The sequence below is a fragment of the Microchirus variegatus genome (assembly GCF_963457635.1).
Source record: "Microchirus variegatus genome assembly, chromosome: 8".
NCBI lineage: Eukaryota > Metazoa > Chordata > Actinopteri > Pleuronectiformes > Soleidae > Microchirus > Microchirus variegatus.
The window spans coordinates 25,544,931-25,617,019 of NC_139809.1; the positions used below are offsets into that span (position 1 = coordinate 25,544,931).

Consider the following 72,089-nt stretch of genomic DNA (forward strand, 5'->3'; position numbering starts at 1 on the left):
GTCTGTCCTTTCCTGAGGCAACTGTGAGTGCTGCCACTGTGAACAAATGTACCATGCCCCTGAGTCCGGCTCATCTCTTACATCCTTTCTCAGTGTATAGTCCAATCCACAGGCTTCATACAACAAATGATAAATGCACCCTTTCGCAGTATTGTTCTGATACAATTACTGTATATGTTTATTCATGTGCTCATAAAGGCCACATCTATTGTCATACTCCGCGCCAGCAGATTGCTGTGAGAGTCAGGGGTGGTAAAATAATGGCTCCCTGCTGGTTTGTGTGAGCCGTTGCGATGACTGGTTGAAAAATATCACCATCATTCAGGCTCTGGCTACAATCATCATCTGTGATGCAGAAAGTGTGCAGAGGCACACACATTCAAACTAAATAAACACTGGGTGCTTGGCTGGATTGACAAAAAGATAAAAAGCAGAAAGTGTCCCACACACCAGTTGTTGCTCCAACCCCCACATAAACTCTTTATTGCCAACTCTGTGACATTTTATCTTCTTCAGACAGAGATGCATTATGTTGTGTTCCTTTCATTTGTAGCTCTGACTTTCAGACCCATATTGATGACCCCCCCAAAAAACAAACAAAAAAGTGCTCCCAAGCAAGACTAAATATGAACAAATAGGTGTCACAGGCACTCAGTTGACATAAAGATATGTCTCAAACTGAGTGTCTTTATCGTAACAAACATAATCAAACCTAGGTCACATTGCATTATATCATTCGACAGCACTGACAAATCATAGAATCTGACCAAAAGTGTGTAAGAATAAGGAATAAATAATGGTGTAAGTGCAGATTGTAGAAAAAATGAAAGACTCCTCTGCTAACCTCTTTTCCCAAGCATGTCAACTATGACCTTCATCTACCAGAAATTATTCTTTTTCATTTGCATTGTATGCTTCTGCCTCCAAATGTGAAATGCGTACTTAAGCTGATTTGTCCTTTCTGGCACAGCAAGATTAACAGATGATTTGACTATTGGCAGCATATTACATTTCTGTGAAAAAACAAAAACATCCTAACTAACTTAGGGCGCTTGTGTCAGCTGACATAGGACCAAAGGAGTACGGAAGTACACCCTGGAGAGGTCACCATTCTCAGTCAACTGAGAGTTTCCAATTTGCCCAATTCCCAAATCTGCATGTTTTTTGCACTGTGGGGGTAAACCAAAGAACCGGGAGAACTGACCTAACCTCCTTTAAAAAAAAAAAAAAAAAATCCTCATGGGATTTACAGATGTGGTAACTGATGTAATTCCGTCCATAAAAACAGCCACTTTCAGCCACCCACGGACTAAAAAACCTTTTAACAACAAAAAGTGTCTTCACTTGTAACACCATTTAATGTGTTCTATGTAGGTATATAATGTGGTCTTACAAACACTGGAAAAACCATAAGACCATAAGATCCGAAGCTCAGTGACTTTCTCTCAACAAATTACATGAGTATGGTAGTGGCACTGCCTCACTATGGAGGTGATATCAGTTCACTCGCTCTAAAAAGAGACACGTTTAGAATCTACAGTCTGGACACGATTGCCCCAAAGGAGCTGAACTTTGATATGAGGCCATTTTTACGTTTGCTTTAGACATGTTTATTCTTGTGCAAAAAAGAACATGGTGGACATGCTTGCCAAATGAAATCAACCTCCGTCCTAAGGCCCCACATCTCCAAATCATCGTTGACAGCCCCTTCCCTTGACCTCATATAATTACTGTACTCTGTTGTTGGGTTTAAGATCACTCACCCTAAATCAGCCCTGAATCAGCTTTTGTGCTCGTGTCCATTGTTCTGTTGTCTGAGCACTGGCAGAGGGCTAGTGCAGAAAAGGGCACGGCTGTCCTGACATTTCCTATAATGGACTTTTTAGTTCAAAGACAGAGAATTAATAAGCAGATCGGTGTGGAAAAGAGCTCTTTGTGTTGGGTGGAAAGTTAAGACCAGCGATAGTTGGGGGCTGGAGTTGACAGACAACAGCGCTGCTCTTTTCACACTCCTTGACATATAATGGGGCCAATTTTTCTCTCTCCATCTCTCCCTTGTGGCCGTGATTTGCTCATTACATTGATGGAGGGGGACCAGGGAAGGGAGAAAGGCAAGGTAAGATGGAAAATGACCACTCAAGAGACAAATAGTCTGAAATTTAAAGCGAAGAGAATCCAATATTCCTCTCATTTCATCTGAGAACTGTACAGATGTAACCCACTTATTAAGGTGTTTAACAGTTTGCAAAGAAATCTTCCCCTCAAGGATGGTGAATGTTTGAAATCTCAAGGAGCTGTTTGCAAGCTACTATCCTTCAGCTGACGAGCCTTCTGTGTAAACAACACCCGGCATTTTGAGAAAAGAGGACTAATACGTGGTTAAACACAAGACAAATCCAGTGAGTGGATGTTTATGTGACTGGAGGTCTCCTGGCGTCAAGAGCACTGCTCCTCAATCAGGGAAATCTACATTTAATTAACACAGAATTAAAGAGAAAGTGGTAATTTTGATTTAAGATGCTGATCTTGATTCACACTCAACTCCAGTGCTCTTGAATCTGGCTCAGGGTTTAATTTAATTTGGTTTCCTGCAAGTGGATCAAAATCCATCTGGATTGTCTGCTAAGACTCATGTCTTACTTTTAAAATGCTAAATTCTACCATACATACTATATGGTCTTGTACGATCCAGCACAACCTTGCAATATTCACACTGCAATCTCTGCGTTAACAAGGCTCTATAAATATAGTCACTGTAGATTAAAAAGCCCTGTGTTTTTAAAGAATGGTTACATGAGGTATTGATAAACTGACCTTGCAGCTCACTCAGCTGTTTCTGGAAGCCGGACAAAACACGATGACATGTGCCGACAGAGGCAGGTGAAGAAAAAATAGGTAGGATGGTGACGTTTATAAACTGAGCGATTTTACATAATGGGACTCAGGGGTTGTTGATCCACTGCTACATCCAACAGTACGTTCAAATGTGTTATCATGTCACTTTGGTGTTTGAAATCTTTTTTCTAGGTTTACGTAAGCGACATAAATGTAACAAATGAGACAACAGTACTCGAGCATCTTCTGTGTCCCCGTGAGGACAGGAATTTGGGGCACGAGAGTGAACTTCAATTTCCTGTCAGAAAATGCTGCCTGATGGTGAGATAAGGTGGCAAACAAGATAAGATATTGATGATCTAACCATGTATTGATTTTATATATATATTTTCCCTTCTGCCTCTGATGGCAACCATGTTATTAAATAACAGTGAATCTCTGGCTTCCAGGCAGGTACACAGGAGCAGCGGAGTGCTCAGCAAGGTAAGTTGATAATGTGTCAATACTTTATACGAGCTGAACTATCTTCTTAAGTTGTTTTCCATATTGTCTCACTCATCACAACAGAAGAGATGAATGGAACCTGTCCAAACCCAAAATAACTCCGTGTCACCTCAGGGAAAGTTATAATGCAAAACTTGGAACAAATTAATGTGGTCCTGATCCAAGTCGGTCCAATAAAATGAATATCTGGATAGCTGGACTTGGGTGATATTGTGGTGTCAGGCTTTTAGCAGTTGATAGTTGTTATGGCGGGTCTTTGTTCTCTGTTAAATCTCCATCAGTCAGGATGAACAGACAAAAAATACTGCCGAGTCATTTGGGGTCACGTGAGGCTAGTGAGACAAACAGCACCCCCCCCTCTATACTGTCACTGTGCCATTATGAGCTGAAGGCAAAGCTGTGGTATCGAGGAAGGAAGAGGCAGTAATTAATCAACTCATTGGAATAATCACATAATTGATTATTAACAAAACTGGAGGTGAAGGTGAGAGGAGAGGGGCGAGATGAGGGAAGCGAGACTTTGCGAGGGAGAGGCGAGGAAGATGAATGAGTGGGGAGGTTTGAGTAGTGAGGTAAGGGGTTTGTTCTGGCAGGTCGCTTTGACGAATAGCTCTGCATTGATGTCTACCTCTAACTCTCTGAGTATTAATCTACCAAATCATGTCTGCAGATGAGGGATGGATGAGCTGGACAGTGGGAAGTGACTCACTGACAATGGGCTGGGTGTGGTTGAAGCAGTTGTCAAACATGCTATGAAAATGCAATTAAAATTTGCATACCGACTGCTCAATAGACTGAATAATACTCAGTGGGAATATGAGCGTGAAAGGTCCTCTCTACCTTGATATACAATCACAAAGATGCCTACATGCTTCATGACATTTAGAATATCACAATTTCTGTCTGTATATTCAAATGTCGACAACGCTGACATTTTTATCCCCTGTGAGGAAGAGATCGCCGCTGCTATGGAACCTCACCGCATTGTCGATTTCTGCGATTGACACTTTTCTTTGAACTGCAATGTCTTCAGCTGTCCCTGAGTTTTTCGTTTTTTTTGGGAGCTTTAGCTCACATACTTCTGCCTGGAAGGCTTGAACTCTTCCTCCCCTTCCTTGTCACAGCTTGCAATCAGCCTTAAGCCCTTTTTGTGTTCTCCACTCTAAGAGCTCAGCCTGTTATCCTATGAAACTTTTACACTAGTTACCTCTTCTCTGCCTTTAAAATCTTTCACCTTTCCCCACATTCTCCCCCTGGTCTGTCTGTCTCTTTGTTTTACACACACACACAGGCCCAAAAGTGAAATGATTATCAGACTTTCTTCAGGATTGACTGCTTTATATGCATTTGGTCTTGATCCTGCACATCACCTACACATGAATGAATTAATGAATAGTTGAATGAATGAATGAATAGTTTTACTTTGGTTACAATATAAAATACTTAAATTATGTGCAATTAATCGGCAAATATTACAGTTACTTACAGTCAACATTTGCTCACAACAAAATTATAAAGAAACTCTGTAACCGAAAAAGGAATAGGCTGAAGCCGAGGCTTATTTTTGCCTATCCTGTACAATCCATAAAATAACCAAAAATATCACAAATACAATGAAGAAGAAAAAATAAAATAAATAAAAAAATAAAAAAAACATGACAAAAATTTACTCTAAATTCTTATTTCTTTATCATTTCACATTTCAGTCATTTTACATTGTAGTCCTTTATTATTTTACCTTTCAATGTTTTTTTTAAACTGGACAGTGTTCTACACCATTTCAGTTCATCACTAAGTCCATTCCATAATTTAACTCCCAAAAATAAAACCCATCTATATTTAACATTAGTTTCAAAGACGCACAACCCTCTTAAATTATATTTTTTTTCTCTCAGTTTAAAAAAAGCAGCAGCACAAACCCTAAGCTTATCCATCATAACTAAATGCCTAACCCTTATCATTAACCCAACCCTGACATAAACCTTATTGGAACTATACAACTAAAACCAGTTCTTAAGCTATAAAAGCCATTTTGGCGTGACAGAAAAAAAGTAAAATGTCGAAACACGCACATAACATGGTTACTATATAATATCTATAACAAACCACCTTATCCTAACAACAATTAACATCATTAACCAGAAGCCCAAGAATAGGTTTCTGCCTTATTAATGCCTGGCCTTGGTCCCCATGAGAATACCTGTCCTGAAACAGCTCATGCTAGAATAGCTCTTAACGACGTAGTGTAAACAAGTACACATTCACACACATGTTCCTCACTGCTGCTGTTTTGTGTCAACACATTAGAAAAACGTTGGCAAAAACTGAAAAAACAGCTCCATCCAGGTTGCAGGTTGTTGGTGTGGTGGTGCATTGCCAACTCTTGTATGTCCTGTAACTGCAGCATCTAGATCCCCAGGGTCTGCTCCTCACATTCATAACAGCTCGCTCCATGCCAGGTGGCTGTCTCCACAAGTCCTCTGCTCCATTAATCAGACTGTCTTTGAGTTGATCAATAACAAGTCAATTAGAAGGCGCAAAGAGATGAGGGTCTCAGGGGGTCACTGCTTGTTTGTCAAGACGACATCTGCAGCTCCGTGTCCCTGCCTTAGAGTTAGGTGTGCCGTTTACCTTGGAAACACGCAGCTACATGGCTGTCATAAATCTAAATATCAGCTATAAATAGGCTTGGAACATCTTGCCACCATCCATCATTTGCTTGTTCTTGGATATGTAATGTATCAAGCATGGTGTACTTCAAATCTCCCAGCTGGGCCTGATGGATGAAAATAACCAGACAACTTTTTGCCTTAACTTTTATGAGCATTTTCTCATAAGATTCTTGTTCCAAAAAGCAAAAATTACTCATATTGTAGTTTCAGGTCGCACTTGACCATGTGTCACAAATCCTGCCAGCATACATCCAGTTCCCCCATTAAGCTGACAAGAGTGGGAGACATCTGGCTGTTGTTTGGTGCCCACTGACTGTGCCTCTAATGACTTTGCTGGCAATTCCAATTCAACGGCAACAGGCTCCTGTGGCGAATACACCAGATTAATCCCCTGGATGATTACAAACAAGAATGATCTTGGGCAAATACTCCTGATGCCCACTGAGACACCATATAATATGATGCTGTCTAATTAAAACTGATTATGAATGATGACATAGAGACTTTAATGTTTCCAGCAACTCCAGTTCATGTTACTTTGAACACTCACTGATCAAAACCTTATCAGTGAGTGAAACCTTAAACCAAACACCCTAACAGCAACACACAGTGTACATTTGGCATTAAACCTGAGGAAAAACTCACTTGTGCTGCTGCCTTTGAAATTTTGATTCATGGCTGCCAACATCTGAGTCACTGCTGAATCAAACGCTAATGATGACTACAACAATTATAATGTCTCACCTGTTTCTCCAAACACATTTTTACCATGAGTACAATATGAGAGACACATCATTATTGTTCCACAGTAGCTCTAGGAGAAAGAAGTAAGCCATTAATACATTCTGCCTTAAGTCTTTGTCACTAATTGTCCTCATCTTTTTCTCTTTGTGAATTAATGGCAAATGATATAAGAATACATATCAGACAGGAGTGAAACTAAAATAAGGCTAGGGGACAAAAGTGCAGACAGTAAAATGTTCTTCTCAGGTTATGATATGTCTTGAGGTGGGTTTACATCAGACTGTTTTTATGCACATTTTTGATGCGCACAAAACACAACCCTGAATAGAAACACAGAAAATAATAATAATACGAAAAAAAATCTTTGAAAGTTTTTATGCATGAGGAATGTGGAAAAGTTGGCATATCAGTAAAATACAAAGTCACTAATAAAATGGCAGAAACAGCACATAAGAGGATAAATGTGTGGACTAATTAGGAAACCACAGCACCACTTGACTAAGAGCAAGAAGCACATATTAAATAGAGGAGAAGTGGCAGCAACAACAAGATGTTTTGTGATGCTCATCAAGTTGCGTAATCTTATTGTTCTTCAGTCATGTTGCAAACGTTAAATTAACACCACCAACTCTCTTATCTCGTTTAACAGCAATGAAAGGAAACACATTTTATTTTACAGATTCAACACATTTTAATGAGACTATTATCTCTCTCTTTATAGTCATTGCTATGTATGCACCATGTCTGACATTACCACAATGTGTTTTATGGTGTATGTTGACAGAAAAAATAAGTTCACACAGGCCTCATTAGAGAACAATTTTGACAGTGACATGTGCAAACAAAGATCATCATTGCCTGCTACTCATTATTCTCAGCTACTGTTTTCACCCATGTTTTCATCACAATAATTTGTCTAGGTTTGGTCTTTTAAATACTGTACATTTGTAATATTACCATGACAAAATAAATGACACCAACATTTGGCACACTTTTTGTTCACATGTGGGATAAGGCAGTACATTTATTATGTGCTCTATTTTGTGAGCTCTGCACCAGTGGCCCCTATTCATCAGTTTAATAGTGTGTCTCTTTTTGTCAGAGAGAGGCCACCTGGGTGAGGTGAGCCTGCAGATGGATTCAAGAGAGGGGGAGATAAAGAAGACATCAAAGTGTTTCCAGCTGATGATCAGTGTGGTGTAGTACGTAAGTTGTTTGTTTGGCTTATGCTGTTGGATTCTGTACATGCACATGTTTGCAACTGTGCTTTGGGGTTGACCTTGTTTTCCCCCCACCCCCCCCCCCCCCCCCCCCCCCCCCCTCAAATCAGCTGCCTGTATCAGGTGGCAGGAATTGACTGTTGGGATCCCGTCAACAGAATGGTATAAATACAAGACTAAGGAGGCACACAGGAGCAATCCCATTGTATGGGGCCACAGTTCCTGCAAACAACTGCTGCAGACTGAGACAGACTAACAGTCTTTGCTGCATGTAAGGCCTGGCTGCAGGGCTTCCCTTGTGCATCCATGCAGAGAGGACCCCCCCCAGGGGAGCTGACGCCAGCTGAGACTGAAAAACAAGGTAAGAGCCCATCTGACACGCACATGCACTCAGGCTCAGCTGTTTGTCTCAAAGGAGAGTGTAGCAAGGATGTACACAAGGGCAAAGGAATGAAGGGTGCTGCCAGATTCAAGCCTCCCAGGGAGAAAGTATAGTGAGAAGAGTGAAGGATGGATAGATGGAAGATGGCAGAGTGTGTCCACTACAGGTGTGCGATGGTAAGAGTCAATTGTTTTTTTTGCTTTATCTAACATTGTAATAGAAGCAAGATTGATGAAATGGGGCCTGTCAGTCTAGCAGTATCATTGATTCTTACCTGCCTGTATATTAAGAAACACTATTCTAAATGTAACACTGCTGTGTTTGGAATAATCCTTTATGATCTTTAGTCAATATGGTTGTTCCTTTTTCGTTTCCCCTACTGTTCGGTCAGTGTTTGTGTTTCGTGAAACACATTTTACAGTGCCCCTGATTTTTCCTCCTCGTTTAAAATGCCAGTCGAAGGCTCCCGGGGCTCCAGTTCTCTCTGAAGCCAAGAAAATGACTAATATAAATGATTGACAGCCTTGCTCGGTATAAGGTTGCCCATTTAGCAAACTCACTCTGTCAAAGTAAAAAAGTCACAATTGCTCCCATTGCGATGGAATAGGAGATGAGAGAAATCACTTTTTTTGGTACTATCGATCCCCCCTATGCTTGTCTCATACATTTTACACAAGACTTAAATGTCACTTATGGCATGATACAGCACTCTAGGTTGGGCCTCAGTGGGATTTCAGGGTACTTGATGTATAAATTCAACAGGATTCAAATAAAGCTGTTTCATCTGTATCATGAGTTCAATGCCAAGAAGACACAAGGGATATCTAGAGAAGATCTAAAGCTGTAAATCTCCTCTCTGTATCCATTACAGTGTCTTTTATGGACAGCTGAAATTATTTCCATTCTTTTGTAATCCATCAGACTAACCACCCTTCTTCTCTCCAGGGTCCAAGATCTAGGTTGAATCATGGTGGAGGAGAAGCTAGAGACAGATGGCCCCAGATCCTCCATGCCAGCAGAACTCCCCCATCCCCAGTCTCAATACTCTCAGTGGAAGTTTAAGCTGTTTAGGGTGAGGTCCATGGAGAAGGCTCCATTGCCCACTGACTCCCAGCCTGAGGGAGAAGTCTTGCTAAGGATCTCACCTACTGCAGCTCCAGAAATAGAGCTGAATAATGCTGTGGGTCCAGGGAGTGTTATGAAATTGTGCCTTGGGGGAAAAAGCAAGGAAAATGTGGAAGGCCCAGGTCAAAGGGTCGACAGGAAGCTAGAGGAAATGGACACACACATGAACCACCTCAGGTAAACAACTGTCATTATACTTTAAAATTGACACTTTATATGTTACCATTTAAGAATTTGACAATCCTAATTTTCTCGATAAAGGTGTCTATGTCGTCTTTGTGGAATGACTTTGAGGAAAGTGAAGGGACCTCTGCATGTTGTTCACGGGGATCTGGATGATGGAAGTAAAGGTGCCTTGCGTAAAATGGGCTGCAAATTCACAAGCTGGCCAGAGGTCATCCTCAAAGTCTTCAAGGTGGATGTGGCAGAGGACACCGAATCAGTCCACCCTATTTCCTTCTGCCATCGCTGCTGGATGGCTGCAATACGAGGTGGGGGAGTCTGCAGTTTCTCCAGAACGAGAGTTCCTGAGTGGAAACCCCACTCTTCCCTCTGCCACCATTGTTTCCCCAAGAAACATTCATTCCAGCGAACTGGAAGGAAGAGGAGGAAGAGCATTCCTAGAGCCCAGAGCCTTGCAAAAAGGAGCAGGTGGGAGCTCATCGACAGCATTCATGTTGGAGAGCGGAGATTTTTGAGACCGTTTGGAGATCATCAACATGGTCCTGCATTCAGAGGCTGGAGGAAACCCAGTATCCAGAGAGAGCAATGGGTAAGCAACATCACCCAGTGCCAGAAAGACCACCTGAGTACGAGGCTGATCGCTGAGAAGCTCCCTGTGGACTTCCTGTACTCTTTCACCTGCCTGGTGTGTGACCACCTGCTCTCTGATCCAGTTCAGTCCCCCTGTGGGCACCTCTTCTGCCGCAGCTGCATTTTAAAATATAACAAGGCTTTGGGACCCCACTGCCCAGCCTGCAATTTGCCCTTTGCCCCCAATGATCTCACCCCACCTGCAAAAGCCTTTTTATCAGCTCTGTATTCCCTACCTCTGCTCTGCCCCAGAGGTGACTGCGGTGAGCATGTGAAGCTGGAGTCATTTAAAACCCACTATCTGGATCATGAGCTGAGACAAACAGACACAAACAAGCAGTGTTCACAGCTTGATAACTACCTGCTTGCCAATAAAGGGGGCAGACCTCGTCAGCATTTGCTGTCACTGACCCGTCGTGCCCAGAAACATCGGCTGAGGGATGTGAAGAACCACGTGAGGGTGTTTGCAGACAAAGAGGAAGGTGGCGACCTGAAGTCTGTGTGTCTGACACTCTTCCTGCTTGCACTAAGATCTGGAAATGAACACCGGCAGGCAGATGAGCTTGAGGCCCTGATGCAAGGTAAGAGGCTCTTACAAGCCTTTTGTTCAATCAATATTAAATCTCCCAGGGCCAAGAGAGAGGGACACAAACAAATGAAAGTTATGATAGCGCTTGCTCATTAATATTTCCGCCTACCCCCGCGGTACACAGTCATTACATAAATAACAATGAGATGAAAAGTTCACTGTTCAGTGATGGGAGAAAGTTTTCAGAGATTTTGATTGAAAAGCATTTCATTATTGTCCATCTCTGTCTATTGAACCACCACTGTTACACACGCCCAGCCCCTCCTCTCTCCCACTCTCTCTGTGTCTGCTTGTCTGTCCGTCTCACACTCTCTTTAATGCACAATAACAACTTCTGTGAAAGGGCTGTTTGAATCAAAACAACATCAGCAGCTCTTGTATCTGCAAATTACATAGACAGCACCATCCCCCTCTCTGGGGAACGGTGGCCAGCTGGTGTCTGTTTTCATCTCCAGCCAATACATCACTTTCAGCAGCTTCTCCGATTCAACTCTCTGTCCCCTTGTAAAATTTGGAAATTAGGAAATATTGGATTTTGTAATCATGGACTTGTGGGGTTTTTGACAATGATACGTTCACATCTGGGTACTAAATTCCTGATTCTCTCCTTCTCATGGTGTAAATGGCTGAAAATGCAGGATATCAAATGAGGAAACGTTTGATACTGCAGTTCTTTTTTAAAGCAAGGGAAATGGGCTTTCACAGTGTTAAATGATTCTCCTCATGTCTCAGTCTCCTCCTATTGCTTGCCTTTCATATTTTATTTTGCCTATTTCTGTCTCCTTCTGAGATTTTTCTCCTGTTTTTTCTGCAGGAAGAGGTTTCGGGCTACATCCTGCAGTCTGCTTGGCCATTCGAGTGAACACTTTCCTGAGCTGCAGCCAGTATCACAAGCTGTACCGGACCGTCAAAGCTATCAGTGGCCGCCAGATTTTTCAGCCCCTTTATACCCTCCGAGCTGCAGAGAAGGAGCTTCTCCCTGGCTTTCACCAGTTTGAATGGCAGCCAGCTCTGAAAAATGTGTCTCCATCTTGCAATGTTGGCATTATTAATGGGTTGTCAGGATGGGCTTCCTCAGTAGATGACTACCCAGCCGATACCATCGCTCGGAGGTTTCGCTATGATGTGGCACTGGTGTCAGCATTAAAGGATCTGGAGGAGGACATCATGGAGGGGCTGAGAGAGAGTGGGATGGAAGACAGTGCTTGCACCTCAGGCTTTCGTGTCATGATCAAAGAATGTTGTGATGGCATGGGCGATGTCACCGAGAAGCACGGTGGAGGACCGGCTGTTCCTGAGAAGACTGTACGTTTCTCTTTCACTGTAATGTCTGTCTCGGTTCGACCTGATGATGAGGAGAAGGAGGTAACGATCTTCACTGAGCCAAAGCCAAACTCAGAACTGTCTTGTAAGCCCCTAGGCTTGATTTTTGTAGATGAGTCAGACCATGAGACACTAACAGCTCTCCTGGGGCCCATAGTTGCAGAACGTAATGCAATGAAAGAGAGCAGGCTCATCCTATCCATGGGCGGCATGCCTCGCTTTTTCAGCTTCCATTTCAGAGGCACAGGATATGATGAGAAAATGGTAAGAGAAATGGAAGGACTGGAGGCATCGGGGTCCACATATATCTGCACTTTGTGTGACTCAACTCGGGCAGAAGCATGTAAAAACATGGTGCTGCACTCCATCACACGTTCTCATGAAGAGAACCTGGACCGTTATGAAATATGGAGAACCAACCCTTTCTCTGAGTCTCTAGACGAGTTGCGAGACAGAGTCAAAGGAGTCACAGCCAAACCCTTCATGGAGACCCAGCCCACACTTGATGCGTTACATTGTGATATTGGCAACGCCACCGAGTTCTACAAAATCTTCCAGGATGAGATAGGGGAGATGTACCAAAAGGTCAACCCCAGCCGGGAGGAACGACGCAGCTGGAGAGCAGCCCTGGATAAACAACTGAGGAAGAAGATGAAGCTCAAACCAATAATGAGGATGAATGGAAACTATGCCCGCAGGCTAATGACCATGGAGTCTGTGGAGGTGGTATGTGAGCTGGTGCCATCCGAGGAGAGGAGGGAAGCCCTCAGAGAGCTTATGAGAATCTACATCCAGATGAAGCCTGTGTGGCGCGCAACCTGCCCAGCAAAGGAATGCCCCGACCAGGTGTGCAGCTACAGCTTCAACTCCCAGCGCTTTGCCGACCTCCTCTCCTCTGTCTTCAAATACAGGTACAATGGAAAGATAACCAATTACCTTCACAAGACCCTGGCACATGTGCCTGAAATCGTTGAGAGAGATGGATCCATCGGCGCCTGGGCCAGTGAGGGGAATGAGTCGGCCAACAAGCTGTTCAGGCGTTTTAGGAAAATGAATGCACGTCAGTCAAAGACCTTTGAACTGGAGGATGTGCTGAAACATCATTGGCTCTACACCTCCAAGTACTTGCAGAAGTTTATGGAGGCTCACAAAGATTCTGTCAAAGCTCTGCAAGCTACCATCAACCCAGTAGAAATGCAGGAAGATGAGGAAATGTCTCTGAAATTGACTGTTGTATGATTTCTCTTTAGATGCAAACCTGTAGTGTTTAGTGTTTAACTTTATGATACTTGAATCAACAGTTAATTGCCTCCATTATATTGTTGTGCTTGTCATTTCTTTCTTTCTTTCTTTATCCATTGATGGATATTTAGAATAACTTTGATAACACTTTGATATTTTGCAATAATATTTTTGTCACAAGAAAATATGAACAGTCTCACAAAGGTTCTGCTTTAAGTCCAGCCAGCTCAGTCACATTTCAAATAACAATTTTCTTGCATTTATCAAAATATATTGACATTCTTCCCAAATCTTTTGACGAGTGTAATTTCCTTGTTTTGAAAAGTGTTGTACATGAATTTCTTTGCTTTTGGTTTGGTTGTTTTTTGTTGTTCTGAGCAGGAATGTTCCTTCCTGTATCTTCAGCATCTGTGAAATGTGGTTCACTTTATTGTATTTCAAGGATATGATGCATTATGGATTTATATAGAAAGGATTTTTATGGAAACAGATGAAAGTGCTGTAAGTCATGGATGGAAATTGTGTTAAAAAGGCCACATTTGTGGCCACTGTATTAATATATCATTGAGCTGGAGCACAATGCAATCACAGGGACCCAAATGTTCTTTGCTTCACAATTGCCCTCTGAAAAAGATTACTTTAGTGTTTTATTGTGGGATCCCTGAGGGTTGGAATAGATGCCAGGTCACTTTGAACCAGTTTTTATCTTTTTTAGGTTTTGCACAGTGGAGGATAGATGATGCTTATACGGATTCTTCGCATAAAATAAAGCACATACTGACCTTTATGTTGATATCATAAAATACAGTATGGTCCCTTACCGATCATAATACTCCATAGACTGTAGCAGGCAGGGATTTTTCCGACGTTTAGGATATAACCTGCATTTTTTCTGTTAGAAGTGAAGAGAGATGGGATGGAGCTGGAGAAACTAGATTTAAACGGATTTGTTGGCAACTTTATTTGTTTGATTGATTGATTATATTGTCTTTTGCTGCCCACACCATTTTAAATGGTGACAGGCAATTTTGTTTTCATATTTGATTGAGTATTTTATTTTATTTTCCAGTCCTGGGTTTAACCATGTGACAGCTATGAAATATTCACATTTCACCGGACAGTTGTCACACTCGTACAATAGCGTCTTGTTTTGATTGAATTATTTTGCAACTTGTCCCATTTTTTTTTTCTTTTCTGTAAATGAATTGCATTTCTAAAGTAGTGGATGATGGATGATTCAGAAAATTCAGCTTCTTTATTTTTTTTATGTCATGGCATGCATTTCCTCATGTTGTTTTTCCATATCACACTAAATATCAGGTACTGTTTACTGGGGTTGCAAAACAATTTCACCTGTTGTTTATTTGCTTTTCCACTACATTTCCATATGTTGTGTGGTTTTAAATGCTGTACCACAATCTACCATCTTTTTAATGAACTACAATTATGTTTTCTTTATAAATGTACTCTGTTTCCACCGAAGAATAAAATAAATACAGACATCATTTTAATTAATTGTCTTGTTTGATTTCTTTAAATGACATTAAGTACAATAAAGTGATTTTGTGGTTGAGTTAAATATAGTTCTGTTTATTTTCAAGGTAATCAAGGAATACAATATGAAAAGCATGTTATGACAAGTGAAAACACAATTTGAGCTGGAGGAGCTACAGCCAGGCAACCTGAAATATTAAAATGTGTGTTTTTTTTAAAAACATATAATATAGCTATTGTGTATTTAAAATATCATCTTTTTAATGTCAATAATTTAAATGTAATTAATTAAACATTACATCAATAAATGCCTACAGCTTATTATATATATTATTTGAAAATTACAATCATTTTCAAAAAGATATTACAAGAACGCATTTCAAAGGCTGAAATTATACATCATTTATTCATCAATATGTTAATGACTTTATCAGATCATGAAGGAATAGAATCAAAAAAAGAAGAGAAAAATGTAAATGCATTAATCATTACATTGATATGATAAGGAGACTATCAATGGCATGACCTTTAGGGATGCTGGGGAAATGATGACTTATGGACTAGATAAGATAATACACATTCAGATTCAAGAATAGAGGCACAGACGTAACAATTTTCCACACAGCATTAAATGTTATAGGTTCTTGGAAATGTAAAAAAAGAAAAGAAAAGAGATTCATTATTCATGCTTTATGCTTTGCTGTAGAATAAATGGGCAGATCACTTATAAAACAATATATCAGAGGGCCAACTATATTCAACAGTGGATAAAATAGTCGATGCAGATCGAATGATAAAAATATTCATGTAAAAATACAATATATAGCTGTTATACATTAACTATCAGTTTGCACATATTGTATAATTCTACAAACCACATCAGATGTTTTAACTGTTTATTCATTTCAGCTTATTTTATTTCATTATATCACAACATACAGTATCTGAAGACACTTTAGAAGTGAGACTTCACAATTCTTATACTTAATTAAGAGAAAGGAAACTCCCCAAATATACATAGCAATCATATATATCATAATCATACATAGTATATGCACAGATTCAGTCAAAAAGTCGTCTGAAAAAGTTTTTTTTGGCTGGTGAAATCTTGATCACTGGAGGAGTTTTCCTGTTCTTGACTTTGATGGGGGTGCGCTTGAGTGGCGTGACCTGTCGAGTCGGGGTCCTCTCCTGGTAGGGGAGACCTCCGTGGTCGAGGCAGAAATACTTCTTCCTGCCCTGAGAGAGACTGACCAGCAGGGTCTCGGTCAACTCCATGCACTGGGCGTGGACCCAGTGTCCCCCCTCCCCTCTGGAGCAGAAGATCATGGCTGGCCTGTAGAGCTCAGTGGAGTAGTATGGCTCCCATGTGTTGGGCTCCACCTGACAGCCCAGGCAACATTTCTTCCAATAACCTGTTTGTGATTCATCCTCTTCATCCTCTTCATTGTAATTATCCCCTTCACTGCTGTCATCGAGCTCATGTGGCTCTCGACCAAAGTAGAGCTCCTCTGAGTCTTCAAGAGGGGGCGAGTCATCGTAATCTGTGGACTCCTGGCTGCAGCCCTGTGTTCCTTCCTTTTCCTTTCCTTCGCCCTCTGTATGAAAGCTCACAAGATAGAAATAATGCGTATCTGCTTGAGATTGCCTTCCCTCAGTGGGTACGGCGAGTAGGACTTTTCCCTCCCCAGCACAGCCTCCAAACCAAGTGCGACTATGGGTGATATCTGGAGTCCACTTCGGTGCTTCTAACGTCTCAAATGTAATCCCTTTCTCATCAAGAACAACAGTACTGCACTCAATCCTTTTTTCAGAATCGGACTGATATCCACCCAAGATGATATATTTGTGAATGGGACCTATGCGGGTGATGATGGCACTAGAGATGGATATGCCAATGTCAAGAGACTCACAGGAGAGCAAAGGGCTGCCCTGCAGGAGCTCCACACGCAGGCGAAAGAGCCGTGGAGGACGGGAGTCGGAAGTCAGCGAGTGACCTCCAATGAAGTAGACACAGTCCTCTCGCGCGAGGGCAACATGAAAGGATTGGCCTTCGCTGAGTTCAGGCAGGGTGTGAGCAGAGGAGCACCCGAACTCCAGGTCAAACAGGAACACCTGAGGAGGACAGTCTACGACGCTGTTCCAGCTCTCTGTGGTCCGCTCCCCCGCAGGTCTGTAGGATCTTCCGCCGAATAACACACACGCCGTCTTCCCATGGCTTTGAACCATGCTCATTGTGTGGCCGTACCGCGCCCCTGGCACTGTTCCCACCAGTTCCTTCTCTTTGCAGCATATGGTCAGTTTACGATTACAGCCACGACTGTCCGTGGTCAGCAGGTACAAGCTTGATGAGATCTCGTTGTTGGGGGTACGGCCACCGTGGATGAGATAACTTTCTGGAAGGCCATCATAGGGGTCAAGGCGGCAAACAGCTGGACAACGTAACGGAGGAATGTACATGGAATCATTGGAGAAGGAGATGGCTCTTAACCTCATAGCGTTCTGTTTAAAGTGAATCCCAAATACTCCTGTTGGACAGGAGCGCTTAGGCCAGCCTTTTTGGCCAAACAGGAGAACTTGTCCATCCAGCTGCAGCAGAGAGCAGCCGGGCTGCAGGAGACTTGCACAGTTCACTGGAGTTAAGGGCTGCAGGGTCATTTTCAAGGCAGGTGTCTGTGTCAAAACAGGGTACAAACACACAAACACAATCTGTCAGTCAGCTGTTGCTTGTTTCATTTGGGGGTTTTAAACTTTTACTTCCTGTTTATTACAGCAACATGTGGAAGACCATCAGCCACAGTCATGATACGCACTATAAACCCCAAACTGTTCATAGGGACAGACATTAATTCAGTCTCTTGGCAAGTCACAGTGATATACATAGTTATATGAGAGTCATAGTTGAATATGCAATTACTTTATTCTATTGTTATTATTTTTTTAATAATTTTGACTAACTTGTTGCCTGGAGAGAGTTTGGGGTATGAAGAAAAAAAAAAACTCTATATGAAGTTGTTATATATAACTCAGTTGCAATTATGTTTAATGTAAACTATATGTTACATACAGATATACTAACTAACAGAAGTAATAACATTAAATGTTATTACTTCTGTGAATAGTTTATCTAAGTTAATAATAGCATACATTTTATGCTATTATTAACTTAGATAAACTATTCATTGTTATTATTATTATTATTATTTCAAATTGCAACACTGAAACAATGCAATTAATACCAGTAACAAGTACCACTCATACCAATTATAATACATGGAATGGTTGATTTAGTTGCAGACAAAGTAATCCTAAATCAAACTAATTAAATGAAAGAAAAAGAAAAGAAAAAAATGTAATGTGGACAAATGACTTTTCTTTTGATGAAAATAATATTGATATTGTTCTCTCTTATTACCAAAGGAGAAGGTGAAGCTACATTACAGAGACTGTTTATTATACTTGTACATGCAGCTGCTCTCTCTGTTGTTTGACAACACAAAATACTGCTGCATTTATTTGTGATGCCCAAGGCCAAACTGGAGAAACAAGATAGGAATCACAATACATAATTACCTCCTCCTTCCCTTTTCCTTTATTACTTTCAACAACAAACGAAACCCAATATTGAAAACTTTGCCAGTGACAGCAGTAAGGAACAAATAATGTGGAATTGTATGGGGATATTTACAAACCGTGACAGTTCTCTAATGGGTTACGTTATCCGAGGAACCACTATCAGGACCATTTTGATATAACTGTGATATTACTCAGAGCCTTTGCATTATGACACCTAAGAACAGAATTAATTAATTCAAATAATCATTAAATATGTCACTTTTGTGTCAATTTTCTTTGAACTTTAACAATAGCACAATATTGAGAACTGCTATTTCCGCTGTCTCTTGTTAAGAATCATTAGTTATTGCTTACCTTGGCCAGGGCCAGATGCAGTGCTTGAGCTGACTTTGGTGTAAACGTTAAGATCCTGCAGATAAAGTGAAAAGACTCTTCATGTAGCCAAACTTTGACAAAAAGTAGAGGGTAACAGAGTTTTGTGAAGCTTCGTTGACTCACAAACACTTCCAGATCTTGAGGTTAACAGTCTGTGACTGCTGCTCTCTGACAGCTGCGCCGCTCGACTGCGTTTACTGAGTCACTTGAGTGGTATCACTGGATATCTTTGAAGCTGTACCAAAGACAGCACTGAGAGACGCTTGTCTATGGTGAACAATCCTCTTGATACCGCGAGAATGTTTTTCCTGTGTATTGAATTTCAGATCCAGTCTCTGCAAAAAAGTTTTTTTCTTATAGTGAATAATGATGATAATTACAGTCCATACAACAGCTGTAGGGCGAAATGTGATGCACATTATATGGAGATGCACAATGATGCATGATAAATTAAAATGCCCACTGTCCACCAGCTCAAAAACAAACAGCAAACAGTGTTACATGCTTGATAACTATTATTAATTGTATTTGATTATCTCAAATATGAAATGTTTGGCCGAATGTTGGAAGTAAACAATACAAAGAAAGTCCTTGTACATATCTCATCGTAGTTATTTTTAACCAAGCTGCACACAAACAGCCTTGTAATTGTGTTCTTTCATACTTAACATTTAATATCATGTTTTAGTAATTAGTAAACTAAACATCTCCCCAATACACAAGTGAAAAAAATAAGTACAAGCCTTTGGAAACGTGCCTGGTGCATTTCCCACTGGACATGCTCTTATTAAACTTGCACCATGCACTTTAGCCTATCCACTTAGATCATTACAAAGGGTCCTTTGCACAGTAGACATTGTGCCATAAAGCAAAAGCACAGGTGCTACTGATCACATTAATGCTGACTCTGTTCAGTTCATGTAAGTCAGGGCAGTGTGAGAGTGAACCGGCAAGCACCTGGAAGCAAATTGGAACTCAGCCATCAATAATTTAATTATGTGCACCTGTGATTTCCCTGCTGTGACCTGTCAAAATGGCTGCTGCGCAAAGGCATGCGAAATGTTTCATTCACAATTTCAACATAAAAACCTTAATTTTCACGTCTGCTCTACCTTCCTCTCTCCATTTCTTTTGCTCCCTCAGTGTCAAAAATGATGTGATCCTTTACACATTGTCAGGTTTCCGTTTGGCGTGCTGCAAAAGCCCTGTGCACCTTCTAACAAATGCAGCTATTAGCCGCAACCTGCCGTATTCATACACAAATGGATCCATAGCCTCAATGGACACATCACTGTAATACCTCCTAAACCACAAGCTTAGGAGTCAGCATGGTCTATTTCACTGAACCCTTTGACTTCACTGCTGACTGACATGGTACTGGGAGTGTGAGTCATTAGTTCTCACAGTAAACCAAACCTAATGCATTTTTATACCACAATGCTGGAAGAAGAAACAAAACATCATTCATCAGCACTGATGAATAGTGTATGTTGCAGCAGCTGGTTCTGTCTTACATCCTGTGTATATGCTTCTGTTTTTTTAAAAAAAGAAGAAAAAATTGACCTTTCATGGATAAAATAGCATATCCCTTATATGAGTGGCACAAACATGCCTATACACAGAGAGGGAAAAACCTGAGCTGGAAGCAGATGTCTACCAGCTCATTAGCATTATGTTTTTGTTCCTGAGCGGCTGAGAAAAAAACCCAAGGAGTGTGCAAAACAAAGGCAGAAACCACAAGTGCCTCTAAGACCGTTACAGCTTGAAAACACAATACAGCAGAGCACCTGTGCATCTAAACTGATTCTAAGAGGGGTGAGTGGAAGAATGTACTTCTGTTTCTGGCAAGAATATGATGCATGAATTCAGATGATGGGATATGTAGAGTTTTTTTAACTTTTTATTTTTGGAGAACTGCTCCATCTGTAAGAATTCAGCCTTGGAAAAATAAACCTTTTCCCGTCACCCTCAAGGCATCCACACAAAGTACTGATGAAAAGTTATGTAGCCGCAGCTGGTGTGGTGCAGAAAGCGAGAAGGAGGCACAGCAGTGTGTGGTAGACCCCGGGCCATGCAAGGATTTGTACATAATTGATAGAACAAAGTAATTAGAATCTACGGTAGCACCTGTTTCTGTCCCCTGTAATGTATCACTACCTGACTGCTGCTACCCTGAAGCGTGGTTTTGACGGATGACGTGGCGACAGCTCTGATGTTCTGACGATCACGATGCAGCAGAGTTTATCACTATTTAATGTTGCGGTAATTGCTCCCCTTGTGGTGATTGGTACTGAGTGCCACTGGTGAACTTCTACCAGTTCTACCACTCTGATTTGCTCTCATGGTTATCATCATGTCATAAAGTACCTGTAATACTCAACACTCATTTTAAAATGCTATGTTTTTGCAACCCACTGGTTTTAAGCTGCAACCAGCTTTTAGGGCTAGGTCATACTTATATCACACTATCATACATTCCACAACCATGGAGAAGTCATTCACACTTCTGCATGGGCATACAAACATGGAAAACGAGGGTCCATGTCAGTGTAGCGTTCCACACATGCATATTCAGTCCCATAGTATATTCCCTCAAGTAACACTTTCTCACTAGAATATGTCATTTGTGCTTCCTTGTATTCTTTGAGCGCTGAGACATACATGTAGGTACTAGTGGACTTCCTCATATAGTCTTTGTTGTCTTTTTGGACAAATTAGATTTTGAGAAATGTTTTTAAGTGTGCCATGGTAATACATTTCCAAACTAACTTGTAAACCACTCACTCCCAGCACCAAATTCCGTTGTTAAAATCAGAGATTATACATCACAGCACACAGGCGTTGATCCCCTTCTGCTGCCATTAGTAAGTTCAAATGTGTTACTTTGGGACTTGTGGTGTTAGATCTTTTGGAAAATATTTACTAACTGAGACAGCAGGAGACCAGCAGCTACTGTGAGCTCTGCAAGCTAAAAAAAAAGAAGAAGCTGATTGTATTGAAGGTAGAGGTCTCAAACATGCAGCCACCCAATCGATTTCAGGCAGCTTGCCATTTAACATCAATTTATGATGAGATATTTCTGTAAGTTTGACTTTTTTTTCACTTGATCTAATGACAGTTAAAGACAGTTGCTATTATGTGTCTCCGCGGAAACAGTCCACATCTAGTGGCCTTGTGTTCTCTAAATGTCAAGGTGTCAAACTGGCAGCATGTGGGCCAAACACTGTGTGTGGCCAAGGCACAGTGAGGTGATAGAATATAGACATAATCTAATAGAAAATATATTTGCTAGCAACATTTTAATAACCCCTTTGGTTGTAATTATTGCATTATTAAGTGTATTACATTCAACATTAAATTACAAGCTTGTTTGGTGTTTTAATTACAGTTGTACACATTATTATTTACTTCATTTTAGATTTATTACTACAATTTTGTATATATTAATAGATTACTTTTGCTTCATAAATGTAAATTGTATTATGAAGTATAATGTATGTCATTCCATATCACAACAAGCACTTTAACTGTGAAATTCCGTGAAATATCATCGTGAATATCTTTATTGTAATATAATGATGAAATATTGTGTTATAATTTCAAATCCAATCCAACTTTATTTGTTAAGGACTTTAAACAAACCCCAGTATACCAAAGTGCTGTACATAGTACATAACACACATAATGAGTAAAAACCTACTGATAAAATACAATAAAATAACACAACATAGATAATTTAAAAATCATAAAAACACAAGTATAATGGCAGCCATACAGTAAAAATCAAACATATTGCAAAGTGTCGAAGGCCAAAGAGAAGAGGTGGGTTTTAAGAAGGGATTTAAAGGCAAGGACGAGGCCTGTCTAATGTTCAAAGGCAGATCATTCCAAAGTTTAGGAGCTGCGACTGCAAAGGCACAATCCCCTCTGAGCTTCCGCTTGGTTTTGGGGACACTTTGGGGAGCAACTGATTAGCTGACCTGAGAGAGCGAGCAGGTGAATATGGGTGTAGAAGCTCAGAGAGGTAGGGCGGGGCAAGGCCATTCAGGGATTTAAAAACAAATAAAATCATTTTAAAATGGAACCTGGAATGTATGGGCAGACAGTGGAGTGAGGCTAAAATGGGGGAAATGTGTACCACCTGAAGGCGGGCAATGGAGGACACGCTAACCCCCACATAAAGAGAATTGCCGTAATCCAGCTGTGTGGTCACAAAGGCATGAATTACCATTTCGAAGTGTTGTCTCAAATGAAAGTAACTTGATTTGACAATGGACCTGATCTGGCTGTCGAGCTTCAGATCAGAGTCCATTTTCACTCCCAGGTTTGTAACGGTGGGTTTTACAAGTTTGGCCACGGTGCCCAGATCTACAGGGGGGGGGGGGTCCCAGAGTTGCCACCAAAAACCACCATTTTAATGAGAAAAAGAGTGAAGTACTCTTTTAGCCAACCCAGGCCTTTATGTCATCTAGACACTTAAGTAAAAGAGTAAAAGAGTCGACATCATTCTTTTTCAGTGGTACATAAATCTGACTATCATCTGCATAACAGTGGAACGCCATGCCATACTTTCTAAGAATGGAGCCAAGTGGGAGCAAATAGAGAGGAAAAAGAAGGGGGCCCAAAACTAAGCCCTGTGGGACCCCACAGGTGAGAGGGGCCGAGGAGGATACAGAGTCACCGAGGCTGACACAGAAAGTTCGGTCTGGCAAGTATGACCTGAACCACTCCAACGCTTTGCCACTGATGCCCACCTGCTGCTCCAAACGAAAGATCAGGATCTCTCGTTTGGAGCTCATATTGTCTGATTTGAAGATCATGTCCACCCGCTACTGAAGAGTTGTTTTTCACTACTTTTTTCCTTGAGACTGAACCCCCTTGACCAGACTAGACACTCATCGGCCCACAGATCGTTTAAATTTGAGACCCATGCTCTAAATGAATGTGCTTGTATAGCCGCTTATGGCAAAGGAATACCCTTTTACTGAAAGCACGGAATGGATGAAGCAAACAACAAGAAAAACATGATATTTGCAAATGACTACACTATAAAGGAACTTTGTGAAAAAGGATTGTTGACTGCACAGCGTCTCTGAGTGTCCCTTTGCTCCTAATCCTTCTCTTCTTTCATTGTCTTGCTATTGTTGTTGGATTACTTGCTCCTCTAAATGTGTTCCTCCTCTCTCTGTGTAGGTGAGCAGCTCAGTATGTGGCAAGGCGCCAGGGGCAGAGACTGCATCTGAAAAACTGGCATCAGACCAAATGCTGGTGAACACACCCCTTAGACTTTCTGGAGCTCCTTTGAGCTCTTCAGATCTTCATTCAGTTGTCCTCGGGACAGTGTCACAGTTCATGGGTTGTGGGTTTTATATGTTGAACGGGCAACCTAAAGCCACGTATTAAGCAACTAAGCTTAGATCTGCCCTCACCCTGTCTTTCCCTTTCAGCCGACAGGAAACTACTGCGGGTAGACACGCGACATGGGCCCTGCCCTGCAACTACGATGGAGAGATCAAGACAGAGGAGAAACGGAGCACAGAGTGAGTGCGATGTGACAACAGCGGGGACAGCTGGATGGCTCGATCAGTTGGGGTCATTACCTTGTTGAACTGCCTCTGCTTCCTGGAAGCTTGATGGATTGAAACTTTCAGTAAGGAAACCAGCAGAGCACTTTTCATTCACACTAAAGCCACTTTCTGGGGAAAAAAACCCACAACCTCATCTCCTCCTCATCACCTGTCGCAGGGCTTTCCTTCTTTACCTCCACCTGTCTCCTCTGGTTTGTCTCGCCATTCCTTCCTTTTGCAGTGAGTCTCAATTTTCCTTAAGCAAATGGCTGGAGTGTTTGAGCAGAGGGAAGTTTACCGCAGATGTGTACACTGAAGCATGAACAGGACCTCAGGCAATGCCAGCTATTGATTTTACCATGATTCTGATTAGAGGGCTCCCCGTTGCAATCGATACCATACATCAGTAAACTGCACAGTGAAACTGATGGTCCCAGATAGGACCCCATATTTGGTTTCCAATTAATCACACTCTTGATTATTTTTAAGATTAAAAGGCAGTTGACTGAGCACAAGATCCCATAACACAAAAAAACTGTTCAGCACGAGTGGCTCTCGACTGCCCGTACACGTTGGACACTCTATGTTACATCTACAAGTCAATAACACTGCTTCATCAACCTGATTAAATTTTATAGGCTGCTAGACACTGTACACTATTGGCTGAGAGCATGATGAAAGATATTCCTTTCATACCGCACTCTTTCACTGACTGTCTTATTACCTTTTTGTAATGAATGATGCTGCTGCTGGTTTGACAGGTAACAGCTGTGGGAAGGAACGCTGCAGTGCAAGAGGCAAGGCTGGAAGTTCTCACATTTGCACTGGGTGTTATTTATAAAGTATAGTTGACATTTATTAGGCAAATAATTAATGATGCAAGCGGTTTGCTTCATTTTTATGCAAACAATTAAAGTTAGATTGTGCATATATTTGGAAAGTATATGATTTTACTTAATACTTAATAAATTTAAACTGTTTGTGACAACGTGACATTCAGTGTGCTTGGCTTTTAAATTTGGTAGGATAAAACTGGCTTCATCATCCTTAACTTGAAGGTGCCATATGTAAGAATGTGGCCAAAAATGGTGCATTGAAATTCAAAATACCGAGGTCTTTTTGGTTTCATTTTCTGACATAACTGGCAACCCGTGGTTACTCGGCAGCTGAGACTCTTCTGACTGCAATAATTGGTAGATGGCGGTAGGTGGCGCCACATGCCAAAACATGATTTCAAAACATAAACATGATTTGCAGTCTGCAAAATATTTTTTTTAATGCAAATATTTACTTGTTGTTGGTGAGTTCAGTATGTTATATGAACATTATTCCTGAGTCTCTGTGACATATTAGGAGGATTTTATGGCCCGTTGCTTTAGATTTATTACATAATGCACTTTTAACTAAAATTAATAAACATTTTTACATTAACAATGGAGCCAATTGACTCTTTCCCCACATTTTACAGCCTGTAATCATTTCTGCAGCAGCTGCAAAGGGACATTAGTAATTATTGGTGTGTTTAGTAGCTGAATAAACACCCACACTTGCATTGATAGCAAAAAATGTTTTTCCATGCAGATCAACTTAATTACTACATTTTAGTAACACAACCCGTGGTTTAAAGCTGTAATGTGTGACTCAAACAAAAAAAAATCCGCTACATTCAGACAAAAATGTAAAATTAGGTCACACAATGCAGATTAAGCCCACACTAGAATCTGAGACTCTCGTATAGTGGCGATTATACTGTAGGTTGTAGTTGAACTAAAAACACAAAGAATCACCCACAAATCATGGTCGCTCAGCAGTATGACAGGTTAAATGCTTCTTGTCTGTCTGTCAGTCTACCTGTGTTTCTGTGAGCACAATGAAAAACTGAGCAGCCTTTGCAGAGGTCTGTGGTTTCTGAGTACTTTCTTTGGTTGTTACTGCTTTGTTTTATCAAAGGTTTAATTACAGGCATCGACTATCACTGAAGTGAGTATTTAAACTGTATAATACGCTGTACCTTTGTGAGTAGGTGTCTAGTGGAAAGAACATAATGGCATTCTTATTATGTAAAAATATGGTTGTTTAAAGTACCTTTGGATCTTCATCGACATCAATTTATACTGTTTTTTTCTTCGATCATGCAGGAATTACAGAGGTAGAAATTTGCACTGCTGTATTGATATGAGCCTTTGAGTCGGGCCACAGTGCTATTTCACGGAGAATGGTTCCTTTAATTGAAGCTCAGACAGCAAATTACATTCCCCACATTTTAACAATTTATACTTAAAAGAATGGAAAACTCAATAAAAGTCAAATATTTCTTAATCTCTGAAAGGACACCCAACAGTTCCTCAGCGAGCGTTTAAAAAGCCTGTGTCCCTTAATTTGTGAGGCGATGATACTGAATACACATTATATGTGTGATTATGGCTGTCATTTCCTTTTAAATTGTCTGCTTTACCATTTATTATGCATAATCAACATGCAGATAGCGTCTCTGGCATGCCATTAGTGTTGAAGGTACACTACCCGTTTTTTATTTTCATTGCATTCCTAATTGCACGGCTCTAATCTTAAGCACCAACTTAAAAGCCTGCCAGTGTTCGCTGATTATGAGGGCAGGTGAGAGTGTTTAATAGCTCTTAAAGTTCATGTTCTGTGTGACGTAGACCTTTTTCATCCAGAAGTCAGTGTGACTCGATGTTTGGGGCGTTATGAGGGTTGTCTCTGTGATGTTTGCCAAGTGGTTTGGTTGTTGAGTCTTTGTTGCCTCTCACATGCTGACATAATGGACGAGCTGACTGTGAACTCTCACCTTGAGTAGCAGATGTAATTATGAATATGCTGCCGTAAGCGCAAGAAAACACGGGGAAGGAGTCATTCTGGTAAGTGGTCATGTCTCTTTGACACTGAGTGGCCTGTAATTGCCTCCACTAGACAATCAACGACTTCTGAGCATTTGGCACCTGAATGAATCAGCCAGTCAGGATGATTTTTCATATCATATCTGCGTTTATTGTAACTTTTGTTTAAACAACTACTAAATCGGCAGGCAGACAACTCTGGGGAAGAGCATTAAACTTTTTGATATTGAAACCATATACACTCACCAGCCTAAATGTCTAATCAGCCAATCACATGGCAGCAACTGAGAGTATTCAAGCAATTCAATAGAATGGGGAAAGAAGGTGAATTATGTGGCAGGGTTTTTGGTGCAAGATGAGCTGGTCTCAGTTGATATTTCTCAAATACCCTTCTTTAGTAGAGCAGAACCTCCCAAGTCTGGTCCTACAGAGATGAAGCAAGTCTCCCTCCCTCCGAGCATTCTGGGAACACAAATGGAACAGGCTTGAGTGTGTGTCATCACATCATTGAGAAAATTCCACCCCACAAAACTTGTAAGCGTACAGGATTGTGGTACTTATGGTTTTGCCGAGGATACACAACATGTATCCTTGTAAATTCTTTGTGGACTCAAGCCTTAAAGTGGAACTAGACCGGAAGTTCCTATTATCGCTGTTTTTTTGGTGTGTATCTGCGTCATTACCTTGTTTATGAAGCCCTGACGGTTCGAAACAAACAGTTCAGCCACTGCTGAGAACGTTGTGTTTTATTGTAATCTCGGGGCTCAACGAGATCACTGAAAATCCCGTAATAGTTACGTAAGCATCGGTTCTCCTGAACAACCGATCGTCCTGCTCCGGGCGGTAGTCCGGGCACATCCGGTTACGTACATTGAACTGCAGAAGAAGAATAACGTCCGTTGTGGAGGTGTTTCACGAGCAACAGTGTCTTCTGACTCTGGGTCTGACTCCGGTTTAAAGTCATAAAAGGGACTGCGGCGGGGAGTCGTGACGAAGCTATTTTTAAACACTGTTAAAACAATGTTTTGATAATGAGGAGCAGTGCATCCGCCGTTCCAGAGGAGGGCGCTGCGCTTCTGAGAACGGATGTGCTGGATAGTACTGGCCAATCACAAGACCCTGTCTTCTGGGGGTGAAAGTTCACTCTGAAATCTCGCAGCAGAAAAACGCTAATTTGCAGCAACTAGGAGGTTTTTGACCATAAAAACAAGTTAATATATGTAAGTAGACCTCCATAACTAACATTTATGTGCAACAGGACCACTCTATGTGACCTTTAAAAGAATTAGAAGCATCCTTTGCTGTCACATTCTTGAAATTCAACCATTACTTGACTTAGGGAATATCCAATACTTTAGAAAATGCTGATTGTCTCACACAGTCATCTCTAGGGTTTACAGAGAATATTCTGAAAACGGAAATGTATCCAGTGAGAGGCAGTTCTCTATGCATTAAAAATGATTTGATGCCATAGGTCAGAAGATAATGGCCAGGCTGGTTTGAAATGATAGAACGGCAACAGTAACTCAAATATTAACCAAGAGCATCTCTGAATGCTCAACACGTTGAACCTTGAGGCAGATGGGCGGCATTAGCAGAAACTTATGCACTGGTTGTCACTCCTGTCATTTAATCAGGTGTACGTCTTGTGTACCTCATAAAATGTCCAGCAAGTCTATACAACACAATTAATATCACACTGCAGTGTAAGTATCACTTCACGTCTAAAGGTGGGTGCACCTGTACTCTATCAGCTGCCCTGGGCTGACAGCAGAGGTTGTGTGAGCACATGGTGACGTGTTGAGAATAAAAACACATTTTTGATATTACATTAAATATGACCATGGCGGATGACAACTGGCACCGAGTGAGGGATGCCCCCGATACTCCGACACATAGACTAGCATGTCAGAGCTACCTCAGTGTGACATCCCCTCCTCCACGACACTATTAATTCCTCCCAGTCCCTCCCAGCTGTCAGTTCCCCTCCTCCCCATTTTGCATTTGGTGTCAAACATGTGGTGGAGCTTACCTGTAGACCAAAACATGTTGACTGTCATGTCATGTCTGCATGGAAGTCGTGTTTTTTAGCATGTGTCTGCATATCCAATTTGCAAACACAGCACTAGATGGACACAGCAAGTGCAGATAAATCATACACACACAAAACAGCAAAATGATTTTAAAGGGAAGCTAAAAGTAAATGAAGCAGTTTTTGTAATGTCTGTGTCTGTCTGTGCTTTTGCGGAAACCATTTTGAAGGTTGACAGCTGAGGGGAAGGGAGGCTAAGAATACACTTCATATTTCAAGGTGAAAAGGTGCATATACTCTGAACTAATCTTGACACAATTCATTCATCCATCAATCCAAATGCAGAACACCAACTGTGCTTTTCCAAACTAAATTCCTTCTGTTAAGAAACTTCAGGTGTTGCAGATGAAAAATGTATTACAGTGTTTCGTGGGTTCTCTCCCAGTGAACCGGTTACTGACTGAGCCTAAAAAAAATCATCCCCTACAAACACTGTAAAAAGGTTTTTTTTTGTACGCGTTATTGTTGTATGCCTGTCCATAATTATTGTCCTCTGTTCTGTCTTGTTTTGTTTGGTGTCTTTAATCATTTTTTATGTATACAAGCGCATTAAATACAATTTTTCCAAAACTTGGTCAAGCACTAACACGATGTCCGGAAGTAACAGATGCACTGCAAAGTTGTTTTGCACATTAAATTTTATGATCAACGCTGTGTTTTTCATTAGAATCATGTACACTCATAGGCAACTGTATAACTACACCCACTGCTATTAATGCAAATATCTAATCAGCCAAAAACATGGCACAGTGCATTTAGGGATGTAGACATGGTGAAGACGACCCCTGAAGTTCAAACTGAGCATTAGAACAGGGGAGAAAGGTGATTGTGGTTGTGTCTGGTCTACAGTAAATGACATATATAATCTAAAAGGAAAAAAAAAGAGGGGCTGGCTTTTTAATTACGATCAACCGCATGTCTGTGATTGCTAAACCAAGGAGAGGGAAGAGTTATCAGGCAAGCTGGGGGAGGAGAGTGTCAATATTTAATAGCGTTGGCTCCTTCAAATTGATTCAAATTCCTTTTTATGATCACAGGGGAGAACATAATCGTATACCCTACCCTGTGTTTGACGGATGCCTTCTGCTCTGCTCTCAGCACTGCCGCTGTCTAGGCCGTCACTATTGCTGCGATATTCTCGCCTGTCTGCTATTATCAGTGTTTTTTTGTGTTATTGTGTGTTGTGGCTGTGTTTGACCCCTCTTATTGCCATCTTATGTCTGTTATCTGCCATTGGATTCCATTAGCACAATGACATAGAGGTGATTACTGCCAGCCCAGGTCTTTTAATACAGATTAGACGTCATCTTTGATGCCTTTCATATGCCTGCCTTCCATCATACTATCCCTTGAAATATTGTCTGCGGTCCTTTTCCTTTAACTTTTGAAATGGCCCGCTGTATGCTATCTGTATTCTGTGCATTTTGTCACAGTGAATATGTTTTTGACACAACAAATAAGGCCTTTCAGTTTGATGGAGTTCTCTCTCAGTGAAGGCACACTGGCTGAAGCCTGTGTTTTCTCCTGTTGAGACAGAAGCAGTTTGCTCGGTCTCTGGGTGGAGCGGAGAGACAGATCGTGTCAAAAATCAGTGTTGTGTTTTGCAGGCTGCTGCCAGCACGCTCTGCCACTTCCCATTGCTTAAAGGTTAAAAAACACACTGCTTGTGATGTCCACCGGTTGAGAATTTACGATGGTGAAATAATCATTTCGCAAAATGATCACTTACATGCATGGTTTCCTGGTGATACAATTCAATTACACTGACAAGCAACCCTTTCAGAAACAACTGGAGCCTGATTTTAATTGAACAGCAAGTCAGCTCTCATTTCCACTAATTTGATTGTCACACCCCTGAATCGCATTTGATGATCACACAGAACAAAGCCAATGAGGTTAAAGCTGTACTTATTTTAATCTTAAGAAATACAACAGGTTTTCCAAATAAGAGGAGCTTTCATTTAAAATCTGAGGAGCTGGAAAACACCTCGATGGTTCTGACCCTCCACATCTCAACTTGTTTGTCAATTAAGTGTCCTCTGGTGTTGTTGTTGTAGCTGAAGTCACTTGAGGTGAGAGCATTCACCTTACCGTACCTCTAATGAATTTATCTGCCCTATCTAACAGGACAAGCTGTCCTCTGTTTGTCATTCCATGTTGCTGTACTTGGTGGTGTCCTACCAGGAAGGTGAGAGCGATGATGCACCGTCTCACCTGCTTCTGGCACTTGACGCAGCTGTTACTGACCCTCGCTGCCAGAGGGCCCGAGGACAGAGACAAAAACACAACCGACTGTGGTGATGAATCCTGGCAACCTCTAAAACTTATGTTGATAATGATATCCGTAAAAAAAGAAAATAATGATTTAATACTTTGAAAGTGTGACAGAGGAGCCAACTTCCAAATTCTGCATGAAGCTATGTTTTACTTTCTTTTTTGAATATATATACACACATTAATGTGATTTTGGCTTTAGCTTCAGTGCCGTGTACTTCAAGGTCATTGTTTTTTATTCCTGTGGAGACCATTTCCAAACAACTCAACAGAGAAGGGTATGTTACCACCATTTGTCAGTCAAATTCCAAAGCCTAATTGTAAGACTGTGTTAACCCTCAACAATTGCCGCAGATGTTGGAATTCCTCTTCAGTGCACAGTGAATAGTTCTCACTCTGTGTGTTTTAACTTTAAATTGTGGTTAACATTAATGAACGGATATAAGACATCAACCATTAGCATTGACAGCTCTGAAGTGCTTCATCAAAAGCAACCGTTTGTAGAGAGCGTACAAAAGATGATGGAATAAATAGACCTTTTGAACAAATTGAATGAAATGCCTCGATTTAGTGACAAGCTTGCAGGAAGTGAATAAAGTCATTCATCCAAAGAAAGAAAGAGAGCTCTTTCTTTATTTTATAAAGAACCATTTAAAACAAATTACAATGCAATGCTGAGAACACAATTAAGTTAATGGTAGTAAATCTTGTAAATGAGGGGTCAGTTATGGTCTGTGTGATGTAAATGTCATCATACATCCATGTCTATGGGCGTATGTGAGCAAACACCTTACTAGCCAGCTACAAGTAGCTTAACACTTTTCAGTCCAGTTGGCGTTGCACTCTTGAAGACTAGAACACAATACTTGTGGAAGCATGCTTGGAAGTGAGGTTACAAATATGTGACCCGCCACGGACCAAAAGGCAACAAGTCGGCCTAGCGCAAAACGAGAAAAACAGGAAAACGTTTTTTTTTTCCAAAATTAGGGATTTTCGTTTTTTTCAAAATTACACAAGTTGAAGTTTTGAAGAAGCCACTACATGCTTCAAATCACAGTATTGTGGGTCTTAAAACCATAAACTTTGTGTTTGAATTAAGGTTGTTTTATCACTGTGAATCGCTCCTAGTTTGGGTGTGGCGATCTCACATTCCAGAGCCTTTTGTTGTTTTTTCAGCCAATCAGCTGACGATCACGGAGAATACACATGGCTAATTATACGGAGAGAGAGAGAGAGAGAGAGACAGGGAGAGGGAGAGAGAGTGTGTCGAATGTCCAGCGTATGTGTGCAGTGTGTGTGTGTGCAGTGCGAAATTAAAGCGTGATTATCATCAAAGCAGTCATCATCAAAGCTTTGTTTGACAAATGTAGGCAAAGAGAACAGGACAATAAGTCTGTGGCTGAGCAGCTTCTTCACGGACAGGGACAGCGAAAGCACAGAGACTGCTGTGTGTGGACTGTTAGCATTTTAAGCTAGCGATCTTTATGCTAACGTGTTAGCAGACTTCATCGTCACAAAAACAACAAACAGATGGATTATTCCGCGGCTGAAAGAGAGCAGGACACACACGGTAGTTGTCTGAGATGATGACATGACGCCAGCACCGCTCAATCTCCTATCGAATTGGACTTTTGGAGGGAACAGACGTAAAACTGCAACGAAAAGGAAGCAAGCCCGGACCTCTTATCTGATCGGAGGCACTGGAGTTCTTATGGGGTGAGTTTTCATTAACGTTGTTAATCGATGTTATGTTAGTGTTCATTCAAAGTCACATACAGACGCACATAGGGACGCTGTCTTTTAATAATCCACTGTGCGTTTCATAACGCCGTTTGGCTACATTGTTATTAGCTCGCTAGCTCGGTACTGTATTATTACAATGAGAATGATGCGCACATCGAAACTTTTGTTCGGTCAGATGAGCGTATTATAAGTCGTAAGAGGAGCATGTCACGGCCCTCTTTGAGATTTTGTACACCCGCAGGTTCAGTTTGATAATTCAAATGCTTTGAGACGAAACTCCCGTGTTCGAAACCTAACATTGCATTGAATGATGTGTGAATGCCACACCTTTGCATGCATGAATCACACATGATTAACACAATGTGTGATGAACGTGTTAATTACGCGTGCAATTCATGCACATAAAGGTGTGGCATTCACACATAATTCAGGCAATACTACTGATCAATCTATACTGATTCAGTGATAAAGTGCCTGTTAACATGAACCATGATCTGAAACAAGTATTTTTTTATTTTTTTCAGAATCCTGGGCATAAGGATTGGCATGTGAAGTTGCTTCCAACCCATGTGTCCAAGGCCTCAGTGTGGCGTCAATACATGAGGTCGGCTAAGGCTCTTGGTATGTGTATAAATTGATTTCTATACAATAGCCAAATGCTTATATAGACTGCTATATGTAATGTGTAAAATGTGATTTTTTTGGAAAAGTTAAATAATTATTTTCATTGTGGTTCTTGCTGTCAACAGGTAGTGGAACACAGCTCTCCTGAAAGTCGCCTCAATATTCCGCAGCTTGTTGGAACAGCAGATGGCAGAGTGATAGTAAAGACCATCGACTGGCAGACACATCTGAGTCCCTACTTTCGGAAGCTCCCACAGATCAAGAGTTATCAGCACTTTAGGTATTTATATTCAAAATTCTGCATTTTATAAATGAAAAAATCACGAATGGACATGATAATGTTCCATGTGAACAGTGAGCCATGTTTTAAATATCCTGTTGTGTGCTTCTATTCTGTCACAGCTTTGATGCCAACAGACCAGGTGTGGTGCTTTGCTCAAACTCACAGTGATGCAGAGCCTATCGAGTTTCAGCTACTGCGCAACCCAGGAGTTCTGCCCCCTGTTGACAGTCTTCCCGTCCTGGCCCCACCTGGACTGACCATGGACAGGCAGACTTATCTTTTTGAAAAAATCAGGCCTTTCTGTTCTGATGAGGCAAAATACTTCACATGCCCAGCACCAAAGGTTACAGCACAGAAGAGTAAGCAGAAGAGGGTGCGTTTGTGATGTCATCATTTAGTCCGCATATCAACTGTGATGGACAGAGTGGGTACAGCCACATTGTGGGGGAGGAACTGGTATTGAAGATGATAATATAGTCCATGGTCTGGAAAATATTCCTTCACACACTTAGATATATTTTAGTTCTTTATTTTAGTTCTATGCACCATATATCTAAAACAAACTCCCAGAAAACTGTAGGTCTGCTGAAACTCTCACCTCTTTTAAATCAAGAGTTAAGACTTTTTCTGTTTGCTGCTGCATTTCAGTAATTTCCAATACTGCACTGTAACCTCTATTCCTTATATATACTCTTGATTTAATTTTTTATCTTTTTATTTTATTTGTATCTATTTTGTTTTTTAATCTTAATCTTTAAATTTTACCTGCTTTTTTTATTTTGATGTTGTATCTGATTTTATAAATGTCTCTTTTCTATGCTTTTTAATGCTTTATGTAAAGCACTTTGAATTACCTTGTTGTTGAAATGTGCTATACAAATAAACTTGCCTTGACATGAACTACATTCATTCCTTTTTTTTTTTTCCAAACTGCTACACTGTTACTGTCCTGTGGGCTAACAGACATCAGATGTCACTGACAGCTAGACTGGGTGGGGGGTTGTGACCATGTTAATGTGATGCAAATGAGCAGCTATTGGCCTGGCTCCTCAAGAAGGTTGAAATCTTTCAGGCTGAATTTCTCCCTAAAGCAGTTTGAGGAGTGCCTACATTCAAATGACCACATCTTCCTCAAAAATGATCAGATGGACATGGGTTTGACATTGTTGGAAAGCTTAGATATCACACTTTTGGAATCTGTAAATAACTCCAAATGTCCCGAAGTAGACATGTGAACCCTTTTGCCATGGCTGGACACATATAGGTTGGCCAATGCAGTGCAGCCCATTGCTCAAAGAATACAAAAATATGCATAAGACACATATTATGTGAACAAATCACTAGACTGATCTGGATTCTCATGTATGAATGGGACCATAAGTGTTCTCTCCGGGTTCTTTGGCTTCCTCCCACAGTCCAAAAACATGCAGATGTGGGGATTAGGCAAATTGACTATAGCTGTGAGTGTGAGAGTGAATGGTTGTTTGTCTATATGTGGCCCTGTGATGGACTGGTGAACTGTCCATGGTGTAGCCTCGCCTTATGTCAGCTGAGATTGGCACAGCACCCCCATGACCCTCATGTGGAGGATAAAGGAGTAGAAGATGGATGGAACCACAAGCAGAAATGCATATGAACTTCTGCAGACATGGATCCCGGAAAGTTTTGAGGAGAGAAGTGTAAAAACACTGAGTCATTTTGCCGTGCCACTTTCCAGAGTGACCAGACCAATACTTATATATAAATAATAAATAAATAATATATCATAAGTTATTATCATAAGAAAAAAAACTAATTGAATCATCATAAGAACTCCTTCTACATCCTTCTACAATTGCATCAGGTACAAGATACACAGTGTAATTGTTAAATTAAAAACACAACCCTTAAATGTGAAATACGCATATGATTTCTCACAAGAGTTTAAAAATAATTTGTAATTGATTCAGATTACAACAGTGGCAATGTAGGACAACGTCCCATGTAACAAAGATATGTAATATGACTGAGGGCAAAGGAGTGTGTAAGTGTGTTTGTTGTGTGCTGTTGTGAGGGTGAGGTTTGCTGGGTACTATTGTCAGCTTTTCAGTATTTGTAACCCGCTGGGTGAATATGCAGCACTGTAATTAATTTTGTGTCACAACAGTCTGCATCTCTGTGCTCCTCTGTAGAAACAAATGGCTTACAAAAGGCTGGAAACCTGGAAGGTGACGCCAAACAGCAAATGCAAGCTAATTTAATGTAGGCTAGATCTTAGCAGCTCATTAATGATAGTACTTCGCAAGGACTTTTTCTAGCATGAGGAAACTTTGGTTCCCCTAGCTCGCTGCATGTTGCTCACAGTTTGTGTTCCGTGTCATTAATTTTCTATTTCACTCTCTGGTGCTGTCTCTCTTATGTACATGGACACATGTTGTCCTCTACGGTAAATGTTGTGTTGTAGAGTAAAGGAGAACGGTAAACTTTAGTTTGTGGAGGATTTGATAGGAGAATGTATAATATAAAAACGACAACAAACATTTCGGTTTACTTTTAAACATTAGTGGGATTGTTTTCACATCTGCAGACTGGTGCGATGCATTTTTAACGTCAGCTCCTGTCACCTCACATTTACTCTGGGAATGGCGAAGTGTAGCAAGACCAAAATAACAACACCTTTTTTTGACCTGTACCAGATGACGTTCTCGGGATCATATCTGCATATGATTTAACAGTATAAATGAATACTCCCACCAAATTGTGAAAGATGCCTCTGACTTTCTATTTAAGTTATAAGATCCACCACCAACATGCATTAGTGTGCCTCTGTTTGTGTTTGTCAGGGCGATCCTACATTGATAAATAAGCCTGCGCTTTAGTGCCGCAGGGATCCTGTGGCACTAAAGCTCTACAACACAGTCTTCCCCCAGGTGGTACCGCTGCCTGTGGTGGCAGAGAAGTAAAGGCCGTGACCACAGCCTTTCAGTTGGTGCCATCCCAACAAGAGAGATGAAGATTGAGATAAAAGGGCAACCCCCCCTCAAGCACCAGCCTGCCCTCACTACTATATGCAGGTGCACTGTTTGTGGGGCACAACAGTAACACCCAGGTGATAAGGCTGGGAGAGATGGAGCAAATCAAACAGAAAAGAGAAACATGGGCCCCCATCTCGCCCAGCTGTTCCAAGTGCAGCACCCTTTGTTCAGTTACTGTTCACAGCAAGAGTGACTTAAATAATGTGCATTAATCACATGAATGATGTAGATTTAACCAATGAATCATTGTCAGAAAAACATTTTTTTTCAACCTATTAAAATGCAACAAACTCAGTGTCAGCAATACTGAAAGTACAAAAGTGTAAGTCAATAACAAAAAAAAAGATCTTTAGAGCAACATTTTTCTTGGCATTACAGCAAAGTTTGGATGTAATTAGCATGGTTTCCACGATTGGGCTTAAACTGTTGGAATGTATTTCTAAATTGCACAGCAGCTAAATATCCTACCACTGACAGACACTCGGTCTTGGCTCGGTGCAATTCTACATTTACCAGCCATTCAACAAGCAACATGGCCATTCAGCCAGTTAAGCTCGATGTACTGCCAAGCAGACAGCAGCTGGAGAACACACAGCTGAAATTGTACAGGCGACATTTGGCATTCACAGGACATCCACAACAAACAAAGTTTTAGCTCAGCCAGATGGGTAATTGATGAGGATCGTTGCACTAGGTAAGAAAATGATGTTGTTGATGATATACAAAAAACTAAATGTGTGCAATGAGGACAGAGGAGGCAACTTTAAGTCACTTGATGGGTGTAATTTCAGGCCCGGATGGTAGGCAGGGTAATTTGTTCATTTTTATAAGCAGATTGAAACCAGAGTGACAGATGATTCACTTTACTTCATCTTCTCTGCACTGTAATGTCCCTAATCCTATCCCAGATCCTGTGTTGATGTCTATAATGACTTCAACAAACAAGGACAAAATGCTGTACAGTGCCATGGTACATTGATGGTAGAGAGTAATCAGCTCATTGACTTCAGCAGAAACAGCAGCATCACAATGGACAATACCACATTACAATTCACAAAGTACTCAAACTTGTGACCGAGCAAATGTACAAGATGACTGCACAACATCTTCTATAAGTGTCTTAGAAAAGGCCGTCAGGTAAATTGATACATATCTCAATAGAGTAGAGGAGATACAGCAAAAATCACAGTCAGAAAACCGCTGCTATACAGTATCATGCCACAAAATATCACAATATTTTATTGTGTCGATATTTTCTTACACCCCGAATCTACAGCACTCAATTTGCAGCAGACTGATAAGTGACTTCATTGTAATTTGACTTTTTTTTATACTGTCTTATTGAAGTGAGAATTGTATACAATATGTTATGGTTCTTATTAGGAACTTCAATTTTGATATGTAGTGCCAACAGCTCCTGTAGTGAAATGCGCAAATGTGCTTTTACTTTTCACACCTGTCATCAGTAGAAATGAACAAACAAAACAAATAAACAGACAGACAGACATATGTGCTTTGATTACACAGTTCATCTCTCAGGTCTGTTGTGTACACTGAAATAATCAAAACACTAATTTGTAGTGAGGATGCTGCACATAGCAACTGCACTGCACCCTCCCACTGAACCAATCACAGAGTCTCCTGCTTTTGAGGATCTGGCTTGCCATGTTTACAGCCTTGAGCTCCATCTTATGTTAGTAAGCATACTTGTTCCCTATGTGCCAAAAAAATAAATATTTTATAGTTGACGATCATTTTAATAGTTCCCTGGATTATGTGTCAGATCATAAAACGGTGGCAGTGATCACAAGAATCATCCTTTCGGGTGTTTTTTTTATTTTTTTTAAACTGAACAACCCCAAAGGGTGATTACCCATCAAGTTATCCTGATGCCAAATTAAAGAGCCTTTGTGTGTTTGTGTGCACAGAGAAGGGCACTGTGGAGTATGCAAACCATGTCATTTCTTACAGGCCATTCTCCCAAAGTTTTCTCCTGGCCTATTAAAGATAGGGATTCAAAATGGGTACCATTAATATTTTATTATTTTGCCCTTGCCCAATATATGGCCATGAACTGCTTGCACCCAGGGTGTAATGAACAAAGGTTGTAGGTATTTGCTTCCTTCCAGCAGGAGGGTCAGTACACTTCTCATCCTGCGGGTGTCACTGTTACCACATCTGTGGCATTGAGCCTCATCTGGTCATCCTACTGCACTAATGACTTATGGTGGCGGCACACAGACCACCGCATTTCTGCAACATTGAACACATGCACACATCTAAACACATGGCCCAGACACACAAACATACTTCCTACATGAGCAGACATGCTCCCACAAGTGAGGTCTGAGGGGAAGAACAGCAGCTCTACTCTGCACTCACTGAACGAGGGACTGTTCAGGGCAACCGTTGGGTTTGTTTTGCTTGTTAGACAAACAGAGGAAGACAACCAAGCAATTGGCCTCAAATAGCTGCAATAGTAAATACATTTCACTGCTTTGAAGACAGAAGAGAAGTCCCTCTGGTGCAAGTGAGCCCTGAATTATTGTTATAATGGACCTATTTAGCCTGTCATATTATGTAAAGCTTTAGATAAATGGACTGTTGTGGTTGTGGTACATCACAATATTCCTGTTTCTATGCACATGACCATAATAGATTTTTTTGAAATGTTATTTTCACTCCAAGTCTCCCTCAAAACATGCGCACATATTTAGGAACGTGTAGCTCAGGTTTATGTTGAAACTGAATAATTTTTATAATTATAATGCTCATAAAAACACACAATAGCAACATGGTTCAGTACGCGGGCCATGGAGCTCCATAGCAATATTTTAGGAGCTACTCAACTGTTCTTCGGTGGCAGACAGTCACCTTGCCAATACCCAGGACAACACCACCTGTCAGGGTTTGCCTTGGGCCCCAGACAGAGCGCCCAGTAGTCCAGAGTGGATTTTGTGGCAGATCAGTTGGATTTACAGAGACAAACAGGCTGCCACTGCACTGTGTACTTTCATCTATTCTGCTGAAAACACAATTTGGATGTACTGTTTCTCAACTCTGTTACTTCTGTGAATCCTGATGAGGGTGTGGGCCGAACAGAGACGACAGAAAAGCAACAGAGTGAGGATATTTCAAATTCAAGGCAACATCTGTAGTGATTTTACTCAGCACTCTCTAGGCCCTAAAAGTTATTGTTTCTTGCTCTTGCTGGATGATTTATAGTGTGGGACTTTAATGAGATATGAAAATTTTATTTTTGACTGCAGCTTATATTATGTCAAATAAACTTTTCATTCAAAGGGAAGGATTTGGTCATTAACATAAATCTATAGCTTTTAGATGAACGACATGTGTTGCAACCTTTCCTCGACCTTGTGCTGTAATGCATGATTGTATTTTTCTGAACAGAGTAGTGTGAGGAAAAGCTACAATCTGTTGCCCTCAACAATAACCAAAGGATTCAATTGTGGTAGTGGAAATGGTATATTGCGTGCAAAGGACTTCATTACAAACATGTGGTTTGTGTATTAAGACATGACGTATTTATAGTATGACAGCGGCGCTGTCGGAGGTGATAAACTCCGCCTCTGCGGACGCTCGGTGCGAACAGTGCCCAACACAGAGCAGCATTACCTCGGCCTGTCCTGATGAAATGATCCGCTGGCTCAGACGGCTCCGTCTTTAGATATTTTCCACATAGTATTGTATATTTTAATAAAAATTAATTAATACATCAAGTTAAATATTTAAAATGTGAAAATAACAACAATATACATGCATTTATTAAAAGTACACTCAACAAAAATATAAACGCACAAAGAAAAACAGAGTAACTATCCAAAAATAACAGTACAACTTTATCAATAAAGTGGCTTTAATTTGCGAGCATTAGGATCAATTTCAAAACAAAAGTCCTGGAGTAATGGCAGGAAGAACACAATGGCGGTCGATGATCCAAGTTCACAAACTTAAATATCGTGTGTGTCCAACATTAGCCTCATGCAGAGCAGTACACCGGTGACGCATGGACATCACCAGGTTGTCGATCGTGGCCTGGAATGACAGTGGAATGATGCACAGTCAGTTGTGTTGCCACAGCTGTAACGCTCAACCCAGCACTCAGCATGCCAATGGCACGCTCCCTCATGATTTGTGACATCTGTGGCATATTGCCAAGTGACAAAAGTCCACATTTTGGTGTGCCCTTTTATTGGCCAGATCATAAGGAGTGTCTGTGTACTGGTCACGCATATTGACCACCACTCTGCCATGCTCCATGACTCTCGTGAGTTGAAATACTCAATCTGAGATTGTAGTCAATAGGAGTGGCCAAGTGACACTGGACTACTGGGTTTGAGCAACACAAATCATTCCATAAACAAATGCATCAAGAATCTGAGCAAATGTCATGACATTCTATTTTTGTTCACCATTTCAACTTTGTGCGTTTATATTTTTGTTGAGTATATTTTATATGATCATTCATCAACACTGTAGGTGGGGGTAATGAGGCTTTCAAACGCCATTCAAACAGTAAAACAAGGAAGTACACTGCTGTTTCAATTGAAGAGATTGTACTCGTGTACTCCCGTACTTGGCAAGTATGTATTCCAGTCGTACTTCTCAAGGATGCCAGTTTGTACTGGCATACTTGGGTATTGAGAAAGGGCCCTTGTCTTCATGATATGCTTATTCTACAACTTCAGAAAGCAAACTGTTTTTATTATAAAAAGATCATATACTTTTTCAAATAAACTGATGGGTAATATATTCAATTTCTGCTAAAGAAAAAACCCTCCTAAATAGAGAGCTACAAAATAACGCAGAGACACACAAAAGGAGAGACAAGACACAGGCATGACAGTGATAGAACGTAGGAGACAACTAAGCTTGTAAAAGTCATCTTGAGGGAGACATGTATGTAAAAACAAAGTCTATTCTCCAGTGCACTATTGCCAAGACATTTCATTCAAAACCACAAATGTCAACCTCAAGATGGGGCGAGAGGAAAAGATCACCAAACACATTGGGATTCACTGTCTGGAAAACATATAATGTCTCTATTTTTTTTTTTATTTGCCCGTCTATCCAGTACATGTTCAGATTACGAGTGAAATTCTGACCTCCCACTAGTACTGGTTCAGAAGTCTGGGGATCATTAAATAAAATTAGGATTCATCTGGTGTACACAATTGATATATCAGCATAACATTTTATGACTTTCCATCCCATAGTTGAGATATTTCAGTCTGCAAAGTGGTGGGTTGACTGGCTGACAGACGAACATTTTCATACTCTGAGCAAAAGGCAATGGGATGGCTAAAAGCACACAGGTAATTACACAAAACAGTGAGTGGCTCCTTTTGATTTACAAAGAGCAGTCCACCAATGGATGAGAAAGTCGCTGAATGGAATATTAATGCAAGCGATGACTCACTGAAAAGAGGAACTGCAGGAGAGGATTCACACAAGTCTTAAGATCAAACTTGACTTTTAAATACTTATTTTTACAAACATCAAACATAACACACAGTGGCAATTTGTTTCACATTGGCAGTGTCTTATTTACACTTGATACATTAGTTTAACTGCTTATTTGAATTGCTCCACGACAGAAGGTAAGCAGTGGCAGTTGAGGTGCATACTGTGGCTTATGTGTTTGCTTGTGTGTTACTCCACTTAGACTTGGCATTAAAAGGCATTTGGGGTGATTAAATTGCAATCAGATCGTGATTGACCACATAATAGTACAGGTTCTAATGCATCCCTAATGCACTGAGGACAGATTGTAATCCAATTGGCCAAACCATCTCTTGAGGTCGTCAGGGACACATTGTGACCACATTGAATACAGGTGTAAAGGCAGTTGTGTTGTCAATAGACAACTAAATAGCAGTGAGATAGCTCCATCCAGTAAACACATGAAGCAGTTTTCTCCATTGACCTTAACTGTGGACACTCAGAGTGACAAGTGTCTTCATGTGCAGCTACCATTGTCTCATATTTATAGTCTCTGGATGATAGGTGGATGTTGAAATCTAACCAATCACATGATGGGAAGGTACTGTTGTCTTTATACTAGTCGTGGGTGATATAAGCTTAAAGGTGAAGTAAGTAGTTTATAGTGACATCTAGAGGAGAGGCTAAAATTTACAACAAAGAACTGCTCCTCTGCTCACCCCCTCCCTTCCCTGAACGCTACGGTATCCTCAGCCGGTCAAATGTCGTCCTCGTCGTCTTTCTCCGTGTCGGAAGATGAGGTTCGTGAGGCGAGGGAGAGGGCGAGCTACCGCGGCCGTAGCAGACGAAGCGGAGAGAGTGGAGGCGGGACTTCTGCTACAAGTAAAGCGTCGCCTGATTTGTTCTCTCGTGTTTGTCTATACAGGCTCCGGTAGAAACATGGCGTCGTGGCAATGCAGTAGTCAGTTGTAACATGACTCAAAAAGTCATGTTATTTTATTTTACATGACTTTTTGAAACACTACGAAAATGAAACAAAGAATATTATACAGCTACTGGACAATGCAGGAGCACATGATATGTATACAAAAGTGGATTTTGGGTCATATAAACCCATAAATACTACACAGTGTCCCTTTAAGGATTACATGTTCAGGCAAATGTAACAATAATGTAATCAGGTAAAAAAAAAAAGAAGGTTAATTAATATACTAAATAGTTTTGGTTTTTTTTATCTCTGAAAACATTGTAAAGTGTACTTTGTTGTCTTCAACAGGGTTTTAACTTTCTGGCAGATTGTCAGTGCTTTGTTATCCATACTCCAACATATGAACTGTGGGTAATTCCCTCAGGTAAAGATACTGAGTTACAGACAGTGGCTGTCAGTTAACCTACGAGGGTGGACGTCGGGACAGGGCTCATGTGAGTGATGAGAGCTAAAGGGTTCCTTGAATGTATCATGTCGCTTGGCCTGAACTTGGAGTATCGTATAAAAGTAATTCACGATATTTGTGTTGTGACAAATAATACTATACGATCTTCCGCAGTTCTTTGGCCTCTGCCTATTCTTTACCATTACAACAATATGATCTGCGATGTACAGTATCTTGCCGTGAGACAGCTTGTTATGTCGGGAACTGAAGTTTGTGTCGCTTTGTAAACCACTCACTCCCCCCCATCAGAGTCCATAGAGAAACGTGATGATTTTACATCACAGATTTGTTGATCCACTGATGCTTCAATCAATAACTTCACTTTTTTGTGAACTCAAAGTTATCAACAAGGCAGCTGATAGTAGAACTAAATATGAATCAGACAATGTGATGTCCCTGGAGTTGAATTAGTAATGTGCATCCATATAGTAATACAGAACAAAAAAACAAAAAAAAAACATTGCTGCTGAAATTTGAATGCCATTCACGTCTGTTTGGAGTACATAATTTGTTTATAATAACATCACATCCCCACAGTATCCCCTATCATCTGTGCCATTGTGCCAACGTGACAAAACACCAATATAGAAACCTAGATTGAATGTTAGAGGAAAAGGGTGAGAGCAGGTAATTCACTGAGGTAATAAAGAAGACAGCTCCAATCACAGAATTGAATTAGACTCGTAACACAACTTCTGCCTCACTGTAACTGCCTCACACCCTCACACCCCCCTCCAAACCATAAACAGCTTGCACAGAAACAGATATTTCACATTACCCAGGAATCTCATACCGATCCAAAGAAAAACAGGTTAATGGATCGGGTGGTTCATCTGCTGCTGATCGTTAAGGATCCTCTAAAAATTCACTATCCTTTTGTGGACAAAAACATGTTTTCGATTAAAATGCTTCTCTGCAATTTCTTGTGCGGCTGTTTTAAATAGCTCACAGTTGTCCTATTGATTAGCAGTCATATTCCACAACTTTCAGTAACCCATTCTGTCATTTAGAGAAAAAAAAGCTAACTGAATCATCCAAGAGCCTGTCCAGTTATGCAAATGAAATGAAACAAATGAAATGCAGCAATTCATATCACAGCTGGGGCTCCATATCAAAATAATCCAAGGTACAGTATGGCAGCCTTTTTTTTTTGGATTACTTCAATAATCTTCCATTTTAGAATAACTCAGTGTTTCCAGCTGTTACTTAAATTCACATGATTGAATCATGGAATCTCAATTTTTTTTTTTTACTTTGGACAGTTTTATTATTTTATACATCCACAAAAAATGGTATAATAAATAACCTTCTTTATAATTTTGCTGTATTAAATGGTGGCTATATGATAAAAAATGCAGTGCACATGCATTTTAATTCATCAGTAAAATCCACCTGTGCTTAGAATGTAAAACTTTTTTTTGTTTAATATGTAGCACACGTTGAATATTTAACTGGTGTATAGCTTCTCTCTAAGTGCATTTCTGGTTGTAACACATTTTTTCTCTCACAGGTGGAGGCTAATTTGTCAGCCTTAATCTGTGGCCCCTCTCCCTGGTGGCTCTCTGCAGGCTCTGCACAATCAACACTTGTTTCTGTCGTGGCAAAATGATGAGCAGGGGAATCTTTGACACAAAGCTTTGACTCCTCCACTCATCCTTCTCTGCCTTGGGAAGCGCCATATAGGTATATTGATTGTGAACGGCACAATGGGAGGTAAATGTATGCTGTGTTTTGGAGGTCAGTGCGACACCTTTAATTTTTAATAACTGTCTGGCGACTGGGTATCTCAAATTTACACTATTTATGAAGCTTGTAGGCTGTCTGTCGCAGACATGCAATAAACATTGCACCCAGGACTAATTAGGGCCTGGAGTTATGATGATCAGTGTGACCCTAGTAAGCAACACTTCCACGCCTGCAGGGCCACTGTGCTGAGCACAAGAGGAAATTGTGAAATGAATACCATCTTGCATAATGGGTGTCCGTCACAAGCCCTTCTCTCCACAACAGGCCTTCATAGTGGCCTACAAAGAAAGTGAAAAAAGCAATTTTGTGTTTGGTTTGCAGTTGAAGTCCAAGGCCCCCCGAACGATACGTATCAGCTGAAGAACATTTTGTGCCTTGAAACCTCGTAGTGGCTGCAGCAGGCAGGAAATGAGACAGAGGTTTTCATTTCCCTGTTGCTATCTTCTCTAACCAACTAAATAGGGACCCCTTTGCCACGGGGCCCCGATTACATCTGCCTACTATTCACGATGTAAAAAAAAGGAACACAGCACTTCTGTAATCAGGAATGTAATCTACATCATGAATTCCATATTCATGGGAAATGTGGAAAAGCAACAGGGTCAAGAGCTCGAGGGGAACACGGTGACTGCTAAGATAATTGATTTCACTTTCTGGTGGGATGTGAGAAGGATGAGTGATTGACACATTGGTAAACTGTGAGAATGTATGGTGAATGATGAATGGGTGTTATTGCTAAAGTAACAAGCAAAGCTGTCTGATTTTATCACCTTATTATTTTTTGTCACGTCTGTTCCAGGGGCAAATTGTCCTCCTGTAATTTTCCACTTTTGTGCTTGCAACTTCTCTAATTTCTATTTCATTTTTCTAAATCAATACATACATATATTTCTCAGTCTTCTCCATCAATCATTCTTGATTTTTTTTTTAGCTCACAAGCAGTGTAAGCAACTTTTCCCACGTCTTTCACATTAAAATCTGCATCTATCATCGGTGCTGTGCAGTAATTTAATATTTACTCCACCTCTTTGTTCCCCATCTTTTTGCAGCCTTTTCCTTCCACTTCCTCTTTAAAACTGCAGAATTTCTCTCCCAAGATTCCCCCCACATGCGTTCTCCCATTTATCTCCCTGATTAATATAAAACCTGCTCCCACTTGGCGCAGCATTTCACTGAAAAACCAACACGATTGGTGGCTATTTGATTGGCCTTAGCCTTCACGAATGCTGGGGGGAATTGAAGAGAAAGAGCAAAAGCATTTGATCTATTCATCCATCTGCATGGAAATCAATGAGACCTGTCTCTCAGACACACCCCCACTGTCCTGCTCACATTTTTTCTTTTCCAACCACAGGAATTCTGCCTACCATCTGAGTCAGCTGCACAAGTGGAAAGCGGCAGGGGCGTGGAGTCCCACTGCTGCAATAAACACCACCATGCGCATGAATTCACACGATATTACAACACAATTAAATATATAAAATCCACACAATCGGATAGATTGACAGCTGCTAAGTTTCATAGACTTCACTTGGGTGTACGGCGCAGTGTATCGCTGCTCCTCGTGCTGCATGTTTTTGCTCCTCTCCAATTGAGACCAGTGGCTTTGCCCCAGGCTTTATTGGCTGCTTGTTAACCTTTCAGATGACTATGAAAAGGTTACTCGGCTCATTGTTCTTTCCCCCACTGATTTATAATTTTACCCTCCTGTAGGTTTATTTGTGGAGGCAAAGCAGGTGCACTTACTCTACCTACATTACTAAACTTGAATCTGCTTCTGCGATAAGTCATCTGAAGGAGTTGTCATTTATCTAACAGTGCAATATGATTTGTGTGGATATTTTCACAGCTATATAATGCAACAATAAACTTTATTATATACAACAGAGTAGTATTAGGTTATATGTCATGAGTGGTATAGAACAAAATACCGGATATTTATGCTCTTGATACAAACTTTTTTTATGGGGTAAAAACGTGTTGTAAACCAAAAACTAAAACCAAAAAAATTAAAACGGCTTTTACATCATAAATTACTTCAGTCAAGTTGCTGCAGTGCAGTTTAGACGTCCCACTACAGTAGTAAAAAAACGATTAGTTGTGCAGAGGTGATTAATTTTATTTCTACAGCTGATGCAACAGTCGCTGTTTGGTGCTGGTGTGGAACACAAAGGAACCAAGACATTGGCAGCAGGGCAGATTCTGGAAGAAGAGACGGATGCAGAGTGAAATGCTGATTGAAAAGAGGAGAAAATCAATCAAGCAAGCCTGGCTGATTGACAGCTTGTCAAGGTGTTTTCTGTGAGAGTGTCAGGAAAAGCACAATTGCTCCCCCGATCCTCTCTCTTTCTCTCTCCCTCTCATCCATCACTTGCCACTTGACCCATCATCACACTGTCGTCTCCTTCAAAACGTCTCACCCAACTCCCCCCACTAAATCTCTCTCTCACTTTACACATTGTTTCACCACAAACCTTCACACATTTCCACTGCCGGTTGCACCTTCATTTTCTCAGCAGAGATAAATTCATTGGCAGACATTTAAGGCTGCAGAGTGACACTCCTTTAATCTTGTTGTTCTGTAACCTTCAAAAGGAGAGAAGGAGCTGCTCCACTTGCGTTACCTTTACGCAACTTCACCCATCTATTTCTCAGTGCTCAGAGTGTTATTTGTTTTCATTATATTCTCAGATACATTACAGCGGCAGGATGTACAAAAACAGAGTAAGAGTAAAAGGCAGTGGGCCACCGTTCCAGCTGCATTTGGAGTCCCGTGTCAGCAACATAAGGGCTTAAAATACAAGCAGCACATAGATAAAATATGCAGGAAGTGGCCACATTATAGGCAGCATGGCTATGAATAAGTCTCTCACTGATGGTGGCATTAAAATAAAAGGGTCAACTAGTTTGTCTCATATGTTTTCGGCCCATCTCTCTTGTTAAAGGGCAAAAAGTTCAGTTTCAGTCACTTCTAAAATTGTGCTTCTCACTATTTGAGTGATTACCCAAACCCACCATCTTTGTAAAATGGAAAATGGATGAAGTGTTTGAGAATTTAATATCACTGGTGTGTGGAGCCATCCTGTTTGTTGATGATAAAGGGCTGATTCTGCTTCATGTGTTACAGGATAAATATTTTATTTGTACGAGTTATTTGTATTGAAGTAGCGATAACAGACAAAAAAAAATAGGCACATCACAAAACGTTTTCACAAACTTCCCAATGTTTATCTACAGCACAACTTTAACCAACAGTCTCAAGCTATAATCCACTTTTTGTTAAACTAAATGAACTATAATGAAAAAAAATCTGGTTGATTTGAGTCTGGTTGAGTTAAAAATGACTTCACAGAATCCAAAATATGTATCCAACTGAGCGAAAACAGCATTAGCTGAGAGGAATAAGCCAATTTAAAAAAACAAACTAACACCAATTATCACTGTGTTACAGTCACAGGAGGCACATTATGGAACAAACACAATCAGGATCGGAAAATATCGACATCATTTTAAAGGTTCAAACAATATATATATATACTCAAAAACAATTCATCACAATTAAGATTAAACACATAATGTAAAGGTGTCAGACTTGATCATGTTTCATTTATTTCAGACAAAGAGCAAGGGAGTTGTTTTATTTATCCGTTTATGTACATTTTAGATTTGGAATTTTGCAAAGGTTTATTATTTATTTGCCGTTATCTATTATTCTGACCTTTTACTTATATTTATTTCAAACCATTTTGTTTTCATTTTCTCAGAATACAAATGTATTTATTCATTCATTTTCATCCAGTATATTGGTCTTTGTTATTCAATTGCATTATATTACATTATAGTTGAAAGAAAAACATTTGTGCTGCTTTGCTGCTGTAAACTGTTACATTTATAACTAAGGCTGCAACAACTAACTGATGTCTTTGAAAAATAAAAAAGATATATATTTTCTGGTTTCTTTGCTCCATCTAACAAAGAAATCATTAAAACTAAATAATTTTGGTTTCTTGACCAAAAAAGACATTTAAAAACACAGAACATTTTTCAAGATGTTCTGACATTTTATGGACCGAATAAATATTGTTAGGCCATTAAGGCCTGAAACGCCTGGAAAAAAATGCCTCTAAAACCTGAGGTTCAAATGCCTACTAAATTATTGATTTCTCAGCCTCTGTACCAGATAGGAACACAATCCAAAAAGTATTTGAGAGCTTACACCTGTGGCTTCCCTGGGAAATTGAGTTTATTTAGATAAACCGTCACCAAAAATGTAAATGTAAAGTGAAAACTACTTTCTATTAAAAACAGTAAGAAAGTTATATCAACTTGTGTCAGTGCCTTGATTTAGTCCTGATGGACTGAGAAGAACAAGAACAGCATGTAATGACTGTGTGCTTATAGCGCTGTGGCATCTGCAGGACCTCGTCGTCTTCAAACATAAATATGTCTTAACCATAAATCCCGGTTGATTGGTTCAGCACGTACAAAGTTATCAGCGATGATGTCATCGAAGCCAAGACACTCCTCAAAGTCACTGCCTTCAGAAATATATTTGCTGTCAAATTCCTCCAAGTTTGTGAGAAGAAATTTCAAAACAATGTCAGGAGGAACCCTTATACCCCCTGAATGTTGACGTATGTTGACGATGTGCTATAACATACCCAGCAAACACGACGAGGGAGAAAACAACACAAATGCTTGATTAAGGGCCTGACCCGGCCAGAGGATAGTGGTGGGAAATATCGGCCTGACACACGGGTTGGGCTCAGGCAGAGAACTCTACTCTGGGCTGCACTGTGGAGCCAAGAATATAACTTTTCACAGATTTCCGGTTTTCGGATACTTTTGCCTTTGCCAGCACTTTCGCGTGTTTTACGGACTGTACTTGAGGAGTACCACAAAAACATGAGTGAGTCATCTTTTTTCACACTTTGCAGACTGATAGGGCCTCCAGAGTCCAAAATATAAGGATTGAAATGATTAAAAAGTTGATTTTGCATAATATGTCCCCTTTAACTTAAAAGTAGAGAGAATAGCTGCTTCCTGAATCTATGAGCAGGGTCCAAAAGAGAGGAGCCTCTCTGCTTCCCTTTTCTTATTTTAGTAACTCAAGGAACCATCAGTAAGCCTGTATTCTGAGAGTGAAGTGACCTTTTGGAATAATATGATGCTATCAGCTCTTTAGGATACAATGGATTTTGGTCATTAAAAGCTTTAAGCAGCAGAGATTTAAATTTTATTCTGGATTTTACAAGGACCCCGCAGCATTTTGAGGTTATGGGACACCTTAATTAGGAATTACAATCCACTTATCCACTCTACAGATAACTTTTCGAGTCAGGATTAATCTGATTTTGCAATATAGTCAGATAGAAGAAAGCTGTTCAATAGATGTATTTATGTATGAGTTAAAAGACAAAAATAACCCCATGGTTATCAGTGACGTGCGGTGAGCTCTGGGGTTGGGTAGGAAGACAGTCACAGACCAAGATGACACACACTAAATTAGTATTTCATACGTTGCAGGCAGTGCACCATGCAATCTGAGAATATCAAGATAGTCGTACAGTGCGCGTACACTCACTTGTGTGTGTGTGCGCGTTGCGTGTTAAAGAGAGAGAGTGCGTTAGTTCAGACTTGCTTAGTTCATTTGAAGATGAAGTCCATACGCCATTCCTTCTTCACAAAGTTGTCGATGACAGAGTTAGAAAAGTCTCCTGACTTGGCCTTCAGTTTACAGAGTCTACAGAGTATACAGTTGCTCTGTCTGTTTTCTTATACCACTCCTTTTGAAAAGTATGTATAATTTTCTGTCCCTTCCTCTGGAGAAGGTCCGGTAGCTCAGGCGTGGGTCTCCCCTCTAATAAAAGCTGCCGTTTTTCATCAAATGCCAGCATTAAAGCGGGCCTAGACCGGAAGTTCAAGTTAACGCTGTTTTTTAGTGTGCATCTGCATCATTACCTTGTTTAAGAAGCCCTGATGTTCAAAACAAACATTTCAGCCACTGCTGAGAACGCTGTGTTTTATTGTAATCTTGGGCTCAGCGAGATCTCTGAAAAAACCCGGTCCGGTTACGTAAACAGTGGTTCTCCTGAACAGAAGATCCTCCTGCTCCAGGCAGTAGTCCGGGCACATCCGGTTGCGTACATTGAACCGCAGAAGAAGAATAACGTCCGTTGTGGAGGTGTTTCACGAGCGACAGTGTCTTCTGACTCTGGATCTGACTCCGGGTCAAAGTCATAAAAGGGACTGCGGCGGGGAGTCGTGAAGAAGCTATTTTTGAACATTGTTAAATCAATGTTTTGATAATGAGGAGCAGTGCATCCACCGTTCCAGAGGGGGGAGCTGCGCTTCTGAGACAGGATGTGCTGAATAGTACTGGCCAATCACAAGACTCTGTCTTCTGGGGGTGAGAGTTGAGTCTGAAATATCGCAGCTCAGGAACAGCTTCAGAAAAGAGGATTTCTATCGGCTCGTTTACAGCAACTAGGAGGTTTTTGACCATAAAAACAAGTTAATGTATGTAAGTAGACCTCCATAACTAACATATATGTGCAACAGGACCACTCTAGATCTGCTTTAAGAAATGTTTAAGGCCCTCTTATAGAGCATTCATTACACCTCCCGCTAAATTGCTGGACGTAAAACAGCGAGAGGCAACGTGAGAGTAAATGCACCACAAACATAGAACAGTAACGTCAATAGGCAGCATAGCGATCTGCTTTTTGATGTACATTTTAACTATATGGGAAACTGACTGTGCATGCGCAAACAGTCACATACATGCCGATGAGACAGAAAGGCAGAGGAGGTCTGTGCCTCTGCTCTGTAATAGAATGCAATGGTGAATGGCTTGTGCAGACGCTGCCTGACCAGAAAACAGCGCATTTTAGTGCTTTCATTAGACTATGATAATGACCAAATGCAGACACATTCAAACCTGTAGTAAAGTTATTTGAAATTAAAAAATACAACATTTTGAAAAAATAATCAAACCTTACATGAACTCAACCTCAAATTTTCCCTGACAGTCTAGGGTAGGGACTGCCTACCCTGCCTACCCTGCCTGCATGTCACTGATGGTTATGACATTCAAAGTAACCATATGATCATATAAAGTGTGTTTAAGAAAGAAAACAATAAAAGTATAATCCAGACCTTTTTTTTTATTTTTTTATTACATTACTGAAGTTTTACCATCTCGGTAGTTAGCTGCAGAAATGTGTTGCTCTCTAATGTTACCCTAAAAATGTACAGGATTTCACAAAATTGGTTCCAGGACAGCACCCTGTGTAACTCCATGACTAGACTCATGTGCATGAAAGAGTCATTGTCCTTTTATTGTTGATGGTGCCAGAGTCAGCTCTTAGATCTAGGAGACGATTCAACATTTGGTTTCAAAGCTGCATGAGTCGCTCAGGTCTGGGTCACAGTTTCCCGAGAGATGCTTCATATTTTCACATGAGTGCACAAGCCCATGGTTCCACTAATATGTGTCTGCGAGGAGTTTTGCCCCATTTGTATTCCCTTGCATTGTTTAAGGGCTGAGTTAGTTTATTAAAATGTCAGGGTAGCTATTTTCATAGCAAAATTAAGATGACACCATTAAAGGGTCATGTGACAGGGTGGAGGACATTTGTTAAGCTGCTCTGACTCCGTCCCCAGAGTCAGAGCTGAACTTGCAAACGAAGCTTTTACTTCACTGCTCCAGTTTCCTGGAATCATTTACAAATGAAGCTTAAACTTTCACCATCAATCACTTCTGGGGCTAATTAAATTAATATTAAGAGACAAAAGCACTCTGGGTCATTGTAAATGTTCTCAAAAGAGTTTTGATATAATATTATTTTTTCTTATTCTTTTATTTGATATTGATTGGATAGTGTGCTTTATTTATTTCACAGTGCATAACAGATGTTTTGTTTGTGAACATATCTATGTTCCCTGGGTCCTATGTTCCCCGCTTTGTATGAGACCTGGGAACATAGGACCCTTTCTCTAAAAAAGGGTCCTATGTTCCCCGCTGTTCACCAAAAGGGTCCTATGTTCCCCGCTTTGTATGAGACCGGGGAACATAGGACCCTTTCTCTAAAAAAAGGGTTCTATGTTCCCCACTGTTCACCCAAAGGGACCCGGGGACCCTTACCCTAACCCTAACCCCAACCGTTACCCTTACCCTTACCCTAACCCTAACCCTTTACCCTGGAGCTCCACACCCAGGCTTCCACAAAGTGGGGAACATAGGACCCTTTTTTAAAAAAAAAGGTCCGATGCTCCCCGATCGGGGAACATAGGACCCGGGGAATGTTTTGTTTTGCATCATGATTGTCATTTCCATTTTGTTATACTGTCATCTTGTCCAGGTCTCTCTTATAAAATAGAGTTGAAACTCCATGAGACTTTAACCCGTCGATTTGAAGGTGATGTATGTAGAATCTGTTTTACTTTCTTAACATTAAACCTATTTGTTCAATTTAAGGGTGTCAGCAACAGGTAGAAACTGAAAGTGTGGCAAATGAAGATTTATTTTGACAATATGGCTTCTCTCTCTATATATATGTATTTATATTTATTTATTTATATATAATATATATATATAATGCTGTGCCTATCTCAGCTGACATAGGGCGATAGGCGGAGTACACCCTGGCCTGGACAGTTCAAGTGTAAAGGCAGTTAAGTAAACAACTCACATAGTGGCTACTTGAGGAGCATGAGAGGGAGATGGAGGTTTTGACTTCTCAGGTTGTTGTATCAAAAGTCTAAAAAGCATCCTTGTTATTCAGATGGTGAACAAAATAATGGCTGTCGACTCAAACTGCTGCCTTAATCTGTTATATTATGTGGTTGGCAATACAGAGAGCGGTGATCTTGCTTAGAACTGAAAAACCTGAATGCAAAACGGCTGACATAATAGAAGTGAAATATGCCAAGCGACTGAAGTTGCGCTTTATGGCGGTCAATTTATCTCCACACGCTGAAACAAAAGTCCTGAGGAAAAGGGAAACAGAGCGGCTGCAAAAATATGTTTCATGCCTTGTCACTTCCACCCTCTGAGGGTCACATCAACTGCCAGATTTATAATGTTCAATTTAATTGACATAATACAACCTGGGGGCCCACGGTTGGTGTAGTGGTTAGCACTCTTGCCTTTGCAGCAAGAAGACCCGGGTTCCTGGGTTCGAGCCCCGTTTGGAACAACTTCGGAACAAGGGCCTTTCTGCAAGGAGTTTGCATGTTCTCCCCGTGTGTGCGTGGGTTTTCTCCGGGTTCTCCGGCTTCCTCCCACAGTCCAAAAACATGCGATATGGGGATTAAGTGAATTGGTCACTCTAAATTGACCGTAGGTGTGAGTGTGTGAATGAATGGTTGTTTGTCTATATGTGGCCCTGTGATGGACTGGCGAACTGTCCAGGGTGTACCCTGCCTATCGCCCAATGTCTGCTGAGATAGGCACAGCACCCCCCGTGACCCTCTGGTGGAGGATGAAGCGGTAGATAATGGATGGATGGATGGATAATACAACCTGCTTTTTAAGGAAAGATTTACAAGACTTCAAAAATAACAAAATAACAAAAATAAGACACATTCCTTGCCTGTCAGAACTCTATTGATCCATCCCCGTTAAACATGTCTGTATTGACAGGAGTAAGTCGACTTAACCTTGAAATGCAGCTCACTGACAAACGCGACAAAGACGTATGGTTCAAAATCCTGACAACAGAGCTTGAAGATCTCAATCAAAATCCCTAATGGAGTGGTGCTGAAATGTCATATAAGTCAATAAATATGGAAGAATTATGGAACTGGAGTCGTGTCCATATGTCGCTGCCACCTCACAGATGAGAAACGTGCAGCTTTGATGAAAATATCTGCAGTGATGTTCAGGGACTGAAATCCCATGAAACTGACAAGAACTGTGCCTTTTAACATTTTGAAACACATGAGCTCTTTGAGAAGGTTGTGATTTTGCTCAGTGAATTGAATTTTCCAGAGGAGATGTTATTCTGTGTTGTGCTCATCGGGCCCATGGGACCTTGTCAACTACAGAATGGACAACAGAGGAAAATGAAAATTACTTTGCACCAAACTGTTTTTTTGTTCAAAAATTAAGTTGTTTTTTTTTTTAAAGGCTATCCATATTTGATTCTATATTTGTTGTTTTATTTAAGCTTAAACATGCCAGTGGATTTTATGATACACAAATTAATAAATCAGATGTGTCTTTGGATTGAACCAAAATCCCCCTCGTTTTGAAAAAAATTTGAAGAACAGAAAGCAGAGGTTTAATATGGCTCCAGAACCCAAACATCACCAGTTTACCGATGAACATTGAGCAGTTACCTTTCAAACACATTGGAACAGACTGAATGCTTGAAATGTAGAAGCCAAGAAGCATTTTCTATACACTTCTTAAATGATTTGGTTAAAAAAATTACAATAAGGGTCCCTTATTTAAGGTTAGTTAGTACATTATTAAGCATTAATTAATTGTTTATGTATATGTATTACACTTTAACATTTCTTTATATATATCCAGTATTATGTATTCATTAATAATGTGGAAGAGGAAAAGTATAAAATAAATGAAACATAAGAGATCAAACCTGAAAATAAAGTCATAGAAATAAAAGCAAGAAAATGCAACTAAATAATTGTGTACTATATTGTACTATGAGTAATATGAACCAATATGAACAGGTATACATTTTAAGATTTCTGAGTAAGTAGGTGAATGATATTAATATTTGTTTTGTTTAAAGCGTGGGTGTGACTCTTAATGTAAGGATTTCAAATAAGTTTTAATTAGGTTTAGACCAAGGTTTGATTAATAATGTGAGCAGAAAATTGATGTGACACTCTGTTCTATGACTTGGCATGGAGTTATTGTGAGTAGGTGGTGTTGATTTACTCCTGACATATTCTCCTTGATGCAGCCAGGTAACACTAATTCAAAATAAATCAGACATAAATCATGTAATTACTTATCAAATATTAGACAACTTACATAACTTATATATACTGTGTATATATATATATATATATATATATATTAGGGCTGTCAAAATTTGTGGAATTAACACGTAAATTTTTTTTAACGCATTAACGCACTTTCTCACTTTCATCGCACTACGAGTAGACGTGCAGTTTATGAACAGGCAAGGCGGCGGGCAACTGCTTAGGGCCCCGAGCCGATAGGGGGGCTCCCAACACTCGGAGCCTAAATGCATCAGTGAGCAGCTGCATCCCCGTCTCCATTAAACAACAATGACATCGCAGTAGAAAACCCCCCTAACGGGGCCCCACGTCTCCTCACGTTTACCTGTGTGAAGCTGAAGGAAAATGAAAAGGATTTATCAATCAGGAAGTTAGAAGAGGAAGGAAAAAAAGAGGATGAAGAAAAAAGAAAGAAAGACACACAGTTGTAATTGGCGCTGCTGGCGCAGATAATGATATAATCATAACATTAACAGTCACTGTCTAACTAACGGGGACACAGACAGCAGCTAACATTAGCGTCAGAATGCTAGCTGACGCTAACGCTAACTAGTAGAAGCAGTGCTTCAAAGTGCTGATGAGGAATTTCCTGCTGTGGGTTTAGTAAGAAAACTATTTAACTTCTATACTTTATATTTTGTTTATAATGTGAGTTATTTACAGTGCAATGTATAGTTTTTATTTATTTATTTATTTATAATTTATTATTATTATTTAATTTGTTATTTACAGCATTTTTTTTTTCTATTTATTTATATTGTCTTATAATGTGGGTTTTTTACAATGTAATGTTTATTTTTTTTACTTAAGTTTGTATAGGTTTTTACAAGTTATTTACAGTATTTTATTGTTCTTTACATTTATATTTTTCACATACTTTATTTATCTCTCCGTTCCTACAACAATATAAAGAGAAAATTATTTTTTTTGGGCATATTTACGAATGGTAATAAATCGTGATTAATCGTGATTAATCCACAGCTACCCTGTGATTAATCTGATTTAAAATGTTAATCTTTTGACAGCCCTAATATATATTTACATTGTATCAGCATTTATTAACACTGTAAAGTTCAGTGCAGACACCTTTGACTAAGTAGAAGGGAGTGTGCTGGCTCTCTTTTCCCCTCAGTTATTCAAAACTTTTTCTCAGTCCTTGACAATGAGTTGAAGGTAAGGTGAAGCAGCTGCATGGTGTCAGTTACCTCCAGAAGAGACTGCACTCTCAGAAAGGGATGGGAATCTGAGAATCAATTCCCGTTGAAATGACTTGTCAGTCAGTCTGCATTTCTGTATTAAAAGTGCAGGGAAGACATATTGACTCAACCATCCCTGAGTGCCCTCGCTGGCTGGCTTCTGCACAGAAGGAGCCTCACTGCTAATTATAATGGGAAGACAAAGTCTTCCCAGCAGGCAAGTAAAAAGAAATATAGTATAGGATCACGAAAATGATGAATCATGTCTTTTAGTTCCGCAGCTATAAGGAGTTCATTATTTTATCGCTCACTGCTCTCAGTGTGCAGTCAGTCGGTGCTAAAATGATGAATTGTGTTTGTTTAACAATACACAAAGTTTTCATTGGTACAAAGGAGAGACTATGTTTTGTCTGTTTGTAATGCAAGCATGTGAAATCTCAGTCAAGTAATACAATGAGTTAGAGAATTTGAATTGCCAGTGTTTTTGTCATCTAGAAGACTGGCCTGAATTTGAAGTGATATGATGGGGAAAGAAAGCTGAAATGACAAAAAACCTTTTTGGGAAATCCTCTCACTTATTAGGTTCATCTGTTCAAATGCCAAATGGGCAAATTGCATGGTGCCAGTGCAATGCATTTTATTTTATCTATAGACATAGAGAAAATGACCTGCTGAAGTAAAAACCAAGCATCAGAATGAGGAAGGAAGATGATTTAAGTGACTTCGGACATGGCGTGGTTGTTGGTGCCAGGTGCACAATCATCTCTAAAGTTTACAGAGAATGGTTTGGAAAAGAGAAAAACATCCAGTGAGCAGCAATACGGTGTAAATGCCTTGTGATGCCAGAGGTCAGGCATCTCAAATTACCATTTGTTACAGCCAAGGTAAGCAGAAGACCATCTCTGAATGTGTCAAACTGGGACCTTGAAGCAGATCGGGTGACACTCGTGCCATTTTAGTAGGTCCATGTGTATGTAATGAAATTGCTGTTAAATTTGAATTCACTTTGTCAAAGAGTTTAATAAGACACCTGATGCTACTCCCATGACCACAGTGAAAACTAGCACCATCCGCAGAGCTAACCGCCGTGATGACAATATCATTAGCTGACCTCAGCTGACACACTGCACGAGGAAAACAGCCTTCACAATATTGTGCTTTCATGTGATGACTCAAAGTCTGTCTCTAACTTCTTCTTTCCACTTCCATGGCAGTTGGTACAAACTCTTACTCATTGTGTCAGTTCAACAACATGACTGGTTTAAAATGTGTCAGAGTTTGTTTCAAAGGGTTCTTACTGCTGCAAGATAATGACACAAAAACAGCAGATAAAGCTATTAAATATAAAGCGAACTTCAAAAAATTAGAATATCCAATTGTTGAAAATGATTTAATACTAGGACAATTAAGTTATAAAGCTTTAAATTGCAACAGGTATGACATAGAGATGTTCTAAAACGTATAATTTATAATATACTATAATAAAAATTATTATTATTATTATTATTATTACTATTATTATATTAATATTTCTATCACATTGATCTAAAAATTATGCAATTGTGCCAATAATTAAATGTTTCACCCATCGGTGCACAAAGAGCTCATGTCATAAAATATATATACAATATAAAAGTGCAGCTTGTGAAAAATAAGGAGCCAAATTGGGGAAAACTGATAAAACCAAGGAATGGTCATTTACAAAGTGAGTGGAGGGAAGGAATGAAGAACAAAATAATCAATGAAAGCGCAAAGGGAATGGAAAAGGAGGATACTTGTGATGTAAAGGTGCAGAAAAGGAAATCAATAAGACTGGTCTCCTGATTAGAGACTCCCAACTTAAAAGTGGTCGTATAGTTCTCTTGTGGATTGTCGTGCTTCAGTGATAGTCTGTGTCTGCGACAGTCATTGGATCCTCTCCGATCTGATCATCTTCACAGTCCAGTATTCTTCCATTTAGAGAGACTTTTCTTGGTCAAATTCTGGCTGTGGCCCCAAGTTAAATAAGTAATTCTCGGTTGAGAGTGGCAATTATTCAGTGCAGCACAATGCAGCGCTGAGTGGGTGGTCGGGTTTTACAAAAGTTTGACTGTTGAGATAGAGGATTAGAGGAAACGTGTGAGGGTGAGTAAAGAGGTGAAAGAGCCGTGGACAAAGGAGAGTGAGTATATGCAAAACAGAAGAAGGTGCTCAGTACAAGGAAGAAAGATGCAATAGAAATCAAAGGATACTCCTGGTGTTGGTAATTGGGGTTGTGATGTGCTAACAGAGTCTGAGAGGTTTTCCACCTGAGGGTACTATACCACAGGGACCCAGACACTGAGACCATATTACAGCCCTCCTGTGTGCACTCACCACTTTCTCCCTCTGGCTAGAATTTGAAAAAAGGAGGAGAGAAGAGAACAGAGGAAAGAAAAATGGACTTTCCTGCTCTTTTCCCAACATTTTCTTTGAGACACACATCGACCTGTAACATTCTTTGATTGTTTTTTTTCCGCACCAAAATTTGTGCAAATTTGGCATCAAACTTCAGGTTAAGTATTTATCCCTGATCCTCTGAAAAAACATGAGTGAGGTAGTGAGGTCAGTTGGAATATGGACCAAGAGTCGTCCTTTAAGGAAGCTCAGCACCTGTTATACTGAGTGTGACACGGTGTTCATGCAAATTGTTCCATTCAGTTCTATTAAATGTCAACGTTCAGTATCTTTATCTAGTCTGGCTTTGATGTGACCTGCTCATCTGCCTTCTGAAGGTCAAAATCGATTTATTTTCACCTGCGCCCTTTTTTTTCCTTGAGCTGAATCAGCACAGGGTCATCGACATGTAGATTCTCCCACCACAAACAGTCACTTCAGTAAATCCCCAAGAATAACACATGTGTCAAAGCCCTCTAAGAATTTGATGTAGGGTTAAATTGTGCTGGAGATGAACATGATGTATACAATCTAAACAGATAGTGCTGGTTCAGTAAGTCTGTTATATTTTTATTGTATTGAAGTGTATATTGGGTGAAAAATGATCTCATCTGTGGACAAAATACAAAAGTACAATATTCTGTTTGCAGAATTTGTCCGGGCATTTTTAATGTGGGCATAACAAAACCGAATGGAACAAAAATATTGTTTTTACTCTTGAGCGGTGGCAAGATTGGCACATCAATAAAATGTGTGAAAATAAGTACAAAGAAAACAGATTCAGCGAATAAAGGACAACATTTAGGAGTCACCAGACTGAAACTTCACTTCCGCTTCTGCATTTTACTGCACTCCAAAAATGCTAGACAATCGGAGACATACATGGACTGATGAGGAAACCACAACATTCCTCGACTGACAGCAATAAGCAAATATACTACAGTAATATGGAAGCAGCAACAAAACATGATTATGATGTTTTCATTTTGATTGGCACTCTTTACTTACTTACATATTACCTACATATTGAAGTTACGTCTTCTTATCCTACTGTGGACTTTTGCACCACCTACTGCTTATCTAGATTAACACCCACAATTTGATGAACAGCAGTAGATGGAAACACAAAGATGCACAATTTCTTGTACATGTTTTTATTATTTTTTTATTTCAACAACAAATAAGGTTGGTATTACATTTAAATTGGAACCCAGGTAGTGGCGTGTGGGTGTGTGTTAAGGTTGGGGTAGAGTTGCCGCTCTGTGTTGTGCTCCCCTAAGGCCACCTTGTTGTGTTGCAAATGTGACCCAGTCTTCTCGTCACCATAATTACTCACTGTCAGTTCTCAACTTATTGTCAGCAATTATGTAAACTGTGATGACAGCCAATGTTCAAAACATGTCTTTCAAGTGGTTAAAAAGTGACTTGTGTATAATTAACTTATTGTTGTACATCTGTGGGAGGCACAAGTGATGCCAGCGTTATGCAACTCCACAACATTTTATAGGAGGCACAGATGTATTGATGATAGCCCACTGTATATGCACCATTCAGGCGCACTGGCAGTTATATGTATAGAAAAATGCAATATTGCGTGGTCTAATTATCTCTAATGTGCCCATGCATTCAGCCCACAACCTATTCATAATTTTTTTTTTAATCATCAGTGTTGCATATGTGCACAACATTGGTTGTTGGTCTTTCAGGGAAAGCTAATTGTAGGCTTATATATATATGTATATATATATATATATATACATAGATATTAATTCATACATTCATACAACAACATACATTCTGCAAACGAACAACTAGAACAAGGAAACGCGATAATTGTGTATAATTATGTGTAGAAAAAGGATCTGGTTCCGCCTTTCAGACAGTTCCTCCAAACAGCACGCAGAAGCCCAGCATCCACACATCCACCAGCATGCACTGGTTTTAATATGGAGGCTGCTACGGGAATACGGAAATCTGTGATAAACAGCCGATTCTGAACAGACTAGTTCTGAGTGCAAATTCAGTATTGAAATGTAAACACAACACACTACATATTTGATGACATTTTAGAGGTAGCTGAGCTTCCCTTACTGTCTGAGAGCACCACTGGTGCATACTGAGCCCAAACCCACAGTGCCAAATTTAGACAATATTTAAACATTTGTTTCTCTCACCTCTGCGGTTCCAGCCTGATTAATTCACTGACGGACCACTTACGCATTTTCTCTTGTGCATTTGCCAAATTCTAAATGGACAAGGCTCTGAGTTGACCAAAATATTAATGAGTTCACAAGTATCCCTGAGTTATTAACACATAGCTTTACAAGTGCAAATGAGAGATTTTGCCTTACAGGAGATTGTTTGGAGCATTTACGGTATGGTGTGGTACAAAATAAACAAGTTTAATATTTTTTATCTATCTTATTATTCATGTACTCATATACTGGCTGAACTGAACAAATCTCAACTCCATGAAACAAATTAACTTAACACCACATTTGCATAGCTACACACTGATGTCCTTCAGCCTTAACAGTCAAAAGGCTCCTGTTTAAATATAGCCCTCTCCAGTCATACTATTCGTGCCAACCACTGCTGGAAACAAAGCAAGTTTGATTAAGCTTAATTAATTCAGTAAAAATGATACACTTTAGTGGTTGCATTATGCTAAATTATTGCAAATAAATTAAGGGATGCATACATTTAAAATAATTGAATTTGTCTTATGAAGTAATTATGGAGTTAAATGTGCCGTGCAGGCAAAGGTGTGTAATCTTCCCTCAAGTAGCTCGTAGAACATGAAAGAGATGGTCACATTGGAATAAAATGAAGTGATCACCGAAAAAGATCCCCAGTGACTATCGAATAGTATTTTTCTGTGTGAATGGGCTGTGTTTTGGTGTGTAGACAGAGCGATTGCTGGAAATAAACAAGGGATATAAGGGAGTTTATACAGTGGATACCAATCTGGTAAAAAAAAAATAAAAACAAACCTGAGACTGGCAGACAGGCTTGGATCAGCTCTTGTTGAAGAAAACAAAGCACAGAGTCGCAAGTAAATCTTTACACCAGTGTGTAGCTGTGAAATACACATTCACAGCTGTACTTTGTTAATTGTTTCAATGTTCTGCACAGCTTTAGGCTACATTAATATTGGCATGTTGTCTGTGCATGTTCTTGTCCAACAGTGGGACCCAGTTGTGCGTGTTACGGGATAGACTTATTTATAACAGTCGGTCCCCAAAGTGATTTCCCCCGATTCAGTGGTCAAGAAATTGTGGAAGGACCCAAGGCTACATGTCCCAATTTCTATTGGAATGGCCTCTCCTCCCAAACAGCAGTTACCATTGGTTTGTTCCCAATGCAAAATGTTGCTCTCTTGAGGTTCTCAGTGAAACCCGTATGGCTAATACCTTAACATAGTTGGACAACATTTGACTTGTTTATAAAAGTACATTGGTTATAGGACTTTTTCAGACAAGCTAGTGTGTCTTACGGTCAATTCAAATGTTTTGCTCTGATTTTAAAGGGGCAATATGTAAGATATGCAACTTGGGTTTAAAAAGGGTACTGCAATCCAAATGAAGAATATTGGAAAGCATTGGCCACCATTCCCTAACTCTCTAGAGATTCAAGATAGTTTGAGGAAGACTAATCTACGAGGAGCTACACTCATGCCCCTTAAACATCAAGATGAACAAAAATTGCTGGCTGTAAATTGCAAGTTGTGGATAAACTTTCTGCCCCATTTTTATCAGTGATACTAGTATTTCAATTAAAAAATACTTACTTAATTAATTGGACCACAAGGCAGGGTAGCATTGTTGCCTCACAATCAGAAGATTGCTAGTTCAAATCTGTGCCTTTACTCCAGGTACTCCGGTTAAGTAAAAAGAAAACAAGCAAAAAAAACATGCAGAATTATGAGAATGAAAGGTTGCTTGTCTCAGTGTGTTGGCCCTGCGATGGACTGCCAACTTTTCGCCCTATGTCAGCTGGGATAGGCTACAGCCCCCCTGTGGGTTAGGGTTAGGGTTAAAGCAGTAGAAAATGAATGAATGCTGCAATAATATCTGATGACATATTGTGGCATATTTTGTCTTAAAACAAAAAAACAACATATTTTTTAATGTTTCTCACTCCTACTCTGAAAGATTTTGTCTCAGCTAAAACATTGTCTCTGAATGATCATATGTCTTGACTGAGTCCATTTTTATTTTGTGGCCTAGTTTTTACTGCTCATATTCATATCTTTTCCCTTGAAGGCAACAATAATTCAAACAAAACAGCAGAGGATATTGAACACATTACACATCCTTAGGAAAGACACAAAACTTTATAATATCTGTATCTGTGACATTACTGTTTTTTGGATGGACTTGCAATTGCTGAGTTATAATGTATGGACTTCACATAAACGTAAATACATTGAACAGTAGCAAATAGCACACCGTTAACAAATCCTGCAGAGCAAAACATTGCTAGCATGCAATTCTTTTAAGCACTTTATTCATGTAAAATCTTAAATACAATGCAAGAAGAACAAGACTATTACCATACATGGCCAAAGATGCCAGGGCCATTTTTTTGGTCCCAGTCCAGCCCTGGATATGACCTTGTGTGGAGATCATTTGAACATCTTGTTCCTATGTATGAAAACCGATAACACTGAACTCATCTTGTCCACTGAATACATCAGGTACATGCACAGACATAATATACAGTACATATATATATATACACAAAGGCACGTGTCAAGACAGACTCCTACACATAGGCATTTATTTACTTTGCTTATACAAGCACACACACGCACACGCACACACACAGAGCCTGTAACTATACACAACACTATTATATAAGAAACACCTGAAGATGAGAAAAGCACACTCTATTTTCATTGAAAGGTGGAGAGATTTCAACTGTTGCTTGACTGACGTATGTGCTGACGATATCATCCTTTCATTCTGTTCCCAACAGACTTGTTAGCCCTTGTGTGCCATGTCACCCTTTGCTTTATACAGAGTTAGTCACTGACTGTCATTTCTCTCACCCTGCAACACCTGACCAATGACAATTGTAGTCACTGACTGTGAGGGTCTTTGAAAAATGGATTCTAAGGATAAGCAGCCTACTCTCTGTCTCTCTTACTGATCGTTACTGCAGATAAGGGAGAGTGGTGAAAGGGCCCAGGCTTACAGGTCTGAGACTGTCCATAAGCTTGATCCATCCCAGAATCACTGACATTAAGATCACATTGGGGGATGTAATGCAATTTACCTGCCTCATCAGCTAATGCAGCACAAATCCGTTTTCGCCCAAACAGGAAGGGCTACATACATTACCTTGATGACCACGCCGAGTCAAGGGGGAACGACTAATGAGACTAAATGTAATTACTGTCCACCTCCGATTTGAAAACAAAATAAACCCTCCTGCACTCTCATCTGGGGCAGACTAGAATAAACCTTTACGTCACCACCCAGCACTACAATGGGGTTTCCTGTCACTATTTCAGCCAGTGTGCAGACTCTTCATTAGGACTCCCATTAGCTGATTTAATATAATATAAAAAAGTACAGTATTACAGGAGGTGTTGAGTTATTGATATTCTAACAGTATTGCAGAAAAGGATTCCAGTCAGTTTTGCTGAGTTTCACCGGAAATAAAATAAATACCCTGCTCAACCTCCTTCAACCCCTGTTTCACTGGAAAGCAAAGTATTTCTTAAGTTTACTGACAGCAGGCAACAAAAAAAACCTGCTGTCTCTACCGCTAACTTTCACACACTCTCTCTCCTCGTCTCCCTTTAAAGTTCTCCTCGTGCAAGGTTACTTCCACACTTCTTTTGGATTATAATGTACCGTGGAGGTTGAAGTAGAGAGGCGCAGCATGCGCTCTATATTTTTTGCTTCCCCCCCCTCCTCTCCTGTGTCAGCTCCACATTTGTGAAATTAGGAATCCTTAGGTATGTTTGTCAGGGTGAGCAGCTTTGAGACACATTGCAATGTGTGCAAAAGCAGATGAAAATTTTAAAGAAAAGGTCAGGAGTTTGAAATCTGGGTAGAATTGATCTTTGAGACTCACAAGACAGGTGTAATTTCAAGGGAGATAAGTTCGCCCTCTGGCCTTTTTTCAGCAAATAAAATCTTTTAAATAAGTTGACTTATTATGTTATGTTATCCTCCATGCAATATATTAATGGGGAGAATGTGGCATAGATGATCATATGGGGGTATGAATAATTAACAGGAGACAAACAAATAAAATAGCAAAAAAAAAAGGAAAATAATCTTATCATATCCAACAGCTGCGTTGATACTCTGACACCCCCACAACCTCGCCTGGTAAAGGAAAACCCCTGTCCATGCAAGTTAAGCTGCTTATAAATATTTGTAATTAAAATTAGAGGGCGGAAGCAGAGAGAGAAAGAGAAAAAAAGAGAGTGAGTGAGTGAGTGCCATCTTTATCACTAGAGACACTGCTGATGCTGCAGGTGCCTTTGATGCTCAGAGAGGCGTTTTGATCTGACGGCTCAGGCGCAGAGACTCTGATCAGCTTGTTCCACTCAGCGCTGCACCTCAACCCCCCACCCCTCCCCATTCATGTTCAATAGTTCATTCTTCATCTATTTCTACCAGACTTTTGAAATCTCATTGGCCGGAAACCTCTCCTCTATTTAAAGCTTTGACACAGGAGTTTGCTGAGGTGAGCACGATACTCGGGCACTCATTTTCAAATATTATTTGAATGTGCAACTGAATTTTTAAAGCGGCACTCAACAACAATTGTTTTTAGATTATCGATTTGTTGTCAAAGTGGTTAGTCACACAATCAAAGAGATTCATCTCTAAACTCTGCAGCTTCCCTCAACTGTGAAACTTTTAATGCTGTCATGTCACTGTTGTAGTTTCATGGTCTATCATCAAACCACAAACTCACCTCTCTAAAACTGGATTGACACATATGTGCCACATTAGGGTGGGCATATGTCTGGATTTACGCCTATCCGGAGTGCGGTGCAGCCTCCAGCTGGACTTCAAAATTCCACCTTTTTATTTTTAAAATAGACTCTACAGTATTACAGTTGAGACGGTTGAGACGTCTGTTCATAATAAACCTGGTTTGCATAACTCATTAAGTACAACATTCAGAACAAGTGACATTAAGTGTTAGTGAGTTCCGCTTGATGCATTTTTCAATGAGATATAGTGAATTTTATATAGTGACTTTGACTTTTATATAGTGGTCGACCAATGGTTGAGTAGTACCTTAAAGGGTTAATCAAATAATCATTGCAGCCCTGCATGATGTATCATAATTGAAATAGTATTGAATGAGTCCCTCATCATATCATACCATCGTTATCATGAACAAAATAGTGTAGTCGTGTAGAAAATATTATATATTATATTTTATTTAAGTCCCTTTGTATCGGTGGTTAGAGCATCAAATAGTGATGGAATCGACAGTTTAAGTGTACTGAATCACTAGAAACTGTTCATTAAAATGATTCGTTCAAAAGATCCGTTCACAGAATCGTTCAGTGCTTAGCAGGAGCCCAGTGCCCTGCTACGTGACTCATGTCCTCCCTGAGTGCAGTACATTTGAGCCGCAGGTCATAGAGTGAGCATGGATGTATAATATGAACTGGATAGAGCACTGCCCCCTCTGCCTTGAAGACAATTTTTGCATGGTGGCCACTGTGGGTACTGCAACAAAAAATCCAAAAAAGCAATTTTCCCATTGACCGCGATAGTAAAAGAGACGTCTGTAAAAGTGTTCACAGGACACCTCGAGACATGGACACAGGCTTTTATAGATCTTTATATTCTATATTTTTAATTCATGGAGTTTCATATTTGAAAAACATTCCTAAAGGCAGTAAAAAGCCCAGAAAAATCTTATTTCCCAGAGTGACGTCACAGCTGTGTACGAGCACAGCCAAGCGCGGTCATGTGGTGTCTCGGGAACGGCGCTACTGTCAGTGAACCGTACGACATGAAAACTTTATGAGAAATGTGAATAAATGAAGACAATGAGGGGTTTTCATTTACACTTTTAAAAATATAATGACAAAGCAGGTTTTAGTTATTTATTCGTCGCTAAGGCTGTTTGTTGTACATGTTTTCAGCCTGATCAAGTTTCGAATAGCATCACATTGTGAGCTGAAAAAGTCACTTCCGTGAGTTTCCCCAGCAGCGGCAGCAACAACAATTATAATAATAAATCTTATTTATGTAGCGCTTCTCAACAAATGCTCAAAGACACTTAGCAACAAATGAGAAACAGTGAAGCAATGAAAACTTTTTAATTGACTTGCTACGTGAGAATCAGATTGTTTCCGTTTATATCACTGACATCATACTGTCCAGCCATCTCATGGAAGGTGGGAGGAAAATGATTTCCACTTAGTATTCATTGTTTGGAGAGCCCATTCCCAACACCGAGGCTTGTTGTCGAGCGGGGGGAAGCACATGATAATTTCAAAGTGAACAAAGATGGCAAGTTTGGGTTCAACAGAATCAAGTGTGTGAAGTATCAGAAAGAATGTTGGTTTGATTCTTGTGTAATTTGAATTTTTCAGTTTTGTCAAACATTCATTTTGTTTCCCCTGTCCAGTGACTCCGGCTTCACCTTTGCATCCAGCTCTTTTGTTCTTTCATCATTTTGATAGAATCATCGGGTGGTTGTGGGAGTTTTCTTCCCACGCAAACTAACTCTGACCTTCAGGCTTCTCCTCTGGGGAAACATAACAAAGGTGACAAGAGCGTTGTGTTGCATTCACAGCTTGTCTCAGTTATTGCTATACTTATAGCTTTAAATTTCACATCCGTTACATCAGTGGGAATTCATTTGGGAAATGAAATGCAGCTGTGAGCAACACAACTTTGGAGAAGAATATTCTTGAAAATGATTGTTTCACCACACGATGAACTGTAGCACGAAGGAAGGGACCATATGTAAAATAACTGTAGGGTGAGTGTGGGAGATTGTGGTTTACTGATCATGGAACATCAATTATTTTTCCCACTCAGAAATGTAAACACTTGTTACAATTGCATGATCATCTCTCTGTCTTTGTTGCCAGCAATTTCAAAATGCACATTACTCAGCTGGGTGATACTTTATTAAATCAGATTGTTATGATCTGAATATGCAGCACTCACATTCTACGGTGGCAGCTAATGTCTTTGTGCTACATTGATCATTGGGAAAACCTAATTATATACCAGAGAACTGACATATGTTGACATTTCTATTTATTGGTTGAATATGAACATAATTTACAGTTTAGATAAAAGGGCAAAATGATGGGAGGAATAAAAAGCATGGCCTCTCCAGCCAGTGATTTTTAAAGTCAGTAATATTGATTAATAATGTCAAGACAGTAAAATTACAGCCAAAGGCATGGCACAGTGTTGAGCTGTGCAACAACATATATCAATGTGCCATGGAAAAGTGGAGGGCCAACACACACACACACACACGCACGCACACACACACACACGAAGGTAATGGAAGAGAGAAGTCCCTGTGAGTGCCCTTTTTCGAAATCAGCGAGTCATGCCTCAGCGAGGCCTACAATTACCTTGTTTGGCCATAATACTATAGGGTCAAGCTCCTGTTTATGTCTCTGGCTTGGCTTCATATTTTCTTCTTGATACTGTATAATAAAGCCCATTTTTCCCAAATTGAAAATGATATCAAGATTATGGCCTGAAAAAAAACTTGTGTGTGACTAGAATTCTTTTCATACTCAATTAAATTCCATTATTTCATTAGTGGTAAGTGGGCAAGATGGCTGGCTGTGGCAGACATGACTGGATACATGCATTATTGCCAGACTACACTGTGTGCGCATACGTAGGCGCACTCCACATCTGAAACACTGTCATCAACAGGAAAGCCTTGCTGCTTGTCAACCGTGATTAATGTGGGGCCTCTCAAAAACAGGGGGAAATACATCAGAGAAACTTTCAAGAGAAAGGTTAGCAAAAACACAATTGTTGTGAACGAGGACATTGCTGAATTTCCTAGTGCCCCCCCCCCCACCTGTCCCCCAACTATCCCAGATGCTTAGTCTCACAAGAGTTATGAGACCTTTCTCTCATGAGGAAATTGCTTTTACAGTAAGCTCACCCCACACTTCAGGCTCCTTAGCATCCATCCACAGTGAATACGTCCGTCAGTGTGTGTGTGAGCTGTAGGTGTGTGTGTGTGTGTGTGTGTGAGCTGTATGTGTGCTGATGCAACAGAATACAGAGTGACTTTTTCTGGACCTAACATGAGGTGACAACACCTCCTGTCACACATTACCACTCTTTTTGATTTGTGTGCGTCTTTTCCAATTGCAAACAGAAGTGCAAGAGGTAGGGTTTTGTTTGTCTTATCTGATAGACCTGTTATTAATGCGAGTGCTGCTTGCGTTGTTTGCTTGTGACACTGGTGTGATTTATTGTGTGAGGGCGACTTGTAAAGTGTCCCATTGCCAAATGGACGGGTGACTTCCAAAATAAAGAAAATGGAAGATGAAAATCAGGACCTATTACCTATTATGATGATGGAACATTAGCAGAACAGCACAGAGCTGCCATCTGTCAGGAAAAAATGGGGTCTAGTGTCCATCACTGACCCCCATTTCTATTTCTCTCCCTTTTCTTTTGCTGCCATTTTTTTTCGATTTGATTTTTTTTTCTTTTTTTCTGAAGAGTAAATGTGATGGTGTGAACATCTCAGTGGTATGACCCTCGCAAGAATGATAGAAAGATATGCCTGAAAGAGATATAATATCAAGTAAAGACCTGAGCTGACTATGAGCACATGGAGTGAGAGCTGGAAGATTGGAAGACCTGAATTAACTGAAGAGCAGCAGTGCAATGAGCATAGAGATACAACAGTAAATGTCTCTGCATGGCAGGAATGAAAGAAAGGGGGAAGTCAGCTGTGAGTTGCTGGCATATTTCAAAGAGAAGTCTGGTAAACTCCACACATACAGGCTGTTTTCTGTCAAACCTGTAGTCATGTCACTGGAGGCAATTTATCAAATTTTATGTTGCTCTCACGTTTGCAGCTGTGCTTCAGCAAGACACGTAAACAAACTTTCATGTGTAAAATCAAAGCAGTTATGAAGTACGAGATGTTTTGTTGTGTTTTAAACTGTTACTGTTCACTTATGACACCTGTGATGTTATAATCTGTAGTGTTTAATGGCTACAGCCAGAAACTGACAGGATAGCAACACAACATCCTAACAACAATTTGAAGATCACCACAACCCTTTGTGTTGTGCTCCAGCAATGGCCATGCGCCAACTGCCTGTGTCAGTCGGTGTGTGTGGCGCGTCCTGTGGATCCAGACCAGTTTCAAGATGGAATGGTCCACTTTCTGCCACCTCTGTGACTGATGTGATATAGTCCAAGTATCCATGAAACAGGTTTTATATCATCAGTAACCATGGGCGTCGCCAAAGCGAGCTAGGACGTAAC

General features: G+C 40.2%; 2 protein-coding genes across 2 annotated transcripts; one reads left to right on the forward strand and one right to left on the reverse strand.

Moving 5' to 3' along the window:
• Positions 1-9,324: 9,324 nt before the first annotated feature.
• On the forward strand, positions 9,325-13,446 carry rag1 (recombination activating 1; the record flags this gene model as incomplete). The annotated part of the gene is made up of 3 exons (XM_083894298.1): positions 9,325-9,659; positions 9,744-10,876; positions 11,699-13,446. 3 exons carry the CDS (start codon positions 9,325-9,327, stop codon positions 13,444-13,446), a joined length of 3,216 nt encoding a protein of 1,071 aa, XP_083750424.1.
• Positions 13,447-16,005: 2,559 nt separating this feature from the next.
• On the reverse strand, positions 16,006-17,601 carry rag2 (recombination activating gene 2; the record flags this gene model as incomplete). The annotated part of the gene is made up of 1 exon (XM_083894091.1): positions 16,006-17,601. One exon carries the CDS (start codon positions 17,599-17,601, stop codon positions 16,006-16,008), a length of 1,596 nt encoding a protein of 531 aa, XP_083750217.1.
• Between the last annotated feature and the right edge of the window lie 54,488 nt (positions 17,602-72,089).